The sequence below is a fragment of the Hyalella azteca genome, unplaced genomic scaffold (genome assembly GCF_000764305.2).
Source record: "Hyalella azteca isolate HAZT.00-mixed unplaced genomic scaffold, Hazt_2.0.2 contig5529, whole genome shotgun sequence".
NCBI classification, from domain to species: Eukaryota; Metazoa; Arthropoda; class Malacostraca; order Amphipoda; family Hyalellidae; genus Hyalella; species Hyalella azteca.
In genome coordinates, this window is record NW_025935717.1 from 398773 (window position 1) to 470861 (window position 72089).

Genomic DNA, 72089 nt, shown 5'->3' on the forward strand with positions numbered 1-72089 from the left:
TAGCTTTATCTAGTCTGTTCTTGAACGCGTTCATACTTGGAGCTCCAACGATGTCATCGGGGAGGCTGTTCCACATGACGGTGATTCGAAGCGAGAAATAATTTTGTCGCGTGGAGAAGTTGCAGCGCAATTTTTTTAGCTTATAGCCATGGCCCCTGGTGTTGGTTCTTGTTTCAAATTCTAGTAACCCTTCAGGGACCTTGTATAGATCATGAGTATACTTGTATACTTCAATGAGGTCCCCACGCAGACGTCGATAACTGAGGCTTGGAAGCTTCATAATCTTCAATCTTTCTTCATAGGACTTAAGTCAAGTGATCGATAATCCTATCCCTCACAACAGATTCCATCAGCTTACAAACAACACTTGTCAGACTGACAGGGCGATAGTTGCCGGGGCTGCTTTTGTCACCTTTTTTATTTAAATAGTTTGCTTAACAAAGAGAATCCATTTCAAAAGGAAACCCATTTCATTTTCAATAGCTTCCTCATAGAGGAGAACCCATTTCAAAAGGAAAATCCATTTCCATCCCTATAGCTTCCTTGATAAGGAGAACCCATTCCAAAAGGACAACCCAATTCAAAAGGAGAACCCATATCAAGAGAAGAATCCATTTGAAATGGTGAACCCATTTTAAAAGGAGAACCCATTTTATTCTCAATAGCTTCTTTGAAAGGAGTTCATAAGCCTTCAATAGCAGAGCAAAACTGAGCTCCCGAAAATATCATCGGAAAAAATTCCAATAAGCCCTGAGGAAACTCGCTTCCTTCACTCGGTCTCAAATAACCGAATTTAAACGGGAGAGAAAACTAATTAATCTATTGGTACATCACACTGATTTGTACAGATAAAACATTTGTTATGAATTAATATGAAATATTTTAATTATTAGCTTATAGTTCATATAATGAACTATTTTCTAATGGAATTTTAAAATTTTGTATAGCTTTTTTTTTATTTAGATGATTTGCTCTATTTTAAGTGATGGATGCATTTATTTTAATCGCTAAATTAGCATGAACATTAACACGATCATCCAATATACAAAAGCTTTTAAGCATCACTTGTCTTCAGATAATTTAATATCTGAGATACATTTTCTTGATATCTGATGGCTTTAGTTAAACTTCGTACGTTTCATAGAAAATACAAAATGAATACAAAAAGCGAATGAAAAAATGAATGAAATCTTCACGTTGAATGTATGGAAATGTCCATAAATAAACCGAATACATTATTATTATGTTACGAAATGTGAGTTACGAATAAATTAACGAAAGTAGCTTCAATTATTTTATATATTTTTTATAATATAATTAAGGTTATGTTGAAATCAAATGGAGTTTTCCAAAAACAAGCAAGCTAGCATGTTTTTAACCCGACGTTCAGATAATGAATTAATTACAACAGTTTGCCATCTTCCAGGAAAATGAAGCTCTAGAATATCATCCAATATAACTAATTAGTTACAACAGTTTGTCATCTTCCCGGAAAGTGAAGCTCTAGAATATCATCTAATATCAGTATTCGGTAATTCTAATTCTAATTGTATAACATCGCGTCGTGCGCACACTGGTTTGTGTTGGCCCAGCACAACGAGTGTGTTCTTGGAATTGATCTATTCTAGAACTTAATATGCGTACTGAAGCTGCACAATTTCAAAGAAAATATTGTAAGCAATTAACTTTCGTATTCGTCTGAAACTAGTAAACAGTAAATTGATCAATTGCAGTCGAGGGACAATCCCAACAACAGAGATTAGGAGTTTAAGGCTTCTAGAAAATCGCGAAATGTTCAGCAATATTTAAGATTCCCATGTCCAGTGAAGGAAATAAGATTCACAAAAATGGCAACAATTTAATCGAACAAATTCTTGCAGTGTATCCGGATAAAACGATCAGACGATTTCGATAAGAGGCTTTGAATTCACTAAATAGTTGCTACTTGGTAGAACGATTTCTCTCGCATCGTAATCGTTATTTATAAATATAATGTATCTTCTTATCTTTCTTGATCAGACTTACATATGCTTGGGCTCTCTCAACGTAATTTCATGTTATGCACAGAGCAACATTTCTGACCAATGACGTTTCATTTGAACGTTGAACCTAAATGGAACACTCAACATTGGTCTGAGTCAACTTGTCACTCACATTAATAGTTATAACTTACTGATACTGGCGATTGGGAGGGTTGATCAAATGTAGAAGTTTGATTTCCCAACACCTCTGTTTTTAATACTAACTCGGCTAAGAAAAATAGAATTTTTATCTTGATGATATACAAAATTTCGTGTTGTATCAATCATTTATTGGCTAAAGCCATGATCATCTGGAATACATTCCTTTTTAAATTAATACAACTACAGGTTGCTGTCACACTTGTATTAGAAAGGTAGACCTTCAGAGGGAATGTCTTCGTCATACTGTTTGTTTAAAAAAAAAATGTTCGTTTCTGGTGTTGCTCATTTCTGTAACAAACATATGACAATAAAGTCGACAAAACGCTTCTTTTGAATAACAAGTGCCAAAAATATTGAGGCCCAATTTAATTGGCTACATAAGACGCCTAGAATTTTTTTATTTTCAGGTGGGTCCCGGCACTAAATGTCGAATCTGAGCTAAAATCCCCTGAATTTTAGCCAATCCTGTCTGCTTCTGTCTGTTAATTAGTATAAAGTACATTAGTACATTAGAAACATTAGAAGAATAGTATAAAGTATTAGTGAAGCAGTATAAAAGACCGCAGGCGCTCCAGTGACAGCCTTTTCGGCCAGCTCTGAAGTAATGCTGCGGGCCACGCATAGCTGCCCCGAAGTGGGCAGAGCTATACGTGGGCTATACCTGCCCTGCCGTGGGCAGAGCTATACGTGGGCTATACCTGCCCTGCCGTGGGCAGAGCTATACGTGGGCTATACCTGCCCTGCCGTGGGCAGAACTATACGTGGGCTAACGTGGGCAGAGCTATACGTGGACTATACCTGCCCTGCCGTGGGCAGAGCTATACGTGGACTATACCTGCCCTGCCGTGGGCAGAGCTGTGCGGTGGAGCTCAAATTAAAATTGATGGGAACGAGAAGTAAAATGATGCATTAAGCAAGACCTAACATTTCAAGCTTAAAAAATAATAAACGTCAGATTTAATTTCCGGTGTTCGAATAGTCATGCCGTCATTAGGATTTGATCAAAATACCTTACATGCTTTGAACTAGAAGAGTATTGGTGTAACGGGAGTATTTTGAATTCATTCTTCATTGCTTGCGTAACGCTTTTATTTAATACTTACGTAACGTTTATTTTAATGCTTGCGTAATGCTTTGTAATTTCAAATGTTTTTTTTTTACGATCAGAAAAACGATTATTTCGCTCAACTGATGAGAGCAGTGGCATAATCGGCATTCGTTCGAATATGTCACGACTTTAAGTATGAGTCTCATATTCAAATGAGTTGAAGAAACCTGCCGCACATACAGGGCTGTCTGTATACGGACGATTCCACGCGGTCACGTTGAAGTGAAAGCAGATTTTTTATTTGCTCTCAATACTTTGTTGACAGTCGTCAGTGTACTTTTCCTCATACTGTTGTAATCATCTGCATTCTCAATTTCAGTGCAATGATTTTTATTTAATTTTATTTTCAATGGGATCTCTATCAACACTCATGGAGGCGTGTTAAATATACAAAACTTTATAGCCTATTTTCAAAATATTTTATTGGTTCAAGTAAATGGGTTTACACAATAGCATTTTCGCACCGAAACAACTTTTCAAGTTATATTAATCCTAGGTGCCTATTCGATTACAATGCTTCTAGATGACTATTTGATTACTTTCGTACCTATTCATTTAAACACTTAGAGAAAAATGCTCAGAAAGATTACGCGTTCTATAGCTGAATACAAATCGCCTTTAATTTCTGATCATCATTTGCTCAAGAAGTGCCTCATCTCTGAATATCATACATTTATACCTATGTTTGATTTCTTTATTTGTAAAGAGAGTAATATTTATAATATATTACTTAATGAATATTGAAATTATTTAGAGAAAACTGTTATCATCACACAATGCAAACAAAAAACTTTGGCCTGTAGCTCACCGTGGGTACTAAATTTGTCCAGCTTCGACTCAAATAGCGTGTCTAACAAGGAAAATACATTAATATATGTGAAGGTCCCGGGCGTCATATAGGAAAATACATTAATATATGTGAAGGTCCCGGGCGTCATATAGGAAAATACATTAATATATGTAAATGTCCGGGCGTCTTATACGAAAATGCGTTAATATATGTGAAGGTCCCGGGCGTCTTATAGGAATATATATTAAAATATGTAATTGTCCCGGGCGTCCAATAGGAAAATACATTCATATGTGTGAAGATCACCGGTTTCTTATATGAAAATACATGCATATATGTAGAGATCCTGCAAGTCTCATGAGAAAATATATTAATATATTCAAAGGTTTTGCGTGTCTTATAGGAAAATACATTTATATATGTAAAGGTCCGCGTGTTTTATAGGAAAATACATCAAACTATACAGAGGTAAGCTCAAGTGCGTTAACAACTGAGTTGACTTGTCTATGTTCCATAATTCAGGGACGCGCGTGCTGTATGATAAGAAAACTTTGAGTAGACTTTTTCACATTCAAACGAGCAGGATTTTTAGAAATGTAAAATTTATCTAATTTTTATTTAAAATTTTTAAAATTTTTATTCAATGTTTAATTTTGACATTTTATCACAGAATTATTTTTAGGGCTTTTTGTTTTGTAAAATTATTTGGCCTTCTAGAGCGCGAGTCACTTTGTCTTTCTTGCGAGACTTGCAGGTTCTTTTTAATAAAATTGAATTCTAATGAAAACAATTTTCAATTGCAAAAGAAAAAAAATAATTATGATGGATTTATCGCTTATGAAGCGTTAAAACAGGGACATTACCCAATACAAATCGCACGCTAGTTTAGGATTGTGAAATGAATGCAGGTGCGGGAATACATTTTTAATGAAGTTTTTAGTCAAAATTAACTAATTGTTTGAATAGATAAAATTTGATAAAGTACAAAATTTCTTTATTTGAATTTTGGTCATTCGGTCACCGATATTATTAATTTAAATTCATACGCTTGAGCACATTTGTTAGGCCAAATGTCATTCTTTAAAATATAATTATATATAATATACAAATGATTTCTCTTTCGATTTACCAGATTAGACTAATTAGAGTAATATGAATGTATTAAGTTATGTCGTAGATATTGCTACGATTTGGTTCATTACAGCCTCTTTTAGTGTAGTTTGAGATTTCATTTCATGACACTCTCATGTAGAATAAATTGGGGCTTATATAAAACAAATTTGGTAATCAGATTTCACTGCTCCTTATTTGGAATAAATTAGAGATTAGAATGCAAAATTTATCAATAATTATCAGATAACTGTCAGAATAATAACTATTTCATCGCATAATTAATATAGTACAAAAAATTATTATTCAATTCCTTAGAGGAAGTCGCGCATTACTTGTTAAATCACTTGTTAAACAAAGTTCTGGGAAGTGAGCGACTTTAAAATAAATTATTTGTAAAAAATTCTCGAAAATGACTATAAAATGCAATAACAAACAATAATGATTTAATAATATTGCATATCAAATTGCATATAATCATTGAAGCTGTTCAATTTAGTTCATGAGACAGTTTGCTCTTCAAGAAAGTGCACGGAAGCTTGGACGTGAGTACGTCCCATTTACTAAGGAGTGAGCGCACTTACGAGCTGTTCACTAAAGTAATTTTTAATTTACACTTTAAAACTACGATCGTCTCATTTCAATCGTGCGGAGGGGCCGTTAGAAAGTGATAGTAAAGTCGACGATTGTTAGACCGAATGACTTTCCTTTCTAATTGGCGATCGCGTCTGGCCGCAAGCGACCGAAGACGCGAGGCCGTGACAGATCGAGACGAATGACCGTGACATCGAAAAAAACTTTAGCCCCAACTGCACCAAAAATTTCTGAGTTCTAAATATGTATATAAATAGAGTTGGCGATCGTGAAGCTACCTCAGTGTAGTGATCGGGTTAGAGTGGTACACATCTCTGGGTACAGCTTCTCTCTATGTTTGTTATACGAAATTTTTGTAGTTGTTAACGAAGACGAAATTTATTGTTAGATACGAATCGGGTTAACTAATTTCTTGAAACTTGAAATGTAATAACGGTGATAGTGAATAGTAAAATAGTAGATAATTTAACACGATGAAAAAATTTTCGGTGAGTACTGATTCATTTTTTTACATGTGCAAGCGTTATCGTTCAATTTATATCATACATATTGAACTAATTGTTTTAGAATTATCAGTCATTACAACGTAAAATTTATCAAATTATTCTGAATGCCGTTGTAAAATTGATATTCAATTGCTATTAAAACACATTCAACTGCATAAGTAATAACATTAAATATTAGGATTAATAAGTAATTAATATTAATTTTTAATAATAATTAATTAATGTTAATTTTTAATAATTATTAATTATTCGTTATAATTAATAATCAACTAATATTGAAAATAAAATTTTCTTTACACTTCTTCAAGTTCATAATATGATATAATACTGCTAGCAAAATATTTTTGAAGCAACTTAAATTGGATTTCGGTAAAAAGTTTTCTTGCATCATGCTGGATAATTACGATCAAACTTCAAAAGTTTACTACGAGTTTCGTTGTCTTATTTTTTTTCATAAACCTTATGAATGAATCGAACTCATTATTCAGCATGCTGATGAACAACGTTTTCTGCCATACCATACATGAACTTGTTTTGCATTGAAACCGCTATCTACACTTGTTCAATATTATATTAAAATTGCCGTATTGTACGTGAACATTCTCCAACCTAAATTAAACTCTTGATATCTTCAAGATATGAAATGAGTAATAATTTTTAATATATTACTTTTTTCCTGCATTTAATGCACAAATATTTTTAATATTCAATATACGAGACGCTGCAAAAATTGAGATTCGCACGACCGGGTTATTGCCCTCATATCGCAGGTGCGCTCTCGTAGATATAAATGAGACAAATTGTCCCAATAGTGATACACTTTCTGCATATAGCACTAATATCTCCTGTTGCCCCGGATAACTGGGTTAGGATGACCTAGACATGGGCAAAAAATGCATCGGCATTTGGACAACGTGTCTCAATTTTTCTGCGTGTAGGCATCACGGCGCTCGACTCAATCGTTCGCTTTTGTTTGCCGTATTCTTAGCGCCGAGCGCAACTCTCTGCCAAAATCACGAGGGCGATTTGTAACCAACCGCGCTTTATTCGTCTCAAGAATGACATTGAATTTAATTTGAACACGCTTCTTATCATGATGTTAATATTTGATAAAGATTTTTATTGCATTATTGTTTTTTTTTATATTTGGTTTTTGCTTATTAAAACACTTTGGTATGTTTATGGCGTGTTAGTTATTTGTATTTACGAATAGTCATTTTTTTCAAGTTGGCTGAGCGTGTCATTATCTATGGTTTATTCGGACTTTTTCAAATACAATTTACGTAATTCGAGTTTATTTTATCGATGTTTTATTGCTGAGCATCGTTATGAACTAGTTAACCACTCATATTTTAAAATTAATATGCACTTTCGAAACTCACTTACGTTTTGCTTTTTAGTTATTTTCAAATAACAAGATCTGTTCAAACAAAAATATATTTTCATATAACAAAATATTTTCAAACAACAAGCTATTTTTAAACAACAAGTTATTTTCAAACAACATTCTGTATCAAATAACATTTTATTAATATAATCACGTTTACGTGTTTTCTTCTTTCATGTGTCCTTTTATCCCATATGTGTGACATAATTTTTACTGTTACCAAAAAGAAGACCCTCGTCATATTCCAAACTTTAGTTATCAAGTTGCTATAGGCGATTTTTTGTCCCTACAACAGCCAAAAAGTAAAAAAATTCCTAATAAATTCTCTAAGCTGATATTGCCGCCATCTTTTGGTCTCGCAGCTGTCGAGATAGCAACAGTTTTTTTCATCTCATGCAAGCATTGTAACTCTGCACAGTTCTAGCAGCGAGGCACCAACTTAAAAGTTCTTCTTACTGTTTTCTGATTTGTGATTATTATTACTTATGAACTTTTTGATATCGAAGGCAATGGAATAAAGGTCGTTGTCCTTCATCGCAGTGAACTCTAACTTCACTATCAACTCGTCACAAATTCAAGGCCTCTTGTTGCCAAATCGTGTTACATTTATTGTGACGACTTCTATAAGCGAATATACTCGTATATTTCTCTCATTTCGTTTGGGTAGCTTAGGTTTAGACCTCTGCTTAGAGAAAACAATCTTTTATTTCACAAAGTGATGTGCTTGACGTTCGAAGACAGTTAAGTTTGCGTGCTTGCTTAATAAAATAACTCATATTTACATAAAGAGGAAAAGAATCGCACAACGTCTTACCACACGCTTGATAAGGTTCAATAGTCAGTCAAAATAATATAATCAGTGATCGCTGTAAAAGTTCTAATGTAAACTGATGCAGTTAAGATATTATAAATATTTAGTTAAATTTTCGGTCGCTGTGTCATCCGAGTGTTGCTAAATAACGGCTAATGCCGGTTGGTGTCCAGGTGTCATGGCGTCGCTACTGTTTATTGTTTGCACTGTCATGGTAATATCTTTATTTTATTGTTCAGTTAGACGCCCAGCGGTATAATGGATTCCCAGGATTCCCAATACAACTAAATTTCTCGAATATTTCATATCTTGGAGATCACAATTTTTACAAGAGACTTAATTAAATTCGCTTCTATTTTCAGAATAAACTTCTTTGCTTCGTTCTCCTAATTCTTCTCAAATCAACGCTTGTCATTGGCGATGTGAAACTGTTTCAACAAGACGAGTTGTTGACATCGAATCAAGATGGCGTCGGGCTTGGACTTCAGGATGTTGGTGTATCAAGGAAGCAAGATGGTGATACACAAGAATATTTCGATATGTTGCCGGGGGCTTCTTCACAGCAATATTCCGTGGTCTATTCGGACCCGATGATGGTGTCAGAATCAAGTGAGTATATATTCGAAGCAATCTAGCGAAATATTTGAAGCAATTATTCAAAATGCAGCCTATTAATTTGTTTATAGGCACCATTGTACGATTTTTTATATTGAAGAATGAGTACCGTATAAATTGCAACATTGCAAATTGCGAAGATTTTGCCTCAAAGATAGTCTAAAGTTAACCTTAATAACAAAATGACATGCACCGTAGATTTAATTAATTACCAACGGAAAACTATTTTACCGAGAATACTTTCTATTACTTTAATTAAGAATAGGTTTACCCTTTGACGACGGAAATATAAGTATTTCTAAGTCTAATTGCTAATTTTTAAGTTTGGTACGAGAAATTATGGGCAATGTTATGAGAATAATAGACTCATGATCATTTCCCCAAATTTGGTATATTGAATCTGCCAACCTCAGTTGGAGAAATTATCAGATCAGGTCACTGCGCTCAAACCGTTTGATATTACGTAGAATTTGCTCCTATGATATTGACTGGGTTCGATCCTAGCAACCTTTGACAGTTTTTGTTGAAATCGGCGAGGTAGCCGGTTGGTTAAGCACAGCCACATTGTACCCGCAATAAGCATTGAAAATTCTGCGATGTTCAATACCACCAACACGTCTAACGAAATAATCAACGTTATTACTATTAATATGCGAAATTTTGAACTCTGAATAAATTGAAGCACCTTACTTTCTATGTGAATATGTATACAAACACGTCCACAGAGCACGGTCACGGCCACAAGCACAAGTCATATAGCAAGAAGTCCGGTAAGAAGAGCGAACAAGGGAAGAAGGGTCACAAAAAACACCTCTCTAAAAAGGGCAAGAAGTCCAGCAAGAAGTCACATGAAAAGAAAGGCCAGAAGAAGGTCAGTCCGATATGAGATTACTATTCCGATCACCTGAAAATTGAACTATGTAAAAATTTGTGCTAAAATAAAGATGGAAATGAGAGCTAGGAATACCAAATATTTCTAAACAATAAGATGGTAAAATTAGTGGTGACGCAGAATGACCCAGAACTGAGTTAGCTCATTTTATTTGTTATTTTGCGCTATCAATTTTTTTATATTTTGCCGAATGGATGGGCCATTAGTATTTCGTCCATAAGATTTTAGGATGTTGTTCACAAATACGTCATTGATGAATGTTCCGAGCTCAATGTTACGATTCGCTGCCTTTTAAACCATAAAACCTTATAACAGTAATAAAATTAACGATAAACTTTATATATTCTTTGCCCTTCATTACGAACAACATTAAAATTTAACGGCAAACTAAATACATCATCAACCACCAGGAAAAATTTCATATCAGTAAATAAAACATAAATATAGAAGTATCATATACTGAAGCCGTGTGTTTTTTACCAGAAATATCACGACAAGAAGGCCAAGAAATACAAACACGACGACCACAAGAAGAAGTATCACGGCTCTGTGAAGAAGTCCAAGAAAGGCAAGAAGTCCTTCAAGCACGCCAAGAAGGGGCACCACAAGAAGGGACACAAGGATAAGGTAAATTATTCAATTTCTACAATTGAAATTAATTAACAAATTATGCACAATTTTCACTCTTTGCTTCAAAATAAATGAAACATACCATTAAATGTTTCATTATAGCATCGGAAAATAATGTCAAACATTTTATAGAGCTTTGGTATGTCTGTCTTTGGTAGCTTCTAAAATACGGTTAAAGATTATTTCAGGAACAATAATATTTAATAGAGGAAATCATAAAAATTTCCACAACATGATTAAGCTGCGGTTTTTGGTTTTGAAGCCACAAGAGAAGTTATTTTAAAATACTTTTAATATTAATCTGCTTTTTTAACCTCATTCTTCCATACTTTACAAATTTGACCAGTCAGAATGTAATATACATGATCTCTTGTGTAAAATAGCCACTAAGCGGTATCAGTAAGTAAGCGAGTTCACACTGCTCCTAGGTTTCAGGGACACTTGTCATTAGCAGTATACCAGTAAATATATCATTTATTCTCCACGGCTTGATGATCACATGCCACCCGCTGAATTATATCAGTATACGTGTTTCACCGTCCATGGCTTCGTGAACGCTTGTCACTAGGAGTATATCAGTGTAGGTATGTTGTTTATCTTTCAGGGCTTCAAGAACGTGTACCACAAGGAGGAATACAAGCGCAAGAAGAAGTTCTTTGATGACCACAAAGATGAAAAACATCACGATAAGAAAGTCAAAGGCAAGAAGAGCTTCAAGGGCGACAAAGGCAAGGACTATAAAGGCAAAAAAGCAAAGGTAAGCTCTCTGAAAATATCTGTAATTTGATGTAAGACTTTACCAGTTCATCGAATTCACCTTCATCTCGGCTCATATGAAATGCAATTTTCATCCAGTGTCGAGACTAGAGGATGTTTTCTTCTAGAACCGTTTTTCATTAAATGAATAAGCAGGTGCTAAATCAGCACAGCAACTGAACAAAAACTTAGCATTAGATAATTAACAATAAAATTTTATTTTTGTACGACAAATGATCACGGCGATTGCAGGCGAGCGCTGAATCAGTGTCATTCGGAATTACTGAACATCTTTCGCTGGCTGTCAGGTTTTCATTTTTCCATCGTTTAGGAAATCCGGAGGTTGTATTTCAGCTTAGGTACTATGATCATTTGTAGGAATATTTTAACTTTATTTCCTTGCATTCTATTTACTTAATTGAATCAATTAGGACACAAGGCTGAAGTCAGCAGCTGAGAAGTTTCATGTCGCCGATGCTGCGTTGGAAAGACAAATTGCAAAACTGAAAGAAAAGGTTCTGTTAATAAAAAAAGAACTGGGAGATAATCCCATGCAACAAAGTGAAAATAGAAAAACGCTGCCTACGAAAATAAGCAGTAAAAAACATAGAGAAAATAGACTAAAAGTGACAGATAAAGTAAAGGGAAATGAAAAACGAAAGAAAATTTCCAGAAGCAAATCATCTAGAAAGTATCTGAGAGCTCGTTATTTGAAGGAAGGCTCACGAACAAACTCGAGTAGGAAAATAACTGGCAAATCTAAGCAAAAGTCAAAAGCAGTTGTTGAACCAGCGAAAGCTTCACACAAAAGAAATCTGCAAAATTCGACTGTAAAAAGCGTGGTCTCGAAGAGAATAGTAACGGGAAAATCAGTTTTTAAGAAGAACATTAAAAGCAGGAGGAGAAATTCCTCAGGGAAATTTACAAAAACATCCAGAAAGAGAAGCGGAATGAAGTCAAAAGAGAAGAAATTGGATAAACTGAGATCTAAAAGGAATATTGAAAAATTCAAGAAGGGGAGATCGGAACCCGTGAAGCCAAGACCCCTAGTTACTCGAACCAAGGCGAAAAATCAGAAAAAGTTATTAGCTTCGAGTCGCTCGTCGAGACAACGAAATGCAAAGTCTGCTAAGGCTTTGAAAGACAAGACCAGATCTTCAAGTGCTCGAAATAAAAATTCCATCACAATAAGATCGGAGAAATACAAGCAGCACCTCGCCAATGCCCAGAATAAGAAGCACCAGCTATTATTGGCAAAGAAAAAATTGAGGTCAGTCCACTCCAAGGAGAGACGACCTAAGTCTTCAAAATCCCAAAATAATGAATTAAAATCTTCACACCTGAAGAAGCTTAAAATAACGAAGAAGAGTGGCAACGTATCGGCTATATTATCAATGGTGGTTAAATCATCTTCTAAAAATAAAAAACGTGCTCGATCAGGTCTCAGAAAATCCAAAGAGGGGAAGAGAAGACATCTTAGAAAATTAACTGCTAAGGGTGAATTTGTTTGCCGCACTCGGGGCAGAAGTAAAAAATGTCGGCCCATGACAGCCGCAGAGCACAGGGATAGGATCAGAAAGCATTTTTCATTGGTGAAACAAAGTCAATTAAAGTTGAAGGAGCCCAAGAAAGGATGCCATGGCAATGTGAATTCAAATTGTAAACAAAATAACCGTTGGGGAAACAGCAAGTCTTTTACTAAGAATACGCTAAAGAATAAAGATTTTCAGTCGAAAATGAAAGTGAAAGCAGGTTCACAGCGTCCAAGAAAGGCTCCTCGAGCAGAACAAAAATCCAAACGAAAAAATCAGCCCATCAGTTACGCAGCAAAAAAGACAGAAAAAATATCGGAATCAAAAAGTATTAGAAGAAGAACTCGCAATAAGGGAGAGATTGATCGTCAAAATAGTTCAACAAGAAATAGACAAGGACGTCCTCGATCGAAAAGAAACTCGATTAATGAGAAAAAATATGATGATAAACGAGGAAAACAAACGAAAAAAGTAAAGACATCTCAAAACACTTCAGGAAAGAAACTTGCTCGTAGATATTCATCAAGAACTAAAGAAATCAAATCAAGAAGCCGTGCAGACATAAAAGCAAACAAACGCAAAGCAGTAAACACTTTAGAACGTGCAGATACAACTTCAATAAAATATCAAATGCATGGACATAGGAAACCAAAGCAAGATAAGAAATGGCGGAGAGACATGGAAATAGCTTCAAATCAAGTAATTTCAAGTTATTTATTTAATAACTTCAACTCTAGAAATCGTAACATCGGTGAGACATCTTCCAGCCGTCGGCTACGGTCATCCCCGTTCGCTAACGTAATGTACAGAGCGACTAATACAACGAATTCGGTTTTCGCAGTATGCTTTTTTTCGCAGCGTGTCATATTTAAAATTTTTGAAAGTTATAACAACATATTTGTTCCAGATATTCCAACTTTCATTCTAACTCAATGTATTTCTCTAAAGATATAATTTTTTTCCAGGTTTTCGTATATATCATTTTTAACGGAGCTTCGATTTTTATTCTGCGCCAAATTTGCTGTATTCCAACGCCCTTTAAATAACACTCTAACATTGGTTTTCATTTAATAATGTGTTCCACATGATATTTTATTTCCGTATTAATTATTTTATTTTACATGATATTTATTTTCGTATTAAATGATATTAAATAATTTACGACACATTATATTAATTTTCGAGAACAAACGTTAAAGACGTTCGCCTACACATTTCTCTCAACTTACAATTCATGTTTTGTGAACTTTGATCCGTTTTTGTTTATATTTTGTTAAAATTTAACAGTGACCAGCATTTCTATTTGTCGTAACATTTTTGAGTTCGACTTAATCCAATCCAAATTGTAGCGCACGTGACATTTAATAATTTATTCATTAATCAACGAAGGTAAAAATATACATGTTGTCCTAGATTGTTTTTACACTCGTTATCAATGTAGGCCTTAGCTGCTGTGGTTACAGCATTCGCTCGAGTCTAAAAAACCCTTGCAGGGATCTATTCCTGTCCACCGTACCTCGTTTTTGAAGATATTTTTCATCAGCAATTAGTTCATTTCAAAATATATTGTGAAACTCTTTCTAAAATTTCCAAAACGATCCAACCTATAATTAATTATCCTTTTTACAGCAAATGAGGCTCTGTATTTCCTCTCTTACATTTGCAATTCTGTGAAATGTCTGCTACCTAGAAATTTATCTTTCAGTGACATCAAAGAGCTTATTAATTATAGCTTGAAATCCCTCAATAATATATTTTAATGGAATTTTTAGCTGATTTTTTCATTCAGTCAGTTGACACTGTGATACATGTTTAAATTTCCATTCTGTTATATGAAGACACTTGACAGTTTTCCAGCTTGAATTTTGCCGGATTTTTTAAAATCTATTGATTGCTGAGAAATTCCTTAATTATTGATATTTATTTATACGTTCGTTGACGTTGCTTACTTGAGAATTTGACAGTTTATAATCACTCCTCATAATTTTGAATTAAGAATTTCGCTATTCTTGGGTGTCACTAGCCAGTAAACTTCCATTGTATAAAAAGTATTAATTGAATGCAGTAAATGATATATTTTTCTGAGAAATTTATTTTAGTTAACCATAGTAATGAGGAATATGATAACTCACGTAGAAACAATAATGAAACTTTTGCTGGATGTAATATTTTTAGCATATAATAATGTATCATTGTCCTTGCTATACATAATAATTCAGCATATTATAATAGATTATTGTGATTGCTAAGCTAAATATTTTAGGCATATAAACTAGATCATTTTTCTTGTTATACTTAATAAGTCAGTATATTATAATAGATTATTATGATTGCTATGATAAATATTTTAGGCATATTAATCAAGATCATTGTTCTTGTTATACTTAATAATTCAGCGCATTATATAGATTATTCTTGTTATACTTAATAATTCAGCATATTATATAATAGATTATTATGATTGCTATGCTAAATATTTTAATCATATTATACTAGATCATTGTTCTTGTTATACTTAATAATTCAGCATATCATAACAGATTATTGTGCCATAAAACATAATGTAAGCAAATTATAATACATCATTGCACGTTGTTCATTGTTGTGAACTTTTTGTGCTTCAGGGAAAGAAGTTCAAAGACGAACACGGCAAGAAGAGCGACCTGAAGAAGTCCATGCACCACGACCACAAGAGCGACCACAGCAAGAAATATGACAAGAAAAAGTTCGACAAGCATAAGAAATCTCATAGTAAGAAAGCCAAACATAAGAATGATCATGATGATCATTGGCATGATGATCACGATGATCATGACTGGCATGATGATCACAAAGGCTGGGATCATGAAGATCATAAAGGATGGGATCATGAAGATCATAAGGGTTGGGATCACCATCATAAAGATCATGACCATCATGGCTGGGAGAAGAAGTCTGATGATCACGATGATCATCATAAAGACGATCATCATGACGACGACCATCATAAAGATGATCATCATGACGACCATCATGATGATCATAAGAAAGACGATCACCATGACGACCATCATGATGACCATCATAAAGATGATCACCATGACGATGATCATAAAGATGATCACCATGACGATCATCATGAAGATGATCATAAAGATCATGATGATCACAAAGGCTGGGATAAAAAGAAACACGATTTCCATAAAAGTTGGAAACGCAAAAGTCATAAAACGAAAAAAAGTTGGGGCGAGAAAGTGCACAAGGGAGTTGAAAAGGGTAAAGGGGATCACAAAGGCCACGATGATCACAAGGGCCACGATGACCACAAAGGCCACGACGATCATAAAGGTTGGAAACACAAAGGCTGGGATCACAAAGGACACGATGATCACAAAGGCCACGATGATCATAAAGGTTGGGAACACAAAGGCTGGGATCATAAAGGACACAATGATCACAAAGGCCACGATGATCATAAAGGTTGGAAACACAAAGGCTGGGATCACAAAGGACAGGATGATCACAAAGGCCATGATGATCATAAAGGTTGGAAACACAAAGGCTGGGATCACAAAGGTAAGGTGTTAAGTAACAGTAGAGCATGGCCATCTTCCAGTGAACACATTTTGGGTCCAGTCAAGCTTGCACAAAATGTTTCGCCTCGCACATGACGACACCGACAGCTTTTTTTGCTCTCATTCAAAACTGCTTGCATCAAAGTATTTATGAAATTAGTTATCTTAAATCCCAAATAAATAAACAAACAAAGAAAAGTCAAATTTAATCAACTTTATCTTTATTGAAAACATTTTGGAGACCAGCATGTTCATGAGTATCTATTAATAATTTTCTGCTAATATTATTTGGTATATGAACGAATAATTTTCAATTACTTTTGAGAACCTAGTTTCCAAACTTAGTTTAATTTGCACACAGAGAATGCATATGCACCATATTTTTACAGTTTATTTATGTTGCCTGCCCCTAGATTACCTAAAACTTCGGCCAAGAAGTGGCTAGTGACACTTTCCTATTCTTTTTTGTATTTCTGGATTTAATTTTCATTTAATTTCGTGGTAAACTGCACTATTTTTTGACAGAGTCTTCAATGCTATTGGACTGCTCCTGTCGTCTTTACGCACCTTGATGTAGCTTCCTTCATTTCTTCTTCCTCTTCTTGCCCAGCTTTCTTCTTGGAGTAGACGTGGTGTGTTTTAGGTAGTGAAAAGGTTCGATCAAATGTTATTCAGATTTTTATTTGTGAATATATTATTTTCAATTATAATTTTGTGTCTAGATCTATATTTTATTTTTTCTGAACGCTTGTTATTGACTGAAAAAATATTGTGTGAACTTAAAGAATCGTTTTGAAAATTAGTCATATACGCACATCAAGTTGTTTCAAAACAGAATTTTGATTCTTCGATTTCAACTCTCAGGAGATGACCATAAAGGACATCACTCGGAAATTTCTCCAGTCCACGTCACTCCGGAGGACGTTCCTCACGATCCATCAGCTCTGTTTGTGGTCCCTGCTCCAGACCTTCGTCCTGCTCCGCCTCCAGCTTTCCAGAATGCGGCTCCTTATGGATCTGGGTCATCTCCTTCGGAGCAAATGGTTTATTATCCATATGCTTCTGCCACGGGTAGACACGAGGATTCCACAGGAAGACTCGCAGATTCCCCAGGAAGATATGAGATGGGCGATGATGATGAGAGACATTCCCGTGAAAGGTATCCTAGTTCATCACAACAGCCTCACCGTCCGCCCAAGCGCAGACGACCTTCTCATCCACCGAAAAAGTATCTTGGGAAGAGAAGACCTGGAGGTTTTAGAGGCAGATCCAACCAAGGTAAACGACCTCCTAATCCAGAAGCCGAGGAACACCGAATTCAAGATGATGATGATGATGTCGATGGTAGTAATTCGCCGCACGACGAAGATGTACATGATAGCCGTCATCCACAAGGCGATGATGATGCTAGAGACTCGGGAAGATCACCTCCGAGATCAGAATCTGTAATTTATGGAAGTCATGGCGAATCTCTGTATGATCGTCCTGATCCACCCCACGATGATGATGGAGGATCCCATTCACCATCGGCACATAAGAGTATTTATGACTCTGATGATCCCTTCCGTCCGTCATTCGGTCCCTTTGCTGGACCGTTATCATCCGGTCCAGTCCATGATGACCGAAGACAGCCCGATGAATCAAATCCTGGTTTCACAAAAGTTGGACCGGGAACTATTCCGAGCTTCGACACCTTCGGGGACTTTGCTCCGCCTAATTTTGCGGGAAGTTCTTCCAGGTAAAAAAGTAGGCAGGTATTTCTTGCTCGGTTTATTTTCCGGACTATATTTGTATTTTAACTTATTTTTTTGCGGTTTCGGTGTAATTTCGAGTTTGATGATACGATGGTTGATATAGGAGTTCTGTTAAGCTTTATTTCGACCAATACGTGAACGAACGCTCGTCGAATGATACCGATTACCGACTAGAAAAGTGAAGTCAATGGCCATTTTAAGTCACTATCAATAATCAAAATGTACTATGCGTCTCTCTGCAGATCGTGATTTAATAAATTGTTCGTTTATTATATCGCAATTAGACCAGATTGATTAGATCTAGAGAAATTATTCGGACATTATTCTTCTGTATAGACCATATATTATGTTTTCTCAAAGTTCGCTCAGATATTATTTTGTTTGCTACTTATTTCAAGTTTTTTTTAAATATTTAGATTTTGTTCTTTTTGTTCATCAACAGTTGATCTTGAATGATGTTTGAGATTGTATCAATAGTTACGATTGCTTAATATAATATTCGTAAAAGCCATAAGTCTAAGAACGCATGAGTGTTCCTAGAAACATTCTCCTTATCCATAATGCCCGTAATTGTTATTGTCCCTTTCCATTTAAAATATGATTACTTCAAATTGCATTTATTATATACAGATGATGATGATGATGATGGCTGCTAAATATTTCGCTAATTAATAGTTTACAATTTATTGCTGTTCTGCCTTTTTTTTGCTTCGGGTTTAAGTTCCTAAATTGCCTTGTTTTAAATTTTAAGGAACTGTTGACTAATTCTATGTATATCTGGATCCATGGGACGTTCAAAATTCTACTGAAATAAAGTATTCCCTCTATATCATACTTATTGCATTTTATTTTTTCACTGTCAGCCAGAATAATCCAGAAAATTAGTTTTAACATAACACTTTTTATTACTGTTGGAAACTTGCCAGTAGTCAATGTTTGATCGATCGAGAATTGAAAATAAGCGATGAATAGGGCATGAGTTATTTCGTATTAAAAAAAGAAATTTTTCATCGAAATAAAATTTAAAATAAAAATGGAAGATGGACTGGAATTAAGATCCATTAACACTCTGCATGGAGATTCAGTACACACTTAGCATCAAAACAAACTTTCACAAAAGGTCGTAACATTAGTCAATAAATTTCAATCAAATGTCATGCACCGTTAAATAGTAAGTAAATAAAATATAACTCAGTACTCACTGCAGTGAGTGACAGAGAGCGCATTTTCTCGTCGACGAAAACTTGAGGTCACGGACGGACGGACAGACAGACAGACAGACAGACAGAAGGACATGGCGAGCACAATAGTGCATTTTTTCATAAATGAGTAAATGCGCTAATAAGTGTTTTTCGAAGATAAAATATAAATGCTTATAATAATTTTTATCTTTTAAAGCATAGATTTAATTGAGACGATTTTACATGAGGCATTTCGGTGCACGACAAAATATTGTATTGAATGAATCATTTAATCTCAGGTCATTTAGACGGGTTTCATAGTAATGCAAACTTGTTAAAAATTCCGTAAATACTTTAGCCTGAAGTTGTTTGTATTGGAAACTTAGGCAATTCTCATACTATGTTAAATAGATTACGCCAGCTGAGCGAAATTATTTATAATATCAGACTTCAACAAATAAAATGTACCGATGAAGCCGAATACTATCCGAGTAGAGCTTTGGACTTTGAAAATTCAACTCAGGTTTAAAAATTGCAATATTTTAAAAGGAAGATATGACTTGTGTACATGGTCTGATGTTGAATAAATTAGCGTGAGTGCATGACGTGAGTATTTAAGCATTATTTCTATTCATTCGGGGTTCCGCAATGAAGCTCAATTCTTTTCATGGTGTAACAAAATAAATAGAAAATACAAAGAAATTACTGGTCTCCTAAATGTATATAAAATTATGGGTTACAAGTTTTTAGCACTGTAAGACACTTTGATGTCCTGAAAAATTAGAAAAAATTTAGGATTAGTTATAACATTGTTTTAAACGAATGCCATGTATTTTAAAATGTTCATATAAGTTTACTACATCATTGGCATTATTTAGTAAACTTTCCGCTTCTTCTCGCCTAAGAGATCAAACAACAGAGGAAGACAAGGGCTTAGCGTGGGAGGCTTGCAAATAACAGGTGATGGATTCACACGAAAAAAAATTAGGAGGAAATATCATGTGAAGGAATGTTAATATTAACGGCTATATGTGCACTCTCTCAGCGTCCGGTCAATCCGAGAGTTACACGAGTACGGAGCTGGATGCATGTGGTGCTCGGCCAAAATGCTTTTGATGGCTGATCGTCTGCTTGATCGTTTAATTTGATTCAAACTTTAGTAACGAATTCTCACTGTTCTCTGTACTGCGTTTAACAAAATCAAACAGATCGGATGACCAGAATACTGCCTGGCGCAAGATAGCGGTTTAATACTTTTAAAGATTACGGATGCCAATAGGAGAATGTATGCAAGATATGCTCGCCGAGCGTATAGGAAAAACTTCCCAAAATATTTGGGAAACAAATAGTGCCTTAAATATGTACTTTTTTAATAGTGCCTGGAATGCAGAGATGGACTGATGCTGACTGATGATGGACTAGTATAACTCGACAGAGTGATGGTCAAAACACCTCTTAAACAAGAGCTAACAGACACTATAGATTATGAATTTTAATTTGAGAATAACTCAAGTCGGTGAGTAGCTTGTGGTTGCAAATAAATATCAACGGATCACAGACCAACAAACATAGAGACTATAAACGCCTAGGGTGTGGTCATCCTCATATGTTTATTATCTGACCTCATTTGCTTTGAGTTCAGTAGGTCACTGGGACGTTGAGTTAACAGTTTATGTGTCATGAGGACGTCTCGTCTTCATTGTTGAAGACGTCTCGTCTTCATTAGGAGGAGGCACATCTCTATGATAGGGCACGTAGCTTTAACATGACAGCCCCAGTTTGGTACCTCGGACAGTGGCAGTGATGTACTAGTCACTGTATTATACAGTCACTAGCTGTACCAGACACTGTACTAGTACAGTCACTAGAGCTACCAGACAATGTACTAGTACAGTCACTAGGCCACTTGAGCTACCAGACACTGTACTAGTACAGACACTAGATGTACCAGTTACTGTACTAGTAGTATTCACTAGATGTACCAGACACTGTACTAGTAGTATTATCTAGATGTACCAGACACTGTACTAGTACAGTCACTAGATGTACCAGACACTGTACTAGTGCAGTCACTAGATGTACCAGACACTGTACTAGTACACTCACTAGATGTACCAACCAGTCAGTAGATGTGCCAGTCACTGCACTAGTAGTCACTAGAGCTACCAGACACTGTACTAGTGCAGTCACTAGATATACCGGACACTAGATGTACCAGTCAATGTACTAGTACAGTCACTAGATGTACCAGTCACTAGATGTACCTGTCACTGTGCTAGTACAGTCACTAGATGTACCTGTCACTGTACTAGTACAGTCACTAGATGTACCAGACACTAGATGCACCAGTCACTCTACTTCTACTAGTACAGTCACTGGATGTAATAGTCATTGTCGTAGGAATACATCGGTCAAATTAATTAGGCGGGTACATATCCAAGTACAGACTTTGATTTATAGTAGTACATACTAGTAGTAGAACATAGAAGTATAGTTGGTACTAATACCAACACGTATAGCAGAAAATTTAGTTCTTCATTTAACTCACGACCATTCATTTTAAATGTGAAACTTTTGTCAACAATGCCTGATCTCATGTGCACTCAATTATGCATGGCATGTCGACGTTAACACCCCGAAAAATTCTAAAAAATTCTCAACATGAAGAGGGAAATGAAGACAGGTTTCCGATCACTCTATGACTTTTATTGATGCTATATATAAAATAATTAAGATATTAATAATACACAAAAATACATAACAAACTCTAATGCAATATATAAACTACACACTTTAAAAAAAACTGTGACCGGAACACTTCATTATTTCAAGAATGCATTTCATTGCTTTCTTTTTATCATTTCAGAAACACTGTCGATTGGAGGCCATTTTAATAGTAAAAATATTGCAAGAAATATCCAATTCTGATGAACATCAACTGAAATAAAGTATTTTGAAGCAGATGGAGATTCAAAATAGTCGCTGAGTATGGTGAAACACATGAAAAACATCTGTCGAGATCATTGCTTTGGTTGCAATAATGTCGTAGTTTAATGTTAGTCATTCACTTAAGTAGCATGGTTATCTCTTACTCGATTTTCTCTTTCACTGTCTCGCTGTTTTTCGTACCTAGTGGTATTTTATATTATGCCAAACAAATGACTAATGTTATGAACCATTTATTTTTGGTACGAATCGAAAAACCGGAAAGATGCCTGGGAACTCAAAAGTATGCGTGTATTTCTAATCTCTACAAGAATGTCAATGAATTAATTATCCTAAAAATTTTCCGAAATCTCCAAAACTGTCGAAGGTGAAAGGAGTATGCCCGAGACTATAACCTGTTGCAGAAGGTTCGAGTTTCTGCTGAGCACCAGCTACTGGTGCGTTCGATGCGCCAACGGCGAAGTTGTTAAAACCAACTGGATGACCTAAATTTGGGTAATAAAATCCTGTTAGCTGTTTTTTAGGTGCTCCGCCACTTGGATGTTTGTTAGGTTTTGATTTAACATTTTTCGATGGCTGGTCTTCTCCTTGCTGCCGTATGTGTTCTGATTGCTCTGTGTCTCTTTCTTGGGTGGGAGATTCTTCTTCTTCCTCTTCTTCTTCTGCTTCCTGAGTCTCTGATTCTTGGAGTCGTGGTCGATCTCGTCGGTATGATTTTTGCGATTGATGCCGAAGGGGTCTCTGCACTTCACTTTCGTCTTCAGGGTCCTCAATTTCATGGTGGTAGCTCGTATTCTGTTCTTCCGGGGGCTCTTCATTTTGAGTAGAGTGGGCGTACGACCCTTCACGAGTGGGTGGTTCGTCGTGACTTTCGTCGTCCGGATCTCTAGCACTTTCGTCGTGTCCTTCTGCGCTCTGGTGAGGCTCGTATTTTTGGTCAGAATATTCTTCTTGGTTTTCTTGGGGAGGTGGCGGGGGTGGTCTTCGTTTGCGTGGTGAGCCGTTAGGTCTTTTATTTCTGTATCTATTAGGTCTCGAGCGTTTGGATTCGTCATAAGGAGCATGGTTATCTCTTACTTGATTTTCTCTTTTACTGTCTCGCTGTTCTTCAAACTTGGTGGAAACCTTTCCACGTGGATGGTAGCCATTCGGCTGCGGGCTTTCGGATTCCACGTTTTGATGGTCAGAATGTGTACCTTGGAGGAGGCCATGGTTATCTGGATTTTGTTCTCGCAAATCTTCGTCTTGCACTTCATTCCCGTAAACAGGTTTCTTGTACTTTCTAGGCCGACGACGTCTAAAACCTCGTTGTGGGGGATATTCCTGCTCGTGAGGGACATCTTCACTTTGTGGTTCTCCGTTTTCAGTTACATGAACTTCAGGTTGACTGAAATGATTTGAGTTTTGTTGAGGATGATGTTGTGAATGTTGCGGTCGGGGAATACTCTGGGAATGAGTTCGTAAGGCAGAACCGGATGAACCGTGAGGTGCATGCAGTGGAACACTGTGAATGCTGTGAGTAGATTTATTGTCTTTGGTTGGACTGCGAGGAGGCCCTTGGCCATGGTGGTTTGGCTTCTGCCTAAATCTGGGCTTCTGGCCTCCCGGGATGGCATTTGGATGAGGTCGTTGTTTGGGGTTTCCGAATGGCTGAACATTGGGTGATACAGAATGATGATGAAGTTTAATATGGGGATTTCTTAGATGAGGAGGGTTATGATGAGGGTTACGATGAGGGTTACGATGAGGGTTATGATGAGTATTGCCTCCGTTTGGATTTAGAAATTGATTCTGAGGAAGATTTTGATTTTGCTTGGGAAGAATTTGAGGCGGTGACACTCGATAGTCTTGATTTTTATGCGCTTCATTTGGTGATGATCCATGAATAATTACGTCTCCCTGACTTGGTTCACGGTAATGAGAATTCGAATAACCCGTGGGTCTCTGATGTGGATGGAGGGGCCTACCATTGTACGTTTGCTCTCTAGGATGTTGGTGGGATTGTTGCTGATGAGGATGCTGTTCGTTACGGTACAAAGGTGGGCGTTTAGAGTGAGGGGGGCGGCGAGGATCAGTTTGATATTGCCTGGGTTGGATATTATGTTCTGAAGTAGAATGAGCTCCCTCTGGAACTTTTTTTATTACTTCATGAGAAGAATGTGCAGTTTTGGGGCTTAAAAAAGAACCGTCGTAAGCGATACCTTGTCGATTAACGGAACTGGATTCGGAAATAGATGTTTTAACGGGAGCGTAATGACTGTGATGTCCTTTATGGTCATCTCCTTTTTTGTGGCTCTTGCCTTTCTTGTGACCGCCTTTAGCCCCTTTCTTATGGGCGTGATGCTCTTCGCCGTCATAGCCGAACTTGCCTTTAATATCGGAGTAATCTTCGTGATATTTTCCTTTGATGCTGAATGAATCTCCTCCTTTGTGGTCCCATGTCTTGCCTCCCTGTTAAAAATTAAGCATTTCATCTGGACCAAAGGTTAATTATGCTGATAAATCACATAAGACTTTATTGCAATTCAATGAAGTAGGTAATATAAATCCTCTAATTTCACTCGGAATAGAACAAAACATTTTTTAGGATAATGGGTATTATTTGAATTAGTGCAATAAAATCTGATTGAAATTTCCATAATAAATGATTGAAATGGCTCTCTATCCCCATTTATCATGTGTTCAATTAAGTGAATTTGAAAAAATTAGCGGAAATTCAATGTAGTTTTAATAATTCTAAAGCATGCTGGTTTCCCAGAGCAAAATATGCCTTTTCCAATTTCCGTGGTATTATGCAAATACTTACTGCAAATTTTCCCCCCTCGTGCTTCTTTCCTTTGCCTTTCTTGTAGTATCCTTCCTCTTCTTCGTATGAGCTCCCGTATTTGTTTTTAATCATTTTATGGCTATCGTCGTGTTTGTGGCCGTGAGCGTCGTGGTCCTCGGTATTTTTGAAGCCCTGAAATACAATAAAACAATTAAGAAACGATTTCAATTAAATTTAAACTAAAAATTATTATATTCCATGTTCGGAGATGAATATCAACAAAAAAAACAGTGAATGATGCGATTTTTATACCTTAAACTACTAAAATAATATTAAGGCTGTACAAGAAAGAATAAATTGTTGAATATGATATCAGATATTAGAATCAACACTCGACTGGTAACAATATTGTGGTGCTAACTTTGATGGAAAACTTTCACAGATTACCTTGTCATGATGTCCTTTGTGGAACTTTCCCTTGTGGCCAACCTTCTTCCCTTTGGCACCTTCGTCTCCTTTTTTGAAACCACCTTTATGTTTTTGTTTGTGTTCTGATCCTTTATAACCTTTACCTCCACCTTCTTTGTGTTTCTGGAGGTGGAACATGAATTATCAGGTGGGATTGGCAGTTGAAAGATGGTTTTATTCTTCTCTTTCCAGTCGAGATACAACGAAAATGGCTGGAATGTGTGTCCAAATGGGAACAATCTACTTAATTTTTCATCAATCGCTTACGGGAAATAATATATTAATCAGAGACAAACAAGGAAAAAAATGAGGTTATTTTTAATGTATTTTTAAAATTTTTAGCTGAAATAGCATTTATTTCATGCGATAATGAAACCGAAAATTCATGCTTTTTTAAACCACTTATTTATAAGCAAATCTACTGAGTTACACATTTCCATATTCGAATTCGAAGGCATATCCAATTTCGTATAAAAATTCGAGTATTTATAGGACGCTTATTTTTTTAGGTACGATCTATTCTCTGAAAAATAAAAATTCAGACGAGTCCAATGATAAGTGTCCGTCTAGAATCCGGACTTGTTACACAAACATAGCCAATAGAACATTTCCTTTGAAAACGTTGCTTTGAATTTCAAGCGAAAAAAATGAAAAAGAAAAACAAAATTTTAAATAGGATAATGAAACTGGTTTTTTCCTGCCCCAGTTATAATTAAATAATATAAGAATTTAAGCAATTATTCAACGATAACATGAATTATATTCCGCTACAGTCAATATTTCGGCCAGCTCTTCGACGACGTTCTGAACTCCTGCCGAGTAAAGTTAAAGCTTCGTTGATATAATTATAATTATATAAATATAATTATATTTATATAAATATATAAAATATAATATAAAATATAATTATATAAAATATAATTAAATATAATTATATATAAGCTTTGATATAACCAGTGGCTTTAGGAAATATTCCCAAGTAAATAGATTTTCAATACAGGTTAATGAACTAATGAAATTTATCGAATTGGTTAACAACAACTAAGTAATTAAATCATTTTTATTTGCATAGGAGTTACCAGATTTATTCACAGCAAAATGCGCCTTCAAAATGTTCGTTTTAAATTTTCAAAATTTACTCTCTACAATAAGGTGTATAAATTTAATTTTTGCTATCAACTGCTCATTCCTTTCAAATAATGCCACATAAAGATGAACCTACATACAAATTTGTTATTGTATATTTATTTTTTAAGATGCTATAACCCGATATTTAAATTTGCAAATAGCATTTAAATATATTCGAATTTACCCAAATTCAGATTGAATTATTTTGTAGGTTATTTTCTAAATTTATATAGATATTTATCTCAATGATGTGAACCTTTTAGGAACCATCAAAATTCCCTCTATTACAATTAATTAGTTAATTACTAATCTTCAAGCAAGATTTAATAGTTATTGAATGAGATGAAATTATTAGCATATTTCAGTAATTTATTCTAACCGATATGTATAGTTGAAAAATATCAAAATTTATATCATTTATAATACACATCGCATGCACATTTTAAATGGAAATTTCCAAACTAATATTTTACCGAAACAATATTTATTTATATGATGCAATACCCCCCGGATTTTTCAAGCAGCTACCACAGCTCACCGAGTGATGGCCTTTAGCGTAGTTGCCGAACGAGTGTTTGTCGAAATGGTCGTCTTGATGGTAGCCTTTCTTGTCCTTGTAGTCGTGCCCCTTCACATACCCTGACTTGTGCTTCTTGTCACCACCTTTCTTCCCCTTGTGCCCTTCAGCGTGGTGACTTCTGTGGTGACCTGGGTGCATTTGAAAGGAGGAAATTCTGTGTATTACTTATTATCATTGCAAAATTGTCCTCTTAGCTGTGATGAGTTTTAATATGGTGTTTGTATTGTTGTATTATACGAGTAGTGCGTTTAAAATTTAAATGTAAAACATTGCTTCTCTTCCCTTGAATAATAGTATGTATAGTTTTCTGCCAAAAACGATTAAAATAGAATATTGTTTATTCAAATGCCTCAACAATTGAAAATTAAAATTTTCCTGTTAAGATTATCTCGATAGAAGTTAGAATTAACTGAGAAGATGAGTATAAAATTAAGTATTATCTATTATTTTTTCGGAAATATTTTATCATTTCTCATGGCCAATTGGAAAGTAATGAAAACGCTTCATAAATCCTTGTAGAGACTAAGAGAGAAAAATGAGGGAAATACAACCTAGTACATGAAAAATATTGTTTTCTGGAAATATGGCTATTAGAACCCGTAGAAATTTAGAAGGTTTTCTCTGTCTAGCGCAAATCACAACAGTTATTCCGTGTATTCTTTTCTTTTAACGAGTTCAAAAAGTTATTATTCAATCGAATCCTCAACAAAACCTAAGAAGATTTCAGACTATAATCCGACAGTGAGACAGACGGGTCGCTCGGATCCCTCACAAATGAACTTAAGATCTCCAGAAACAAGTTAATGCGATTAGCCGCAGATTTAATAGTAAATAATAAAATTTGGGTTAGAATAGCGGAGCAGTTTATATCCAGAGCTTAGAAGCAAGATATATAAATAAAAAATAATGCATTGTACAAGGAGCCAAAGTCGTTAAGTTCGAATTTGAAAGAAAAACTATATAGGAAATTTACTATTTTTCTTACCAATCAAAATTTTTCGAGACGGAGCTCCATCATTATGCATATGATTAAAATTTCGTAATGAAGTTAAAAAAATCTGACATTATAACTTTGTATCTTGTAGAACGCTTAATCACGATTTTTAGTCCTTCTCCAACACTCGTGGAGAGCTTCTAAAGCGCTACTTCATAATTCCATCATTCGATTTGTTAGAGTTGATATGCCAAATCCAGTTCCTTTGGCTTTGCCAGTGACAAACATGGTTTTCATAATATATTATTGATTCCAGTCTCTCTCAGTTAAGTTCCTAATATTAAAATAAATGCCTAAAGTCTCCAAAACCATTTATTCACGATTATCACAAATCATTTTTAATAACCATTTAGGAGTGGTTATAACCACACACTCGTCATATATTTTAACATTAAATAAATAAGCAAAACCTAATGTTCACTTAACGACCGATAAACCAGTAGTACATCAGCGAGCAATACTACAGCAGTTCAAATAATTTTCGAATGCTGGACTTTAGCCGATCTCTTCAGCCAGATTATGAAAAAAGATGAACCCTACAGCACCAAGAGACTGGTCTTAAATCTGCATGTGCTGTTTTCAGACGAAAGTTTCGCCTTCGACTGAAAGAACAAAAGTGAATTTATTTCTAGATTTTTTTCAAATTAAATTAGCATTTTAAGTGAATTTCAGTCCTACTACGAAAGTTTGTTCAGCTCTTTTCCTACAAGTTTTGTTTACTCAATCTCCTTCCGCTTTAATTCATTTAAATAATAGTTAGGTACAAACACTACCATTTCGCGTCATTGTGACCCAACTACGCTAAAAAATCTTAAAAAATTGCACAGGCAACGACTTTTGGCGAAGGATATTCATTTATTCTACGTACGTCAAGGAAATTCGGCCTTTCATCGATCAGGTTGCATCGAGAAAAATTATTCAGCCGAAATTTGACTGGAAACTTCAAGAAAAATATTGGATCCTGACGCTGTTATTGTGACCTAAGCCACTGAGCCACGCATATTATGTAACGGGGGAACTTTTTCACTAAATAAACTCTCATAAAATTTACGAGGATTTTGCGATGGACTTTCGAATTGGCTCAAACTTGACGTGAACTATACAAAATAAATATGGTCATTCTGGAATTATCTGGACGATTGCTTAAAAATTAGCCGGCCACGTCAGCGTAATGTTGTTCACTACTTTTGAAATTTTAACCAACGCAACTCTAATTGCGATGCTTAATTACTCATCATCTCACTGCCACCACATGCGCCACGTACATGCGGATTTGCGCACACGCTGTGTGTGTGCAGACGCACGTCGTATATGAGCATGTGTACACACGCTATGCATATGGGCATGCGTACACGCTATGCATATGCGCATGTGTACACGCTATGCATATGCGCATGTGTACACAGGCTATGTATATGCGCATGTGTACACACGCTATGCATATGCGCATGTGTACACACGCTATGCATATGCGCATGTGTACACACGCTATGCATATGCGCATGTGTACACACGTTACGCATATGCGCATGTGTACACACGCTATGCATATGCTTGCATATATACACGCGACGTACATGCATGAAGTACATGCAAACATGCTACGTAAATGCACACACTCTACGTATATGTATATATGCACATACGCCATGCATGTGCGTAGATGTACAACCGTTTCATGCATGCGTATGTACACAACGCATATGCGTATATACAGTGTAGGCTGTATATACGCATAGGCACATTTTATGCATATACAGCGTGGGCTGTAACTGATTCACAAACTGAAATCTTGAAATAGAAACAAAGTCGAAGGTGAAAATTTGCTGGTGAAGGAAATCATGTAAAAATGCAGAAAATATCACAGAATGAATGGTCGAAATATATTTTCGTAAAGCGCCATCGTTAGAATAGACATCAATAATAAAAATCAATGTCCGCAAGTAGTTATAGTGGAAATAGTTCAGCGTAAAGGTGTATCCGAAGTATATTCATTGAAAAAAATTCCAGTTACACATCGAGCAAATTTTAAGTGGACGGAAATGAAAGTCCTTACGACGGAAATGACGATGGAAATGAAAGTCATTAAAATTAGTCGTCACGATTGAAGTTGTCGAAGAAAATTCCGAGTTAAATTTCTAGTTCATCTTAAAATGGTTCTCAATTATAATAATGTGAATAAAATAAGCAAGGTCCAGCAATGCAACAACACAAAGGACGTCTGAAATAATAAAAATATTAAAAATTAGTAAATTAAATTTTTACCTGTTGCAGCAGCGATCATGTCTTGAACTGCGTGCGCATTCGGTGACTGGGACGCCTGCCCCGCGCCATCTGTGCGCACGGTGTCAGAAATGAAATGAAGGAATAGTTTTCCGTTCACGTTTTAGCATTAAATTTCAATTTTCATTTTCAAAATAGAATGTAAATTTCAGCTTTTTCTGCGAAAAAAATAATTTTATTTCTCATTTTATTTCACATTGAAAATATTATTTTTGTCAATAACATTCATGGTTTGAAGCTATGCTACAGGCACGTTCATCACTAAACTTGAAAAAAAAATACAACAATTATTAGATGAAAATGTTTAACATTTTGTTCATAACTATATTAGAGAATAATGTTATGGGTTCATTGGTTTTGAATTGACGGGTAAATATGCAATACAATTTAAACATTTTGGAATAACCTCAATATCGAGAAATCATGCAATACAAAAATCTGGCTGACTAATTCACATTCATCGGCAATAATGAATTCATGAAAAAACTGGTTCTCCCAGATGGCATCCCTAATTACTGTTTTTTCATTTTGTGTGAAATTTCACCAAATCACGGTTTCTGCATTTCGACTCATTTCGGAGTGGTAAATATTTGAACAGCAAATACTTTACCGCTGCAACCTACGCCGGTAGAAATGAAATTCCATGTTCTAAAACTTTTACAATTCATTCTCTAACGGTAACATTTCGTGCTATAAACATAAGAGCTGCTGATTTATAATAACTATTTTCATAATGAAAGCATTGAAAACGCTCAAATAAAGGACAACGCAGGAAACATAAGCTTATAACGATAATAATCTATATAATATAAAATTTTAAGGCATAAATCTGTTCACTTTACCGTTAGGTTCTGCTACGGCGAAGAAGGCTCGGCCAATCAGGCGCTTGGTTTGAGGAGCTTCAGACGCTGACACGGCGACCTGTGCGACGACGGCAACCGCGACGACGAGACGAAACATTTTCCCCACCATCTTTTTCTGGGGAAAAATATGAAAATTTACGTTCAATTGGAGACAAAAATCAAAATTTCATGCGCAACAATTTCTCAGCACCTTTTTCCAGGGAAAAATATGGAAATTTACATTGAATTGGAGACGAAAATTAAAATTTCATGCGCGACAATTTCGCAGCACCTTTTTCCAGGGAAAAATATGGAAATTTACATTCAATTGGAGACGAAAATTAAAATTTCATGCGCAACAATTTCTCAGCACCTTCCTCCAGGGAAAAATATGGAAATTTACATTGAATTGGAGACGAAAATTAAGATTTCATTCGCAACAATTTCACAGCACCTTTTTCCAGGGAAAAAATTGAAATTTACATTCAATTGGGGCCAAAAATTAAAATTTCATGCACAACAATTTATCAGTATCTTTTATGGGGAAAAAGTTTACATTCACTTGGTGAAAAAAATTAAAATTTATAGTGCAACAATTTCCCCCCATCTTTTTTTCTGGAGAAAAAGCAGACATTTGTATTCCATTTTGAATATACAAATGAAAATTGAAAGCCGATAAATGCATGAACGGGAAATTATTCGTGACGGGACTCTAAGTGAACATTTACCAAACTAAAGAACACTAATGTCAAGGACGCCAGATTTGCAAACTAGAAATTGAATTAATTTATTTTTGTATTATTCTTGATTATAAATGCGCAATTATTATCGGTAATAAGAGATGCTCAAGAACTATTAATTTTTAACACTTGTTCATCCGTGAATTGTTTCATTTTCGTAGAAATTAAAATCAACATACAAGTCCTGAAATTTTCTCAACTAATTTTTTCCAAAAATTATTATTATGACCAAGTTTATTTCGACCGAATGATATTGATAGAAATATAGTTTATTTTTAATAGGTCTACTACAATTCCGTACCATTGTACTAAAGTTGTACAAAAAAGTACACTAATAAGTAATTGTAAGCAGCTATTGTAATGAATAAAAATACGTTGAATTTGATGTAATATATTAATCAGATTTAATATTGGGTGGTCACGAAACTTATTTCAATTTCCTTCTCACCTGCGCAGCCGTCATATCAGCTAATGGCTTCTGTATAAAACAACAAAAGCACTAACGTATAAACAAAGGCACTAACAGCAGCGGTGCGTGTTAGCGTTGCACGATTGTCTTTTAACAAACCTGATGATTCGGAAGCTTCCGCATTTCGCAAAATCCGCGTGTGAGTTCAGAGAATCCAAACAATTAAACGTAAATCGAAGAAAGCAATATTATTGCAACGTGTAGTCTTGGTTACCACATTGGCAATATTTGCCTACCACGGCTGACGAGTAATAAATTTCTAGGTTTTTCTGTACTGCTTCATTGTTTATTAAATTAATATTCTGTTCCCGAAACAAATGTTATTTCGAACAATTTTTCAAAATCAATTCTCATCAGCACTCTCGATATGAAATTAAAGTTACAAAAAATCAGGAATTATAAAAAACGGGGTTTCAATGGAAGTTCAAGCAAGATTATTTCACTTATGTCCAAAATGACTTGTTGGTAGTAAGCGTGTTACCATTTCATTGCATTGCTGTTTCCCCTTCCCCCAGCATGCCACGTTAAAAAACTGAAAGAACAACCAAATCGGCATAAATTATTGATAAATAGGTTTATTTGAGTCATATAAGGCCTTGGTTCACCACAGACAGGCAATTTCAATTCGTAATTAAATCACACCGCGCATACACAAGCCTACAGACAGCTAATTTTAGGCTTAAAATACGTGGGCCGTGTTAAAAAAAAGAGGTCTGCGGTATCACGTCGCACATCATTTATATCGCATCAAAAGGTTTGCGGTATCATGTCGCACATCATTTATATCGCATCAAGAGGTCTGCAGTATCATGTCGCATATCATTTATATCGCATCAAGAGGTCTGCGGTATCATGTCGCACATAATTTATATCGCAACAAGAGGTCTGCGGTATCATGTCGCACATAATTTATATCGCAACAAGAGGCCTGCGGTATCATGTCGCACATCATTTATATCGCATCAAGAGGTCTGCGGTATCATGTCGCATATCATTTATATCGCATCAAGAGGTCTGCGGTATCATGTCGCACATAATTTATATCGCATCAAGAGGTCTGCGGTATCATGTCGCACATAATTTATATCGCAACAAGAGGCCTGCGGTATCATGTCGCATATCATTTATATCGCATCAAGAGGTCTGCGGTATCAGGTTGCACATCATTTATATCGCATCAAGAGGTCTGCGGTATCAGGTTACACATCACTGATACCGCATCAAGAGATCCGTAGTATAAGGCAGCAAATTTTAATAATTTAAACAACGTAAAGTCGCAATTGCGATGAAATTCGGGGAGTGCAGAGACAAGACGATATAGTCGATAGAATTTCGAGAAATTTATAAATGTATTCATCAAATCGTTACCTCCAAATCTAGTCAACCTAAACTTTGCATCCAATCATTTGATTAATAATTTAGAACCATAATAATGCTAATATTGGAAAGACCTAATCCAAACCACTTTGAGCATTGGGCTATGATTTAAATTTTAGTTTATTATGAAAAGAAATATGAAGCTTTGTTATTCTCAAATAACATAACAAAATAATGATCCTATTTACATTTTTATAATAATAATAATTTAATATCCTGATACGATAAGCAAGTGCCACCGACAGTTCCAATATATTTAATTATAATTATATATATAAATATATAATTTATTATATAGTAAATATGAATTATACAAAATAAGAATTATAAATTACATAAATTAAGTGCCATGCTTCCAACATACAATTATTAAAAAATTAGTAGTAGATGACAGAATTTGCTTCTTTGTACACTTGCAACTAATGACAAGAGAATTTTTTTTCTCTGACAATAAATGAAATTTTTCTCTGGTCATTGAAAAATGTATTAAAGATTCTAGCTTATCCTTGGACAATACACCAACAATTGATATGTTTGGTTAAAAAAGGTGAGTGCGCAAATTTATTTTTTTTTCAGGAGGAATGCCATGTGTCCTGTAATATCGGTTGTGTGTTGAGAGCTCAGATCTTCTGACAAATGCAGATCATATCGGGCAATTGGATGCCCATGTCATATCTGGTCAGGGATCTATGGTCTATATCAAACAGGCCATCTGATCGAGCCTTGATAATATGAACTAGATAAAGCTACTGTCCAAGAGCCTAGATAACTTAAATGGTCGTCGGACAAGATCAAATTGAAGGCTGAATTACACAACGTGATCGACCGGCCTTGCCTCTGGTGACGGTAAAATTGAAGCGTACAGAAGAAAAGTCTATAATGAAATTCTTTTGCAAGTCGAACAAAGCGTAGGGCGCTACCGAGTGTGCAATTCAACTGGGCCTCTAACGGCAGTTTTGCAACACGCGTGAGGTATGCGACATTGTCTCTGTTGCTAGTGAACAATTCCCTGCTCAGCCTTGTATTTCTGTATATTTTAAGAAAGTCTGAATTTGTCGTGACCCAGCATCGGGTTCGTGCGTGATAACCGTGATTAGTTAACGGTTTTATTCTGAGGATCATTTGAGTAGAGTGAATCAATTTTTTCTTCAATTATTTTTAACAGGATTTGGATTTTTCATTTAACTCCCAACAGAAACCTATGACTTCTTTCCTCAATTTGTGCATAAATTATCGATAGTTTCTGTAGGACAAGGTCAAGGATTATTGCAATGCATATTATAATAATCATGAAATGAAGTAGGTCTGTATAAGTAGTAAGTTCTAGAGTTAATAATCATGAATTAATTATTTGCGATAAATCGTTAGAGATTTTTCCTAAACGCAACAAGCGAAATTAAAAATCTCTCATTTTTCATGACGAAAGTGGAAGAGGCTTTCGCTCACGTGCATGCGTGAGCATCCTCAGATTTTTGTTTCATGTCACCGTGATCGAAAGAAGAAAAATCGTTCGGTCACACTTTCGCAATTGTGAGACGTGTTCGTAGATCTAAGTTACGTCCAGCGTAACATATACGCATTGGATGACGCGTACGAGTTACAGATAAGTGAAAGTGAAGGGAGATCGTGTGGAGGGATCTTACATAATAATCGTCTGTGTGATGGGAAATTGCCGAATCTTCGAGATTAGTGTAAAAAAGGGCCGTGTCTCCGGGAACTTGGAAAAGATTAGTGAAGAATAAATTATTTTGTTTTCCGGTACAATTTTGTCCTGTGACGGTAGAGTGCTTTCATTTTCAAATAGAAATTTTTGTCGTGTTTTAACAATTACGAAGATATAGAATGGATTAAGCAAAAAGTGAGAAAATAGCTTAAGGAAAATTTATCTTGTTTTCAATCATAATTATTAATTTGTTTTATCAAATGACTAAGATTTAGAATGGATCAAGTAAACATTAATGTCTGATTGATGAGTAAGGAACCTTTTTGTAACACATTTCGCTATTTGAAGGTATTTATGCACATAGATTACTGAGTAAGAAATATTAATAAATCAATTCGTCTAAAATAGACATTCATAATAAAAAATGAAGTAATAAAGAACAGACATTAAACCTAAATATACGGCTACCGTACGATTAACAACAATCGAAATATCAGAAGATATCTTGATATTTTAAGAAAGGATTTGAAATTTTCTACATGGCACTAGCTAATTCATTTCATTTAGATCAATTAAAACTCATGAGAAGTTGATCCATTGTGGTCGAGTTGAGAAAACTGTTATTTCAACTCAACCTGTGTTTTTTCCTAAAACTCAGGACAATTTTGTCGCACAAATCTACATATAAATTGTACACAAAAATGGTATCATGGGTGCGTTACACGATCTGACTTTTGCATCATTTCAGGCATAATAATGCTAAGCCTATCAAGGTAATTAGCCTTTGTCTAGTTTTATGCTTCGGTGCATCGCATTAATGTTGTCTCGGTCATGTTATATAACGGATGCAATACCCAAGAGACCGGGGCCGCTAATTGCTGCATGGGTCCAACAAATAAAAATTTCCATAATGTTGGCTTTCAGAGCGATCATGTCTGTAGGAATCTAAATGAAATTTCATAATTGATACATGTAGGGCCTAATTAGGGCATTTAAATGTATATAGTTTACAGTTGTTTCGACAAACTTATGCAAAGGTTGGCTCAATCTACGCATCAAACGTTGCCTCGAACTATTGATATCCAAACGATGGCTTCATGTTAACAAACTCCAATCATCGCTTGTTTCAGCTCTGCAATCATCTAAACTGGATGCTAATCATCAACAAGTTGTACTAATCATCATAACTCTAACTCTAATCATCAACAAGTTGATGATTAGAGTTAGTTCTAGAGTTAGTTAGTTCTTAGAGTTAGTTCTCTCATAACTCTAATCATCAACAAGTTGTAATACTCTAATCAGCTGCATACTGCAACATTGCAACATTAAAGTTTGCATGTAGCCTTTTACATGTTGTATCCCTCCAGTCATGTTGAAACATTAATCATTTGCAAACTGCCGCCCTCGAATCATTTGCATGTCGTAGCACTCAGAGGCTCTAAAACATTCATTACTCACAGAACCTAAATATTTAATCGCTTTTACCTTCCATGTGTCGTGGCTCGTGGGCTTGCATCATGAAATTTAAATATGTTTGTGGAATTCTGTGAGTAGTCTTTAATTTCTACTCTTTGGTTGAATTTTGTTAACTATTCTCTAGATTCTATTAACATAAGAAAACATTTTTATATTTCGGACAGTAACACAAGTATAAAATTGTACATTGAACTTTCCACTGATTTTAATTTTTTTTGGAATATGATCAATTTTGACATTATAAATATTGAAGCATGAAGAAATATTTTTTGTTGGATATTCTGAAGCTTGGAATTATTGCAAGCAGGACGAGAGCTCACAAGCCTTAATTTCCGAATTAAAGTTTTTGACAGATGGTGTTAAATCAATCGACAATCAAACATATTCTTATCTGCCTCATTGGAATCAAGAGATAGGTTGATTCTGTTGATTTCTTTACCAACACATTCTAATTTATAGATTCTGAGGCAAAACTGACAATTATTTAAAAAAAATCAATGTTGTTTTCGTATTGAATATTTAAATTGTAAAATTTTACTGAGATTTGATTATCCTCAGTTAAAAGTTGCAATTTCTGTAAAAAGTTGCTTCGTTTTTATACGCTTTAAGCATTTAAAAAATTTTTCATGTGAAAGCATTTAAAAAATTATCTATTTAAACCTACCTCATGCGAGAGAAGAGTCATTATTGCCGTAGTTTAGTCATAAAAGTTCCAGGTATTGCAGATACCTTCGCAATGACACCAAGTCAGAGACTGACGCGACAGCTCCAGTTACCCGTATTTATAGCTGTGCTCGAAAGCAGCATTTCTCTCAAGTGACCGACCGCAAAATGCGGCCAAGCAGCGCTTTGCAGCTATTTTCTCGTTAGTCAAGCATAAACTTGAAACATGAGATTGTATTTTATTAATTAAATAATTTTTTAAATTCTCTGATCCTCTATTCAATTAATCGCAATAAATGACGGCTGTTGATTTTTTATTAATGTATTCTTAAATTTTATCATATGAGTACATTGTACATACGGGTTTCATTAGGTTTCTTATTTCATGTAAAAATAATCGAAAATCGTGTAAAAAAAAATAATGGAAAAATAATCGAATAATCGATAGTATGTAATAATGTAATGTGGCGAAAAGAAGGGAATAAATTAATAGCATTTAATCAAAACAAAGGCCGGTGATAAATAACGCTGGTAGATAAACGGGTACTTCCAGTTACTGAAATCATACAAATACTTTCAAATTATTAAGAAAAATTAGTCGCATAATAATTTAAAAATCATATAAAATATTTCTATGGCTAGTTTGGTATCGTTTGAATTTCATTAACATTCAGCTCAACAATAGTAATTATATATAGGCCTCATAAATAAAAAAATATAACTCAGTACTCACTGCAGTGAGTGAGAAAGAGCGCATTTTCTCGTTGACGAAAACGTGGTCACGGACAGACGGACGGACAGACAGAGACAGACGGACGGAAATGACGAGCGCAACAGCGTCGTTTTCTATAAATGAAAAAATGCGCTAAAAAGCATGTTCTTTAGAATTAAATTGGGCCTTTACAATAAACTCTGTCCACTTGTCACTGCCAAGCCACAATTTAATAGTGTTTGTACATGTTAGTCAGTAATGAAATACTTAGAATTTAATGCTATAAGTAGTAAAGTGCAATTACTTATTATTACCTGCGTGGAGTAATAGGTAATATTAACTACGTGGAATATTAAATAATGAACTTTCATTATATGGAATAATGGTGATATAACGATCTCAAGAAAATTTCTGCTTAGTTTCATGGTCAGAAAAAGCGAAAATAATTACGCTTAAAAAATAGAATGAGTTTTATTATTAGCGATAAGCTACGAAGTAAAATAGTTTATCGAAAAGATGTGTTTTTAAATCCGTCTAGGTAGGTTTTTTCAAGTAGATAAAAAATATGACGCGGTGCCCCCAAAAAGTTTTGAAGGTATATTGGAAAGGGTTACGATGAAAAGTTATCAGAATATATTTATCAAATTACACAACATGGATTTAATAGAAATCAAAGTCTAGAGCATCGCGTAAAAATTTATCTGGACTTGAAAGTTCGCATAAAAGTTTTCATTTCTGAAGCTGAAATCTGAAAAAATGATACTCTAAACGATTAATTATTAAACCGTTTTATGAACCTAATTCTTTTCATCTCTGTGAAAGTCAGCTGATCACCTGCCGCAAACTGTGTTTTGTAGTCAAAAATAGAAAAATGTCATGACATATAAAATTTTTATTGAAATATTACAAATTTTATAATCAATTGGTATCCACTTAAGTTCTATTTCAAAACATTTTACATTTCTTCGCTGTTCCGACAAGATCCTTAATTCAAGTTTTTTTAGCGCATTTTCTCATTTATGGAAAAATGCACCAAATAGCTCGTCATGTCCGTCTGTCCGTCGTCTGTCTGTCCGTCTGTCTGTCCGTCTATCTGTCCGTCCGTGACTTCATATTTTCGTCGACGAGAAAATGCACTCTCTGTCACTCACTGCAGTGAGTACTGAGTTATATTTTTTCCTCTAAGGAAGACCTGCCGGCGACGTGGCCATCATGTCTGTTATTCACGCCTCGCCTGCAAAAAATTGAACATCGCTCATGCGGACAAGAAACAAGTGCCTTCTTCAGTGCGGAAATAGTAGTTGATTTTTTTCTAGGCTTCCAATCATTCTCAAGAAAATTTTTTCTTTTGAATGGAGGGAAAGATTTTCTTTTTCCAAAAAAATTTGAGTACATAATTTTTATTATTTTCTTTTTCAAAACCAGTGTGCTTTTAAAAATCTTAGGAACAAGCTTAAATTATTTCGATTGCTTTACAACTTTTCTTAACAGTGCTGCGGCAACAGGTTTTTTTGCATGCGGGTAGAGGCATCTGAAGTTGAATCAACGTTCATAAAGCGCTTGCATGTTTGAATTTATGTGGATTAGACGTTGTTTCTACGTAATTTACCTAAAGACATGACTTATTTTAGCATTCAACGCATGCTTGATTAAACTATTTTGCTCGACCGTGCCTTCCTTGTTTGGAAATCTTTTGTTCACTTCAAAGCCTGCGTGCATGTGACAGAAACTCTGCATAGGACCGGCGCGGCGTTGATCCGATGCATAATTTGGATTAATTTGTGCATTTCATAGAAGCTAATTAATTTATACCCAACAGCGCAGGCATACCGTAGATTCCGTGCCGCCAATCGCGGTTCTGCTATTGACATGAGAATGCCGCAGGGTTAACGGGTATTTATACGATGTCGATATATCATGATTTAAATTTATGGGGAAAGCTAGGTAATATAAAATGAAATCAGAAGATAATTTTGAATTTTGTTCATAACTTGAGATTCAAGTGGTGAAGCAAACAAAGCGGCATATGTATTTACTTAGTTTATTGCTTGTGTTGCGGTTATATGTTTAATAAAGACGATCCTTAATTAAGATCTTCTTAATCCCTGAGGCGATATAAGGTATTTTATGGTGTAGTTGATAATTTTGTATGAGTTTTTCCAAATCAAATAAAGTGATTGTTTTATATTTGGAATTATTGGATATTTTATGTAGGATGACAATATTTGTAGGCAATGCTTCTATCTGCATAATCTATTTATGGCCGCTCATTTGTCGTTTACTAGTGTTTTTTTCAGATTACATATCGTTGGTTACTTAAATACCAATTGTAGCAATAATAAAACGATGTTCAATTTGTTTGGAAAAAATAAATGCAATACTTAATTTGTCGTTGTATTCAACATAACAGACTTGCAGTCACCAACCTACGCAGACGATCAGTGACAGAGACGATCAGATCAGTGACATTTGCGGTGGCAGAGACATGATAAGTGGCAGAGACATGATATGTGGCAAAGACATGATAAGTGGCAGAGACATGATAAGTGGCAGAGACATGATAAGTGGCAAAGACATGATAAGTGGCAGAGACATGATAAGTGGCAAAGACATGATAAGTAGCAGAGACATGATAAGTGGCAGAGACATGATAAGTGGCAGAGACAGGATCAGTGCCAGAGGCAAGATCGGTGGCAGAGATATGATCAGTGGTAGAGACATGATCAGTGGCAGAGATATGATCAGTGACTGAGATATGATCAGTGGCAGAGATATGATTCGTGCCAGAGATAAGATCGGTTGCAGAGATATGTATGATCAATGACTGAGATATGATCAATGGCAGAGGCATGATCAGTGGCAGAGACACGGCTTTTGACACAAGTAGTTTTATTCAAGAGTCACTTTGACATCCTCATTAGAATACATTTCAATTTTTTTTCATGTTGCAAAGTGACACCAGCGTGTCTGAGATTCAGAGCCTGAGAAGCCATTCGCTCTTGATTTTAGACAATTTTGAATACAAATGTATGGTGAAATTCTAAAAAGATTTCATGATTCATTGTAAATATAAATATATCTAAGATGCTTTCGGGTTGACGAGCTAAGGGTTGAGGGCGCAAGGGTTTAGAAGGGTTATAGGGTTATAATTGGATTATATAATAATAAAAACTGGGTTATATAATAATTCTGGGTTATATAATAATTATGGGTTATATAATTCAAGGGTTATAATTCTGTTCTGGCCAAGGAGAACTTTTCGTCCAACAACATCAAACATCAACGTTGCGAATTGAGCGAGTTCAAGTTACCGTTGTAAACTTTTATTTCCATCAAAGTTTTCAGCCGCAAGCATTTAGAAGTTTAGATTGCACCTCTTCAGATGAAACTGCATTCTAATATACATTAAAATTCATACCTGAGATTTTCCCAGTGGAAATATCTCACGACTAAATTGAGAAGAAATGGTATGTTGAATGTTAGGACTCCAAAATGCTTCAGAATGTCTGAATTTGTAAATTAATATTTGATATGCAATTGCTACGAGCTTCAGAATGTCTGAATTTGTAAATTAATATTTGATATGCAATTGCTACGAGCTTCAGAATGTTTGAAATTTTAAATTAATCATTGATATGCAAATGCTGCGACCTTAGGGAATATTCTTGAAGAAACATTTCTCAAATAGCAAGTCCAACTCGGATATATGTAATTGTACACATTTTACGAAATATTTCTCTCTGCGTAAATGTTTAGTGTCCGCTTTTATCGAAGTCTGCTTTGAAATCCTTGAAATCAAACCCTTTGCTGTCGTGGCTATGGCTGCCGAAACTGCCAAAATGAGCACCAAAATCTTCATGATTACTGTGCCCGCCTTCCGCCGATTTCTTTCCTTCAGATTCCTTCTTTCCACCTGAATCTCCTTCCTTCTTTTCCTTTTTTTCGTCGGATTTTGTGCTGGCGGATCCCTTTCCGCCTTTATGGTCTCCGGACTTGGTGGAGTAGCTGTGACTCTTGTGGAAGCTTCCGCCGTAGCTTTTTCCACCTCCATCTTTGTGGCTCTAAAAAAGATCATCGGAAAAAGCAAAAATTGAAATTGATTCGAAAAAAATTCATACGTAAAAAACCTTCAATGTTCTAGAACGATTGCAATATAGAAGCTGCCATTGAAACTTTTAAACTAATTTATTATGCTTATGAATATTTAAGAAGAAATGACCAGTTAACAACTGCACCTGCATTATTTTTCAGTCGCAGGCGTCTGAAAGTATTCGCGGCCTTGAATTTGTTGAAGTTTTAATTCTATTACTTGATCGAGCGGAAAGTCTTGGTTGTTGTGCTTGCACAAGATGCGGTAAAAATTATCCCGCAGTATACATTTTTCATCGTTTCCTCGTGGAATTGATAGCGTAGTAATGCAAGCCGATAGAATATATCCTTTGTTCTGGGGAGACAATGACGGGCTTTGTAAGATGCTGTCTGATTGGTCAAGAACGACTTGCGCTCTGATTGGCTAAGACATGAGGGTGGTGCCTTGTTACGTTTTTAGCTCATTTTCTCATTTATGGAATAAATGCACTATTGTGCTCGCCATGTCCGTCCGTCTGTCCGTCCGTCCGTGACATCAAGTTTTCGTCTACGAGAAAATGCGCTCTCTGTCACTCACTGCAGTGAGTACTGAGTTATATTTTTTTCAATTTTTATCACATTATCATTCTGTCCCCAATTTAATACCCTCAATATATACCTAATTGCTAGTTTCTATCGTTCGCAGCATTCTAGTATCTCTTTATCTTAGTTTATCGTTAAACACTCACATCCGTGCCTTTCTTGTCGTGTCCGCCTTCGTCTCCTTCCTTAAACGAGTCGCCCTTCTTGAAGGACCCTGACTTCTTGAAAGATGAAGACTTGAAGTTGCTGTGCTTGTCACCGTCGCTGTGATGGCCTTCATCGCCTTCTTTAAATGCTGTTAAAAGTCGTCGTCATAAATTATGTATTAATTATTTATGAATTATGTATGAATTATGCACGAATTATGTATGAATTACATATGAATTATGTATGAATTTTGTATGAATTATGTATGAATTTTCTATGAATTATGTATGAAATATGTATGATTTATTTATTAATTATGTATGAATTATGTCTGAATTACGTGTTAACTATGTATGAATTTTGAATGAATTATGTATGTTAAAGTTAAGTTATACTCAGATAAATGAATGAGAATTTGTCCAAATAGAAATGCACTTTTTGCCCTTGTATGGGTCATTCTGACCCAGTTTGGCTGCCACAAGGGCGTATCAGTGCTACACGTGCAGACAGTGTGTCACTATTAAAACAATTTAATCTATTAATTTTTTCAGTGTAGGATATTTTACATAGCGCGCAAAGCAAAAATCGTGAGTCAGGAGTTACGTTAATAATAATAATATAAGTATCAATATTTCATATAATTAATATTAATAATATTTAACTTTTAATTTTAATTATTATATTTAAATATTATTATTATTATATTTTTAAAATATATTAATTTTTCAGGCATATGCTCGGAAATCAATCCGAGCTAACAAGCTTTATTATATTAATTTCAGAATTGTTAGCTTGAAACGTTTTTAAAGCAACATAAATTCTGAGAGTTGTCTAGAGAAGATGTCCATTACCGCTTGATGAGATTAATTAAGGACTTTTGTGATGATATTTCACGTTAAATTGGTAATTTTTACTCACATTTGCCACCCTTAGAAGATGATTTGTGGCTCCCTTTGGAATCTGTAAATTAATAAGGAATTTTAGTAACGTAGAGGAATTATATCGCTGTGTATATTAATAACAATAAATTCAATATAACCAAGGACGCAATTGGCAGAACACATTCAGAATAAATGCTTTACATGACATTCTATTTACTTTATAGAGACGAAGAAAATTTTCAGCGTTAAGATTTCTGTGAAATTATAACAGAAAATTTTCATGGAAATAAGTAATTTGTCGACTAGCCTCAATCACTTTTAAGCCCTCAATTGCCATTTCGAAATCTTCATATATGGTCTCTCAACGACTGATTTTAGGCTCTCCATTATCTAGTACCGTTTTTCGCTTCAAAATTCCATGCAACGACAGCAGAAAATCGTTTATTCTCTACGTATTGGGGTATTGTGAGTTTTCGGTCGCTTAGCGACCATGAAGAATTTTCGGTGATTAAAAGTCGGCTTTCTGATTAATCGAGCAAGTGGCTTTGGAACCAATGTATTTTTGCTTGAGAAAACCCAGGAAAGATTGCTGCGCAAATATTGGAACACTTTTAATCATCGAACCCGATTCTGAGTCCGTTCATCTACGAACAATCAGCCATATTACACCGCGGACTGCGACAGAATCGATAATGGAAACAGCGGGATAAGATGAAGAAACTGTCGGATGCATGGCTGAGGAGAGTGGAATACTATTTTAATCTTACTCTCTTATTAACGTCAAACTATTTAGACATTTTCCGCTATTCTATCGATATATTGATTCTATTTAAAAACAGGATTGCCCAGTATATTATATATGTAGTAAATTTACCAGATATTTATTAGTTTACCTGCAAGACAAAAATTATTTTCAAAATTTAAGAAATAAACAATATTTTTAGAAGTTTTTCTAATGGGAAATGTATTTTAGTTGCCCATTGTCACCATTGCAACCGGTAGAGTGTACAGTGCACAGTTTACGGTGTACAGTGTACAGTCTAAAGCCTGCAGTGTACAATGCACAGTGGACAGTGTACAGTGCACAGTGTACAGTGCGCAGTGCACAGTGTACAGTGTACAGAGTATCATCACTATCATTGTACAGTCACCCATCACGTACCAGTGGCGGCTGGAGCGTAGTCGTCTTCTGTAGATTTTTTATCTTGCTGGGCTGCTGGCGTGTCAGACTTTGTGGTGAAATCAGCAGTAGAAATATGATTAACGAACAGTGATCAGCTAAAAAATAAACTGAACAGATATAGTAAAATATACAAGTAGGCAGTACAAATTTACATCAAATTATAATTAAATGTACTGGTCGTTAATATTAAAATTCTAATTAAAGATTATTAAAACTTGGAGACAAAAATGTTTAAAATTCAATCGTAAATAATTGAAAAACAATATACTAAAACAAAACATTAATAATTTATAACATTTGTTCATTAAAAATTCATTTATTTAATGAAGTATTCAGGTATATTATATTAACCAAGGAAAAAATGAACATATTTATACCTGTTCGGTATCAGCACTAGACGGAGCAGCGTGCGTCAGAGGAGCGCTGTAGAGTAGCGTGAGGGCGAGTACAGTCGCTGCTAGGGCGAGGGTGAATAATCCACGCATCTTGATTGTGCGGATCTGAATAAAACTCATAATTTAGATTCATTCATATAATTTATTTATGAATAGAATTGATAACTTTAATTTCTGAATAAAGCTGATAATTTAGATTAATTTATATTATTTATTTATGAATAAATCTGATAACTTTAATTCCTGAATAAAACTGATAATTTAGATTCATTCATATTATTCATATTTGAATAGTACATGATAACTTTAATTCCTGAATAAAACGGATAATTTAGATTCATTCATGTATGGATAAAACTGATAACTTTAATTCCTGAATAAAACTGATAATTTAGATTCACTCATATTATTCATATATGAAAAAACTAATAAAAAAACTTTAAATCCCGAATAAAACGTATAACTATGAATAAGCAAAATATCATAGCCTAGTACCCTAGCTAAAGAGATGATAATCTTGTGTGAAGGAATTAGTGTAGATAAACGAATAAATTTATTAATTTCGAAAAAGGTACCAGAGATAAATTAGAAAAATGTTACATTATTATTACAACACTTCTCTTTAACTTCACTTCTTGTCTGTCTGTCTGTCTGTCTGTCTGCTACAAATCTTGTAATCGAAATTTAATACACTTCTACTTATCCTATCGATCTGAAATTTTGCACACTTGTGGAAAGTTGGAGACAATGCATGAATCAAATGTCAAAATAAATTATTTTGAAAAGTAAAAAATTTTTTTTTTTTTCAATATTAAAAAAATTGAAAAAATAATTTTGTCAGCTACAAATCTTATAACTGATATTTGACACACTTTTACCTGTCTAATTGATCTGAAATTTTGCACACTTGTGTGAAATCAGAGGCAATGCATGAATCAATTAATAAAATAAATAATTTTGAAAAAAATTATATATTAAAAAAATTTATATATTAAAAAAATTGAAAAATTAATTTTTTTAATATTCGAAAATTAAATGAGAAATTCATTGTACATCTGTAAGATTGGAGATACTGGATTCATTGGAAGTGTTGTCTTTAAAAAGTAATTTTTAAACGTATATTATTATATATATATAAGGATCACTAAGATTTCAACAGGAAAAAATAAAAAGATCGAAGTAAATAAAAACGTTGATAAAAAAATTTTCAGAAATTTTTGAACTGATTAAAAAACGTGCGATTTAAGCAGACTATTGATATATGTTCTTATATCGGGATATTAAATATCGTTTTTGTGCGTACCGCATGTGTGTAAAAATAAGGTTGTGCAATGGCAAGTCATACCGTCGTAAAGGCTTAAACACCTGCGCTAACCCTAAAATAATTTGGGAAATTAATTTGTTTGATTGCGCAGATATTTTGCTCGTGTTTTGGGCCTTATTTTTTGTAAAAGTTCAAATATTAGTTCAACTTTTACGGATTCAATTTTTACCCGTAAATTCAAATCTATTCTAAGTCTATTACTTTTACCGGTAAATTCAAATCTAAGTCTAACTCCCGGTTGAAATTTAGGATTATCGGAAAATTTTCTTCAATTACATTATGAATAAAATAACCCTTGGCGAGTGAATTTAAAACTGTAACTAAAGAAATCAATGTAAAATTAAGTATGTATAATTTAACTAGAAAATAAATTAGGTCTTTCGTTTAGCGTGTTGTTTTGATAGATTGATTGAATGAGTGTCAATGTAAATTAGACGAATGTAAGTTGATTGGTACATCGATTATTATATATGCATCTAAGCCACTCGTAAAAAATTATTCTATTTATCAATTCAATTCAATTGATCTCTTCAATTGCTCAAGAATGTATTTTTGTGGTTATAATTAAAATAAATGTACTTAATAATAATACCCACTCGTTCGTTTAGTTCGTAATGATTTCGATGCAGTCTCTTCGGAGTTTCAGTTGACACTGTGCGATGGACTAATTCTTTTTGTGTTATATAGCTGGCCCAAGAAGATCATCTCCTTTGTGAAGAAGCTTAGCCAACATTTACGTCACGTCCAATGGTTATTCTCTGGGCCATTGTCACAACTGGAGCCGAGGCGTCTGGCAACATTCGTGCGGCGAGTGAATGACAATATGGCGTCGCCATTGTGAGTAGCGCCTTAGAGGTGGCATCATTGGTAGCGAAATATTTATATCGTTTCCGAATTGTGTTGACAGAAGTATTCCTCAGAAAAAAGATAGGGTCATATTGTCCAAATAGTGACGCACTTTCTTACTACAGCGCGAGCAAAGAGTGGACGTATCACTGATACGCATTTTTTTAAGCCAAGCTGGGTCACACTGGCTCAGACAAGGTCAAAAAGTGCCTCGCTATTCGGATAAAGTTTCACACATTTCTCTGAGTGTAGAGCCGAATTTTTCATACTCTCAGGGCCTATACTTTCAAAAAAAGTTAAAAGATCGTAAGTTCATCAGCCAATCATTGACGGCCTTTCAAGCAAAATCCACCAATCGTAGACAAGAAAATAGAGCGTAAGTACTTACGTTCACTTAGCGAATCGAATTATGGTTAAATTGAAACTCTTTCCTTATCATGCGGATGACATTTGATTAACAAAAGAATATATTTGTTTTGTTCTTCAAAAATTTTGGCTGTTAAATTTTATGTATTAATGCAGACTGAAGCTGATTTTTCTACGGCTGGTTAATTTGCCAATCTGCTTCTATAACGCATTTGCGAGCCAAAACTGAAGAAAGGTCGCAAGCAAGGCAATTTTATTATTTAACTGCAGGTATAAATATTTTGGAGAGCCTTTCGACTTTCCTCAATGATAGCGTTTGCTTTTCATTTGTTATGGGTAAAATTCTGCCGTATTGTGCTAGATATTTATGGCATTATGCCTTAAAATAACAAATGTCTCACAGTACTTCGTGTTAACACACGTTTGTTGATTCACTCTAGTTGAGATACGTTTGTCGATAGATTTGTATCAAAACACTTATGTATGGATAAAGTTTCTTGTTCAGGTGTGTTAGCTAATTTTAGGCTACATGTTTCTTGACTCATATGTAGCTAAAAACAATTTTGTACGAAATTATTTGTCTTGGAAATAAATAGGCTTCGCAAAGATATGAAGGTCATGAAAATACTTCCATTATAATGCAAAATATCTATTAAGAATGCTAGGCTGACTATCGTGATAACAATTGTCTAAATGTACCGTCAATGCCGCTATCGATCGTCCCCACATCACTTAAGTCGCTGTCCATCAATTGAAACGATCAAATTTTTTACAAAACTTATTCATATCTCCCTAGCGCGATCAAGCCAGCTTCGTAGTTCACCATGTGGTTTTCAAACCCATATAAATACGTACATCAAATACCATTTCTAATTTAGCAACTCTTAGATTGCAGCTGTACATTTCAGCGTTCAATTTAGTTACACAAAAAATTCACAAAACTTTTGCGCTAGGTCAACATTGCAAAATTGAATTCATTTTATGCAATTGAAAAAGATATATTAATATGTTATGTTACCCAGTGAAGTTAATTCAATAGAAATGTATGCTGTTTTGTTATATTGTTCTGCGAACAAGATCTATAAATTAGGATATTAAATTCAATATTTTGCTTTAAGAATATTGATTTATTTAATATCACTGGAAATTAGCTGAGACATTTCGTATTATTGAATCCAGGTCCATGCAGAATATTCCAAACACTTTGGAAACAAATCCTAATTAATACTAGATGGATTTAGCTTGCGTTCTAGCTCTTCTCTTGCAAAACAATATTATATATAACCATTAGTTCTTAAAACTGAAAGTGTGAAATCCTCATTAAAAGCATGTAAGATTTTATATGAGTTTGCTTTTTATATTATTCAAGATTATATTAATTCTAATTTTTGTAAGAGTTATCCTTAAGATGTCGATAATTCATTTCGTCCAATGAGTTTTTATTATCTTCGTCATGCGATTTTTTCAGTCTACTATATAGTAAAAATTAGCCATGTTTTACAGTTCTCAATGGATATAAAACACAAGCAATTACAATTTTTAGTATGAAACAGAAAGTGGAAAAATGTGTCTGCTTGATTGTGAACCGCCAAAAATATTCAAATATAATATTGAAAGAAGTTCAGAGGCACTTATTCAATTCATCGCAATTCATCCGTTGGAAACGAGTGAATGCTAAAGTGAGAATCGTTTATTCACCCGTGAACTTTTTCATTTGAAGAATAAATGATAGATATAAAATGCTTAAGGAAAATAATTTTGTTTCAATGGTATGAATCTATTTCTATTCTTTTAATTGAACTTCTTGCAATAGTTTAGAAATAAAATTTCTGTTTCGAAATTGAAGAAATGTGATTCCATAGATTTAGTCGACTTTCCAAAAAACATTCCGTTTCTAACAGTTCTTGATTCCAAGTTCTTGATTTTTTGTCATAAAAGGTTTAAGAAAATTAGGCAGTAAATTAAAGTTATATTACTGAAACACGAAAAAATAACACAATCATTATAATGAAATGAAAACATATATCACAAAAATTAACAAAATTAACAATTGCAAAGAAATTTTTTCATGCTTCAAGTTGCTTGGGCATTGATCAATATTTTTCTTCACAAAAGTGTATATTTTCAGATTTCTTTGCAAGTTACTCATTTGTCCATGTCATTGTTGTGTTGAAAGAGTCGAATTATTGCCATTTGCGCGTATACGTCGTTATTTACTGAATATAACAGGAATTTAATCGGTATTTCCAATTAGAAGCCAGCAGGGTATTTATATTTTTATCGACCAAAGTTTCCGAAATCGCCAAAAGTTTCAAAAACCGGAAATTCTTGCGTATCCGGCACAATCTGGAGAGGAGAGAATATCCTTTGTCCGGTTGCGGCGGCAGCTTGTAGAAGATTGTGGAATAAATTGGGTTGCATTGATGATGTCTGATCTACGATTGACTGAGGGAGCGGCGTCTTGTGATGAGGTTGAGAGTCAGAAGACGATCCTTCTTTCGAGTTTGGTTGTGCAGCGTGACCATCCAGGTGATGGTTGTGATGTCTATGTGGGTTGTGTGACACAGTAGGTTTATCTTCATTTGTTTCTCCTGGACTATGTTCTGTTTCTCCTGGACTTTGGTTTTTATCAGTAGATTGATCTACACCATTATTTTCGAGGTCTTCATGTATTGGTGTTCTCTTGCCACCAAAGACTTCGTCGTGGAGTTGGTCATAGTCTTCCTGAGGTAAGGGATAGTCGTCACTCTCCTCAGGATAGTCACTGTCATCGATGGTGTAGTCCGGATAGTCTTCATATTGATCTGATTCGTCAATATTTTCTTTCTTGGGATGGTTCTTACTTTCTTGAGGATGAATTCCATTTTTATCGTCTTTCGACTTGTGTGGAGACACTTTATCACGTACGCTATTTTTACTTGTAGGGGAGTCTGGATTTATCTTTGCATCCTCTGTCATGATGCCGGGAATTTCTTTCCCAATTGAGTTTGATTTTGAATTCCGATAAGTTTCTTTGTGGAAAGGTCTGGCACCACTGGAATATCTGTTTTTAGATTTGTTTGGTCTTCGGTAGCGAGACCTCCTGTTTTTCTTCATTATGCTTGCTTGAAGATGTTCCTTTGAAGAATTGTTCTCAGATCCTCCGTCTTTAGATTTTTTCATCACAAACATATTTCTTCGATTGACTCCACTTTGATGTGGGGTAATACGAGTACTTGATGTCTGTGAACTTTTTCCAGCTGTTGTGAGGTCATCATGATCAATATTTAATATATTTATATTATTGGTCTCTTTTTCAAGCTTAGGAACATAACTGTAGCTGCTGATTTCAATCTCGTGCGGAGTTTTTTGGCTTTTAGACGATTTTATGGGAACCTTTGATGCTCCAAGACGCGCTGTTCTGAGTGGTCCTATATTGTTTTTCTGGTTGTTCAGTTGTTCATTTTTCTGACGGTCATTTGATCTAATTCTGGTGGATTTAGTTTTAGACGAAGCTGCCTTCACATTGAGTCTGACGAAATTTTCTGGGAACTCTGCTCGTTTGGATTCAACTAAAGGTGCTCTAGCAATACGGGGAGATCCTGTATCCTTAGTAAATTTGTTTTCAGTTAAATCATCATGACTCCAACTCTCCTTATACTTTTGAAGATTATCTTTTCCACCAGTTATTTTGTAAGGCCCGAGGTCCACTCGTAGGCGGCTATCAGTGATGTGGGCATTCTCAGGGCCACCATGTAAAGAAACGGATTCAAAATACCCCTGGCTATCATTCAGACGATGTTCTATGATTTCAGAAGCGTGTGGAGTTAAATTCACATTTTCCGTTGCACGTACTATCTTACTTTGGTTGTTATTTTTTCTATGCAGTTCATTTACATCAGTGAAAAAATAGATTGGAATAGTTTTTGCATTTGATGCAAGGTTAGGTTGCTTGATATTTTCTTTATCGTTTGAAAATTTTCGTTTCTCAATTAAAAATTGTCCTTTTGCAGTCATATCTTTAATTTTCTTTAGGTGTGTTGTATCATATACGTTCTTTGTTTTTATTTTTCTGTCCCAATACGAATCGAAGATTTCATTCACATCTTGCCAATTGAGCTCAGTGACGACCTGGGGTTTAGTCACTGCATTTTCTATCTTGGAAGATGACCTCATGGAAACACCGGGTTTGGTGTTAGCATTAAACGAGCTGGTATTTTCTTCAGAATTGTCCATCTCATCCGTTTTTAGTTTGCCATCTTTATTGTTTGATCCTGTTATGTGATGGACTCTCCTCTCAGCGCTTACATCATTCACATTCTTAAATCTTTCCACGGTAATCCCTCTTTTTATAAATGAAGGTTGGCTCTTTTCACGTGAAGGATATTTTGGTATGGACTTTGAGTTGTATTCGGAGGAGTGAAGTTTCTGCAGAACTACAGCACCGGACGAAGGAAACTTGTATTCAAAAATTTTATTGTAGATTTTCTTCGAGTTTTGACATGGTAAGAGAGAATCTTGAGCTTCGGAACATGTTAGAATATCTTTTATTTCATTTGTGGCGTACCAGTGTTCTAAATCACCATCAATATTAGAAGCCAGCATTTCATTGTCATTGTGAACAATATACGGATTGTTTTTCATTTTCTGCGATCTGTCTTGTAGTTTCTTTAGTTTTCGCTTTGATGCAGCGTCGAAAGATTTTCTAGAAATTTCGTTTTGCAAATTTTTCTTCTTTATATTGGTGAGACTGGGTTCTATCGAAGATTCAGCAGCATGTGCATTGAATATTCTTGTATCAAAAATCTGGAAAGGATAGAAAATAAATTTAATTTTTTAACAAACGATACAATTTTCGTCCGTTAGATAGTCTAACTCTAAGTCGATGATCAAGTTGACACATGGAATTGAATGAAAAAAGGCGTAATTGAATGAAAAAAGGCCTAATCTGTAAGTAATTGATTACTAACAGCTTATAAGTTCAAAAAGACATTAATTTTGCAAGGCACATAAAACAAATCGCTAAGGAAGACATCTGCGAAGAAATGGGCTATTATCTGGTTAGAAATGGGCTATTAATGATTGATTTTAATCAAATCTATAACATGTTATCATACCCATTGAATTAAATGTTCTTAAAAATTTGCATTGTTATCAAAATACATTTTAATGTAATATTTTTTATATGTTATCAAAAATATTTTGATAACAATGTTTTGGCCTGATTACTGAAACTACCCATCCTCTACTCACCTTGTGTAGCAAGAGAACAACGGGTTCTGACTCGCTTACTTCATATGAAGCTGTTCGCTCGGATCTTTCTGCACGGTAAGAGTATCATTTGATCGATCATAATTTGTTTTATTTTGTGTCATTATCTTTTGAGGAATCTTTTGAGGAATAAACCACAATTTCAAGACATGTTAGCTAAGAAAATTTAATATTATTAATGACATGTATATTAATTTTTAGTGATAAAATGGAATTGAAAAAATTGCATCAAAAGAAAAAATGTTTCAATGTGCATCAAAAAGCTTCTCATGATCTGAGCTCTGGAATATTCACCGAGTCGAGGTTTACTAGGGTGAGTTTTCTTGACGTCTGTTCCAGAAATCTTGTCGTTTAGAAACTTCCATGACAAGTTTATCGCTGCACTTTGAAATTCGGATCCCAAGTCGGAGGCTTCTTTCTTTAATACAACATTGCGTTTGGTTCGTTTTAATTGGTGCTTGTCAGTTACCGCTACTTCTTTTAACTTTTTCAGGATTGAAGATATCTTATCGAGTGAAGAATTCTTTGTAACTGATGAGATGTCAGATACCGTACCAGAATTGTAAATTATTGATTTCGAGGATGGTAATATCTTCTTGGAATTCATATTTCTCATTTGTGTATTATTGGAAATTAATTTTGTTAATTTCACGCTAGTCTCTGGCTTTTTGTTTTCATTATCTAATATTGTTAGTTTAATTAGAAAATCTGCTTTTAATGAGTCGGATGCATTGGTGGCTACGTTGTTTATGGAACTATAAGCATTTTTTAGTTTCGGGATTTCCCTTTTCGATTGCCCTATATCAGTGGTCGAATTTTTAGCTTTGGCAATAGAATCATCAGTTTTTGCTGCCGCTTCCTTGTTTCTTGATATTGGTTCTTTTGACCTCCTCCTCCGTTCAGTGGTTCTCTGCATTAATTCCGTAATTCTTGCCTCTGGATCCTTATATGGCATCCAAAGCTCATTGCTTACTGATTTTGGTCCAATAGTTTCTTCGAAAGTTACATTGGAAAGAGGAAATTGTTTTCTGTCTTCTAATCCTTGTTCGGTGGTTATTGCTTCTGATTCCCTCGGGAATGTCTGGAATGTTTTCAATTTTGTCTTGTTTTTCTTTTGTTCATCAGTTACTTCAGTCGAAACCATGATTATTCCAGAGTGTAACGAAGTTGCTTCAATTGGTAGCTTAGTTATTCCTATTTCTTCTGTAGTTTTAATTGATTGATCAGTCGTTTCTGTTGATAGCACGGTTGTTATGTAGGGCTCTGTGGTTGTTTTAGTTGAGTTATTTTGTGTTCCCTTTACTTTCATGTTTGATTCTCCTGCTCTGTCGCTTTCATTGAGCAGTTGCCATTGAGAAGCACGAGACAGCACTCTTATTTTTGCACCTGGTTTTCCGTAAATTATTTCAGCTTTTTCCTCAATAGTTTTAGGTCCATTGCTTATCCCTGCATCTGTTTTGATTGAAGGAACCGTCTTTTTCCCAAAGTTGTGTTTTCGTAAACTTCGCGTCCGTATAGTTGATGAAACTCCATCCTCCGAGTTCGTTTCATTATGAATCAAAAGTTCCAATTCTTCCAATGAACCAAGAAAATTTATACTTTTATTGTTAGCATTTGATGAATTTGCACTGAACGAAACTCCGGTCTTGTCAACATTAGAAATTTCATTCTCAGCTTTCTTCCCATCAGAGATATTCAAAGATTTTTCATTTTCTTTTTGTTTGTCCTTAATTATCTCGGCTGTGGATGTTTTTGTTTTAGGATCCTTGGGTTTAGAGATTTCTTTTCCCAATTGATTAAGGGCTCTTGGAATTTCTGTTGAAGTTGCAATGAATTCTCCTTCGGCAAAAATCTGATCAAAATTTTCTAGCTGGGAGAATCCATGGTTTTCGACGTGGTGTGCATTTGAATGCAATGAGTTAACGGTAATAAGTTGTAAATACAAAATACCAACTGGATAAATTAGTTTGTATATTGTTACCTTGCTGAACACAGCCCACATGATCATCTCTTTCTATGAGGGAAGTCAACCCCGGACAAAATAAAGAGACATAATCTGGAAAAAAAGTTATGTAATGGAGTTGAATTTTAATGTTGTCGTGAGGATAGAGACAAATAAATAATAATAATAAATTAACTTCAAATACAGAAATACAAATAAGTAAACTGTGTGTTTCCTTTGTTCATGCCTATTGCACCTCGATCAAGTCTCAAGTTTGGATTCAAGAATCCGACTCAAGATTCAGAGCTGTTCTGAAATGGCTAGATAGATAAGAATTTAATATTAGTGATAACTAACTGAAAAAAAACAGACACTGATACATAACGCACTTTACAAATAAATAGAAAAATTTATATTTAACTTCACAATAACTGACTAACTATATCAACACCGCTACAATTTTACGACTATTCTTATTTCATATGTAAACTGAACATATAATAGCACAATAACGCACACCTTCGTGGTGGATCACAAATCAATGAATCAGTACAGATAATGTCTCAAGAAGATCGCGTCAAAGGTGACTCAAAACCAAAATCAGAAATACCTAACTTGAAATAAAACTATGGCACTGCGTTCCCTAACAATGTTTGTTGATTATCATGCATGAATAAATGAACTCAACATAAAGTTTCCTCAGACATCATTTCGTAAAAGTCAATTCCGCTCTTTTTTTCTATCAATACAGTGATTGAGCAATAAATATAGATAAAATTTGATATTTATTCGAATAGTAATTAAGGAAAAATCCGCGATGGCATGGTGTTCATTAATAGTAAACATTGTAAAAAAATTAATACACAATTTCACCAAATTGTTCACAAAATATGAACTAAATTATTCAAATTAAAAAACTAAGCGTTTAGCAAACTCGGAATATTAAAAAACCCACTGTGATAGTGCGTTGTGTTTTGTGAATGCAAAAAAATTGAGACTTTCATAAAAATTACGATCTCAAGATATCAGTACAGTGAAATTGCAATCTCAATAATTATATGTTTTGTACTGATTAACGCAAAATATTATTATGTACCGAAATTATGTTCACACTATTAATTAGAGTTCATGCTCATCAACACACTATTAGGGTTCATGTTCACTCATCACACTTTATTGCTAATTGATTTTTTATGTCTCTATTTTATTTATTTAATATTTATTGTATATTTTCTAACTTTGTTGTTCTAATTTTTCGATGTTGTCAACATGAATACTTCATTTCCCTCTCTCCGATCAAGGGTTGCACTTGAACAGTCATTGGTTTTGGACAAAAACGTAAGTGAAATTCCTCTATCTCACTTCCTCATCAATAAATTAAGCACATAATTCTCTCACAAATGAAAGAATAGTTTATTTTCAGCTTAATAAATGATTGCTCTCTCTCATAGGGCAGTATTGGTAAATTAAAAAATTAAGTTCAATTTTTCTAGTCTTACAACAGCTCAAGACAAAGGAAGGATCGCATTCCAAACACTAAAACATTAATTACCGAGAACGTGGCTTAGGCAAGAGGATGTCACAACAACACTGCAGCGTCTTTCTCTTGAGCAACTGCTAAATACAGCAGTCTCTTCACGCTCCACAGTGACTGCACTGAAATGCGTAACCACGCAACCATGTAGCGACAACAGATCCGTGGCTATAGCATCAGTATCAACTCATTCAAAGTCGTGACTAGTTAACTATGTGTTAGACTATGTATGTATGACTATTCAACTATGTATCGAAAACAGAACCGCGTTTGTAGAATCAGCGTACGTAAGTCGCAACTTGGTCAAAATCGTGGCAACTATCTATGAATGAAGCAAAAACAGGTTGACGGATGTAGCATCAGCCTGAGCATGTAGAGTATAGTATCTTCGGCATTAAATAAATAGGCCTGGATAGGCCTGTCGCCGATTCTTGTACTTTTCTTGACTAGACTGGCCTTACGGACGGTAGATTTAAAATCGCTTCTAGATATCAGTTGTTCCGTAGGGTACGAGGCATTTTAAGACTGAACATATGCTCATGCATGGCCTTGTCTAGTCTGTTCTTGAACGCGTTCATACTCGGAGCGTCAACAATATCTTCAGGGAGGCTGTTCCACATGTCAGTGACTCGAAGCGAGAAGAAATGTTGTCGCGTGGATAAGTTGAACCGCAGTTTTTTTAGTTTATAGCTGTGGCCCCTGGTGTTGGTTCTTGTTTCAAATTCTAGTAATCCTTCTGGGACCTTGTACAAACCATGAGTATACTTGTATACTTCAATGAGGTCACCACGCAGGCGACGATAACGGAGACTGGGAAGCTTCATAATCTTCAATCTTTCTTCATAAGACTTGCCCTTTAATCCTGGTATTATCCTTGTTGCACGTCTTTGAACACTCTCAACTAAATTTTTGTCCTTTTCAAGTCTCGGTGACCACACAACGTTTCCAAACTCTAGGTTTGGGCGCACGACAGAGGTGAACAACAGCTTCATCATTTCTATATCTAGGTACTCGTAGGAGCGTCTGATCAGCCCAAGCAGTTTATTGGATGTATTAAATTGCGTTTCAATATGCCTATAAAATTTTAGCTCCCTGTCGACACAAACTCCAAGATCTTTTTCCACGCAAGACTTCTCAATCATAACCCTCTCGTTGCAACCGTGTTTTCTCATGCTGTAAGCTTGCTGTTCATTGTTCTTGCCGAGGTGAAGTACTTTGCACTTGTCAGCATTGAAACGCAGCTGCCACGCATCAGCCCAGTCAACTAAACTATCAAGATCATTTTGCAGTTGCATTTTATTTGACGCATCCTTAACTGTATTATAAACTTTTGTGTCATCGGCATTTTTGTGTAGCAACTGAGTCAAAAATTTGATAACTAAGCATGGAAGTAGCAATATTTAAAAGCTGTGGTAACTACATAGACATGCTACAAGGTTGCCACCATGAAATCATGTGTAAACAATATATCACATATACGATCTGCCTCTTAATGTTTGTGTAGGTAACTAAAAAAGTTTGTGGAAAATTTTTGCTACTTCTGGTACCTACGAAGATGTGAAATTGCTTTTGTCCTGCTTATGTCACTATGACCACGACAACATTTTTTAATCCCGAAATTCAATAAGAATTTCACGATTTTGAAAAATTAATTCTCTGAGAAATTTTATAATTTTCAAATGAACCTCTTTAATAAGCGCATAAGGCATCACTAAGTATTTTTATTATAGACACGCAATTTGCGACAAATTCGGTAGTTTTTTGTCTCTGTTGTTACAAACAATCCACTAAAATTTGAGCTTAAGAGGTGTTTTGTTTTGTATTGAATTTCAAATTGAAGTTATGGAACAGAAGTTATACATTGACTTGCATAAACCAAAACATGTCTGGGAAACAGCTGCCCTCAGGGAGACAAACTTTTGAGCTCGTAAGAGATTTTCTGGTATCTTTCAATTCGTACTCCACGTGCAGGATTATCTTCTTCATGAAGATAATCCTTCTTTGAAGATAATCCTAATTCATGAAAATGATCCTTCTTCATGAAGATAGTCCTTCACGAAGATTTCCTAATCCTTCATTCAACGAACTGAAGGAATTTGTTGTCTCTGATTGATTTTCGTCAATTGTGCTTGCGCGTTGAGACTCATTGTTCAAAAGCAGGCGTAACGGGAACGCTGCTTGACATGCGCTGCAATTACAGGTTAGGATTTTTTTAATCGGAAGCATCAAAGTTAGGGAATCGCTTAGAATCAGAATTATTTCCTGAAGTAATTTTAAGTTTAATAGCAGTTCGGAGTAATATACATTTTTATTCTGATTGAATATTTTGACAACTAATTTGATTACTGCCGCTTGAATTTCGGTGAAAAATACACCGGGCAAATTTTCAAAATGCATTGCACGTTGGTAAAAATTTCACAACATTTTTTTGAGCGTCATTTTATGGGAAATGTCAGAAAAAAAAGTTTAATTGCAGTATTCTTGCATTCTGAGTTGTTGAAATAGGTATTTTAATTTTGTATTCTGTCTTATGTTCTTATTATTAGAAGTTGAAAGAATTACGAGTACAGCAGAAATTCCCTAATGAAAAAAAATTTTCGTTAAATTTGGAAAGTTGTGTTTCTGAAGTAGGGATTATTATTCACATTGCAAGTTGTCATTCAAAAATAATTGATTCGATGATAGAGTTGTGAAAAAAGTCAGTAACAAACGATTTCGCACCACGTACATCTTCAAAAAACGGTTGCAGTATAGCGTAAAATTCAATAACTGCTATCGTGGTACTTTCAACTTCCAATCGACTACTCGCTATTTGTGCTTTCAAATCGCTACAAAATACATGGTTGAATGCATTTAGAAAATGATTTTTAGCGTTGAACATGAAAGTACGAAAAAAGTACATGAGCCAACATTACTTTTTTAACAGGCGCTGATACTTTTTTTGAAGTCCTATAAAAAAAGCGCCAGAACACCGCGCTCTTCATTCCAGAAAGAAAAATGACTATTTGCGTCACGCTTAGTCTGCTCAACAATTTTCCGTTTAACGAGCTTAGGATTAATATTGAGAGCTAAGCCAAGCGCTCTGTGAGGTTTAAGAAACGCTCTGGACTTGCGAAATTGATGTTCAAACGTCAATAGTTAAGGCAGGTGCGTTCTCCACTCCCAACCCGAAAGGGGTTGATTTAGTTTAGTTTCGGGAAGTTTAGTTGATTTCTCGATGTCGCTGGTGGACGGCGCTTGGCAGCCGTCAGAGGTGGTGCTTGCAGCATGACCTTGAGTGTGTGTCTCTAAACAAGTGTCTCTTAAGGTAAGTGACGCGTTCTACAGTTTCTAGCAGCTAGGAACTGTACTGTTTTAAACTGTACTGTTTAACTGTACTGTTTAAGGAACTTTACTGTTTATTACCTCAAATGAGGTAATAATACACTAGCTAGGATCTAGCTGAAAATCGTCGAATTCCCAGCAAATTTTGAAGTAACGCATTGAAAGTTCGTATATTAGAAGTTGCGGCAGGTGTCGCGTTCTTTACATCCTAGATGAATGTCGTCGAATTCCTTGAAGACCTATAAGTAACGCATGGAGGTTCGAACGCTAAAAGTTAAGGATGATTACGTGTTCTACACACCCAAGCTGAAACGCTTTGTTTATTGTTACGAAGGCAATTGCAAGTGTTCAAGTTCAGCCAGCCCGATCGAGACTTGTATTTTAAACACCGCGTGCGCGAGGTAAAGTCGCGATAGAAACCCGTTGAAATCATTGGTGGCAGCAATCATCGATGTAATTTTTGGAATTGATTCTTAATTATTGTTGCAAACTATACTGAATTTCGTGTAATTGATGGGATTCGTGACGTTGGATTAGGATAATTAATTTGCAAGGATTATCGATCCTGGGCCACGAGGGCTAAAATGCTAGTTAAATAAAAACGTGTGTGATTCAGCAAAGAACGTAAAAAATATTAGTATAGAGTCCAGACTATTGATAGAGGAAAAAATTTTGCATGACATGCAATGACATACCGGAAACAGTGTATAAAAATAAGACGACAAAAATTTTTGCATGCAATACTATGACTTAATGGGGATACCATGACGTCGCACTATTTCGTATTCACATATTTTCTGACGACAAAATACAATTAATTTGGCTAGTAACTAATAATCTCTGTACAGGAAGTTGAATTAGGTGATGCGATGCGGCTTAATAATTCGATGATTTGAACTGAACTTTCCTATGTGTCCGTCAATTCAATAATTGATATCCAAAAATCGTTGGATACTAACAAGCTCCGCTCTTCATTTCGTATTCGCTTGATCGCAAATAGCCCTTGTAGCAGCAATAAAAAATTTTTCATGAGATTTCAAGCATTTTTTAATCATCCTCATTGAGTTCATATATGCTGCGTCTGCATGCTCTTGATCAGTTCCCTGCCATTGAGTATATTTTTCCATGCCAGCCCCCAGCCTCGTAGCATTCAAGTATTGGATCATTAAACACAAACTAAATGTATTTAAAAATTACCTTCGATAACATACATGCATATATGAATAATTTCATAGATAATATGTTAATTCATAAAAATATTTAAGAAAAAGGGGATCGTGACGTGGCATTACAATGTGAATGAATAGCTGGTGTGCTACTAAATGCATTTCGGAACCGGCCATTCATGAACCCATTTTTGGAGTCTGTTTGTGACACTATTTTCATATCATGGAATTTTGAATGCACGTGTATTTTTCCTGTTCAAATAATGAAGAACGTGACATGAGGCCTGAGTTGTGTGCGTCAAATTTCATTAGCTACCGCCCACAGCCAGCAGTAATGTTTATCTTTCTAAACCCAACTCAGGGTGTTGTTATTTCACGAGCATTAAGGCAGAGGTTGAAATACAGCATGGGTCTGGCTTTCCAATACATCAATTAGATTAATTATTATTAATGGCCGTAGTAGTAGACTGAAACTTTTCACAATGCGACAGTGCACATCAGAAAGAAAGGGGAAATTTGAAAAAGGCTAATAATGGTAATAATTGCGAGGCTTTAGTATTAGTTAGCGGCAGACAAGGCCTAATGAGCACTCTTAGGCAGTCGGTTGTACAAGCAGCTGTTGCTCCCCACATTTATTAGTATTTTCCGGAAGCATCAAATTCCCCAAAAAGGTGACGGAACTGAATTAAGATCGATAACCATGTCGTACGCGACCATTCATAACAATTAGAATAATATCAATGCATTTTGATTTGTTTTGCAGACTGATGAAAACCGAATTCGATTCAGAAAACATTTCAGACTCACAATTTCAATCGATGAAATTATATTTTGTAAAAATGCACAAGAAAAGAATTGGCAGAAGCCTCTGGTAAAAATTTCAGCATCAACGGCACCAAAAGATCTTCGATCATACGTCGGCTAGGCAGAAATTTCTATTATTTTTCAGTGCGGGCAATGATATAGCTTTGACTTCAACAGAATGATGACAGCCTTCTGACAGCACGCTGACAGCACGCTGACAGCCCTCTGACAGACTTCAGATAGAATTTTGTGCTCTTAGTACAATGCTTCACGAAATTTCCTTACTGCAAAAAGGAAATTTAATTGCATGAATTTGTTACATGCGACATTAGAATTCGATTATCTCGTAACCTCGATTTTATAATTTATCCAGATTGTCTAGGCGTTGTATAGGGGAAATAAGACAAAATGTTGGCAGTCGAAATTTTTCGTATCGATCGATTTTTCGTTTCAACAAGAACAGGCAAAAACAAAGGAAGGACAAGATTAAGGTAACAAGATGAGGTAGGAACAATTACATGTACCAAGTCGGGGCCATAGAATTGTTAACGCACAATGTAATCAGCTTATCTATAGAAATTTATTTCGTACACTGCAATCATATGGGACGGATGTAAACAGTTGATGTAATCTTGGGAGCCGAGTTGGGACAGATGAAGGAAATACCCAATTAATGATTATTATTGTCACACCGAAATCGAAAATTAAATGACTTATCTTGTGTTTTTTTAACAAGAAGATGGGGTGTGGTAGCCTTTAAAAGAAATTGAATGATTAAATTCCAATTTTCTTGACCGATTTTCAGAGGAAATAAAAGTTAATTTAATTTTTTTATCTCAAGTTTGATATTCTGTTTTGATTTTTCATTTCTTGTCACGTTTGTACTAATGAAACTAAAGCTGTTTCTTTAAAAAAACGTCATTCGGTTTACAATAACCTTTTTCATCGTAAATTATCTTTATATATGAAAGTTTATAGTAAATGCCAAGGATGTTCGTTCCCAATAATCTTTGATTGTTCGGCAAGGAAATATTATAATATTCATTTGAACATTTTCATTAAAATGGTATTGTTTCAGAACCGTATTCACAAGTAGTGTATTTAATATAAGATGAAAAATTCGAATTATTTGAATGATTGTTGTGAAACTTCGAAGTTTCTTTTATTCGAACTTGAAACACCTTTTTTGTTATTCACAGTTTACTTTAATTTAAAATTTTCAAAACCTAAAAATTTCATATGAAATGCAAAAAATCTCATTTATGAACCTTTCTTATTGAAGCAAAAGTTGATTTTAAACCTTATAATTGAATGCCGAGTTATTGTAAATCGAAAAAAATTGAACACAAGAATTTAGACTAATTTTCTATGATTCGTTAGAATATAGCTTGTGATCGGTCAGTAATCAAACATGAACTCATGAAACTCTTGGTGATTTAAAACAAAGGTGGCTATTGAATCTAGTATCTATTCATTATTTGAAAATTTGAACATTTGTCATTAGTTATTTTAGCGGGTTTGTCGAGACATCGATATCTACTATTATAGATTTATTTTTTAAAGTTATCTCTTGTCAATCATGTAACTAATTATGGTATTTCGAGTACAATAAGTTCTCGGAATATCAGATGATCGGCTTTGTGAAAAACATAAACTCAAATAAGTCTGTGATGGTCTTGAAATTGTTTTTGAAGAAACGCTTTCTTTAACCAGCTCCTGCCTTGCAAACTTTCTTCAATGGTTGCCTGACACTTTTTCGTAGATGTTATGTTTCACATTCTCGTTAATATTCAGTGTTTGCTCACATGTTTGGCATCGTTTGAAGCAGTTTTTTCAGATGTTTCAGTGTGCGCTGCCTTGTCTTTGTGGGCATGTTTGTCGGCATGGTCAGCTTTGTGCTCAGACTTGTCAGCGCTCTCGTGGTGGCCTTTCTCGCCGTGGGCGTCGTGTTTTTTCAAAGACTATGTGCAATTAGGAAATAAATATCACATGCATCAATAAACAGAACATAAACACATAATATTATCATGTATATAATGTGCAATTAGGGTATAAATATCACTTGCATAGATAAACAGAACATCAACTCGCAATAACATAACATATATATTATGCAATGAATATAAATATCATAAGCATCAATAAACAGAACATAAACACATAATATTATCATGTATATATTGTGCAATTAGGAAATAAATATCACATGCATCAATGAACAGAACATCGACACATAATATTATCATGTACATATAGTGCAATTAGGATAAAAATATCACATGCATCATTAAACAGAACATCAACACACAATATTAGAAAATACATATTATGCAAATAAGAAATGAATATCACAAGCATCAAGAAACCGAACATCAACACACAATATTATCACGAACATATTAGGCAGATTAAAAAAAGGTTTGATGAAAATTAACGACAAAAATTACTGGCATTTAATATGGAATGAGAATTAAAAATATAAAAATGGAATAATTTCATTGCCAGCATTTTTCTCCGCAGAAATTTAGGAGCGAATAGAATATATTTAGAATGAAAATAAATTCAGAGTCAAGTCGAATTAACCAAAATCAAATTAACCTTCTACGATTAGGTACTTTACTGATAAGGTCAATGTTATCAGGCTAGTCTGATGCTCTTTCCAATTCATTAATCCATTTAAAGATTTTATTTGAATTGAAACCATTAATTAAACACATAACCATTTCTAGCGGTTGGCCATTTGTTTTCATGTTCTTTTAATATTGTTTTCCAGTTGTGTTCTCCGATGTGAATGACGGAGAAGAACAGGAAAATAAAAGGCGAAGAAGAAGAAGGAAGAGACGAAGTATAAGAACGAAAATATGAAGAAGAAGAATGAAATAATATACGTTTAAAAATTACTTTTTTAAAGACAACACTTCCAAAGAATCCAGTGTCTCATATCTTACAGATATAAAATGAATTTCTCATTCAATTTTCGAATTAAAAAACTATTTTCCAATTTTTTTAATATATATTTTTTTTATTTTATAATTTTTTCAAAATTATTTATTCTGTTAATTGATTCATGCATTGCCTTTGACTTCACACAAGTGTGCAAAATTTCAGATCAATTAGACAGGTAAAAGTGTGTCAAATATCAGTTATAAGATTTGTAGCTGACGAAATTATTTTTTCAATTTTTTTAATATTGAATTTTTTTTTCAAAGTCATTTATTTTGATATTTGATTCATGCATTGTCTCCAACTTTACATAAGTGTGCAAAATTTCAGATCGATAGGGTAGGTAGAAGTGTATTAAATTTCGATTACAAGATTTGTAGCAGACAAACAACAAGAAATTAAGTTAAAGAGAAGTGTTGTAAAAAACGAAAAAGAAGAATGAAAAGACTAAGAAGAAGAAGAAGTAATATTAGATAAATCTCACCAATAGGCAGTCAAATCACTCACCGCATGGCTGCCCTTCTCTTCAGTGCCCCCGGCGGTGCTCTCGTGGTATGAGTCGTAATGATCGTACTTGCTGTGGTAGCCTTTGTGGTCGCTGTCGTCGTAGAAGCTTTTCTTACCGCCAGACTCCTGCTTGTTCTTCTCGGCTTTGAAACCCTGGACAACAAACAGAGATACAGAGTTGAAATAACGCTGTGTTTCTCTGCTAACTGTATTAGATATTATTCTGGGGACGTACTATAAATAATGTTACGAGTTCGTAACTACGACAACCAGAAACGGACGTATTTTCAAGCTGAAACCCACAATCACAATAGAGAAATCGGCCTCTACGTGCACCTAAGCATACAGTATACATGTACTGAAGTGAGTTCTGAATGTACGGCCCAAGGTATAAAAAAGTTTAATTCACTCATATAAAATGTACACTAAGGCATTCAGATACCATTTGAAAAAGTTTCCGAATAACTTATAAAACAATCAGCAGAAAAAATCACTTCTTAGATCAAATTAAAAATAATATTAACAATTCCAATATTCCTCGCGCAAAAGATTCCTCAATTTAAAACTTGATAACAATTTGCCACTCATCAATAAAAAATAATACATTACAATTTATTCGTATTTACTCTGTGACATGTCTTCTAAAAAATGCAGTGGTTAAGAAAAATTACAAATATTTTCGCTGGAATCTCTCAGTGCAACAACACGTGACTACCAGCTATATTTTCGCGAAAATAATACCGCAAGGTTTGCAACGAATACGTCAACCCCATAATACCACGAAACATGGTATTGAATGATGTATAAACCGCTACCAGTTCATTTTTAAAGAAAGTGAACGGCAATGATGTAATTTATCAGTGAATATAAAATTTTGGGCATCTTGATTCGATCCTTGGCAGTTAATGTATTTTTATTAAGAGATAACACGTCTGAGGACTGAGGTAGGTGAAGCTCCTAATAGTTTACAGCATCAAATAATATTTTAATTAGTAAATTTATAAAGAATCTGTAAACTGGAAGTATGAAGCGTAGAGAAATGAATTATCACATTATTTAAATAGAAGAATAGCTATGTTCGGATAATTATTAGCGTTAACGGCCAGTTTCTCTCAACACGTACCAATGAATTGCCCAAACAGTCAAAAGTTTCACTATTTCAATAAGATTGTCATTAAACTTTGAAAATTCGAGGATTTGCCAAACATCGAAGCTTTTGTTTTGTTCTAATGAATAACTGGTGGGACAGAAAATGCCACTTGTTTATCAACAAGTTGAATTACCGTTACTGAAACAAAAGTTATTTGGTAGTGGTTTATAGTTTTTTTACTAGAAACAATCAGTTAATTATTGAGACAGTATTTGTTAGCTGCGATGCTCGTTCAGCGCCCTACTCACGTCGGCGTGGGCGCCTTTGCTGTGGTGCGCCTTGTGGCCTCTGGAGTGGCCTTTGGCTCCCTTCGCCGCCGAGGACGAGTGGCCGTGGCTGCTACTCTTGTGGTCACCGCCCGAATACTTTTTTCCCCCGCTGCCGGAGTGGCCCTGAAAAATCATTTTAGTTCTCAGTTGAATGTTATCATGGTTATTTTTCTTTGAAAAATAAACTCAATCTCAGTTGAAAATGACACAATTATTACTTCGTTCCTTATGCAACTGAAGAAACCTCATACAAAAAAGTTTTGTTGAAGATATCTTGGCAAAATAACTTATAATTAAACTGCGCCAATATGAGCGAGTACTTACGATCTTTCCCTTCATGCTTCTTACATAGGATTATCTTAACTCTAAGGACATATTATAGAGGATCTCTCTATCAAAGAGCGTCAGAAAAATTGCGACAGAACAATTGCTAGAAAAAATGATGTTTTTTATGATACATCATGAGATCTTCCTCTAGTACATCTTGCTGGACTGCAGTGACCATACTTTAGAAAATCATTTTGTGACGTAAAATTCAACTCAACAATTACCAAACTTATAATAATTTTACCTCAAATATATTAGTTACCCATCAAATGCAAATTATTAGATACAAAATATTTAATCCACTACTTACAATCACAATAATCACAAATACTTTTGTACCGCTATGTCTTTGATTCGTACCGAAGCGCCTTTGGAGGCGTGGGATCCTTTATGATTCTCATCGAAGCCTTTGCCCGCCTTGTGGCCTTCACCAGACTTGTGGCCCGAAGATGCCACAAAACCGGCCTTGTGGCCCGCGCTCTTGTGGCCTTTGCCCTCACTGCCTTCATGCTCTGAATGGAAAAAATTATGAATTGAGAATTCAGAAATAATTAGGAATTACGAAAAATCATGGAGTGAGAATTAAGAAAAATTATGAAATGAGAGCTCAGTAAAAAGTATGAATAATATTGAGAATTCAGAACAAAAATATACGTCCGACTGATAAATGACAACAATAACAATGACTTTAAATGAAAGTAATTAAATTATTTTATTAAATTACCTTAGCAGTAAAGCTCAAATTATTGGAAGAGACTACTATTTTGATGGAAAATTTGACAAAAAAATGGAATTTTAAAATTATAAATGAAATGACTTTCATAATCTATTTTGCGATTTGGATCGCAACGTTCGGCGAGAATATTAACGATTTTATTTTTCAATATTTGTGAATAGAAAATTGGCTTATTTATTTGAATGAAAAGATTTGATTGAACATAAATTATCCAATAAAAAACGTCGTGGTTTAGAGGTAACTATATTACCATCAAATGCCATGTGATCGTGTAATTTTATGAGGCTATAAAATTCATTTCAACACAATATAAAGTACAGAGGTTTGTTAGGGTCTATCCAGCAACACTTATTGTAAATAATTTCATCCTAGGTACAAATTGTATCCCCATTTCGAGTTCAATTCAATTTAAGATTTTAAACTAACATTAATTATTCTAAATAATTAATCATGATTACAATGCTAATTTATTAAAAATATAGTTAATTCTCACTTGTGGCTGCAGGTTTCAGTTCATAGGCTGTGTAAGAAGACACTTGTTGCGATGCATCTGGCCGCATTTTTTGAAGCTCTCGTTGTTGTTTCTGTTGTTGTCTGAGGATTCTAGATGCAACAACGACGCTTCTTTTCTTCAAGTTTCTTTGATTGAATTCAGAGTCTTCTTGAGTCTCTGAATCTCTTCGGCCCGAACCACCATGATCCTCAGGAGCCGATCTCTGGGCTCTTCGATTCACCTGCGAATCTCTGAAGTAATTCGTGCTCAGTTTTGAATCTCTGTTGTTGTGGATATCTCGTCTAGTCCTCGAAGTTATATCTTCAACGAAAGATGCCATCCACGGTGCGCTTGATTTGGATACTTGACTGATATAATCGTCATCTTTCAGAGATCTGGTATTCCTAAGATGAAAATTTTGAATTTGGGTTCTTTCCAAATTTTTAGCACCAAAGTCCGTGCCAATGCTTTCGTCCCAAGACTCCAAATCATCTGAAATTGATCGCTTTTTCTTATTACTATCATCTTCACTGCTGTCACTCTTCTGTGACGAACGAGTGTCTCTTTTTGATCGAGTTTCATCATCGCTAATTTTTTCGACTTTTTCGGCTTGGCCTCTGTCACCATTTATTAATCCAGGTTTATTTCTTTCTGAAATTAATATGCTTCCAGCTGGCTCTTCATTGCTGATAGGCAGCAAGTTTTGAAAATTTTTGGTATCAGATTCTCTTGAAATTTGAAGGTGTCGTGAATGTGAAGGAATCGAGACTGTAATTGAAGAAAAGCTGGTGAAGAAGAAGAACAAGGGGACCTGAAATCCGTAAAACAATGAGTAAATTTTATTGTCGCTTAAAAAGGAGCTTTAAGTTTTTCTAGGGTTAAAAGAAAAAAACTAAGAAAACTTAGTTTTGAAGAGGAAAAATAAATAAACTTATCCATATTATATGTTATCTTAGGTAATTATTCAAACAATAATAGTTGTCAAACATGCTTCTAAAGTATATATTTTATATAATTTGATCGCAATAAACTATTTGATTACGACTGTTCTAAAAATCTTAATCATTTTGGGTACCATTGAAATGTAATTTATTTACTTTTTAATATTTATTTAATTTGAATTACTATTTGCAAGACTTGAAAAACTGTTGAAATGACTCGTAAAAAAATACCAGCTATTTCATGTTTAATTATAAACTTTAAATTCATAGATATAATTTTAAACATTATTTAATAGAGGAGTAGGTAACTCCAGCGTTTTTATTTTAATCTATATTTACCGAAAAGATTGTTTATGTGACTATATAAATTGGAATAAGCTTTTCTTTAACGAATTGATATCTAAACTCCAATAATACATATCAACTATTTTAATCTTTCAATAACTACTGCAATAGAACTGTGAGACTCTTTCATTATCATAAGTCGATATCAATAAACACTTCAGGCAGTATGTGGAATTGGAATGCAATGGCAAATAAAAAGATTATAGATGATCAGCCAATAATAATTATATTTCATCATTTAATTTATATCACTTTAATGTTTAAAATAAATAATTATTTTATAGTTACCGCTTTGTAAGAAAAGGTCATCATTTCGATATAATTTTGTGGGAGCGGGAGATCAGCTGCTAAGCTCCCGTCGTCGGTTGGAGGTCGGAGGAGAATGGAGCATCAGGGAGCTCTGAGATCGCAATTTATAGCGACGACTTTATTGCGTCACTTAGCGTTATTCACGCTACCGCCTTACACTTAAACTACGTTTTTTGATGTAAACTGTACATGTTTTATTGTAAACCGTAGGTATCTACTAATTATTGTTATTTCAAATTAATAATATTTTTTCTTATTACGAAAAACTGACTGTATCCTTTTGGTCATTGAAGATATTTTTGAAAATGCTTTAGATTTACTTGGGTTTTTATTTGGTTTTAGTACGCATGAAATGGACATCGGTATCTTTAAAAGTTTGCTTGAAATCAAAGGGTGAAATATCGTACATTTTTCTTGTCGCACACCATGTCACTTTGCTCCTTGTGCATTTTATCCAAAGTAATTTGCTCACTTTATGATCAAAACGGTATTTTAATTTCTAATAAATAATTTACCCGTGTTTCAGGAAATTTATTAGCTTGTAAAACACTGTAAATGCACATTTAATTAACACAGATTCTACACTCATTGTTTGAAGGGAAGACCTACTAAATGATTTTACTTTGATTATAATGGGCACATTTGAAACTTCCTGTCCGCGATGGCAACAACAATAGTGTTAATTATGCAATTGCTAGTGTTACATTCAAAATACTCAATTTCAGTAAGTCCCTTGTTAAAGTTAAATTCATTCACGGCTATATTTCTTCGCATGGCTGCTTGCCATGAGAGGAATATATAGTGTAATAAATACATATGTCCATAAAGATCTCTGATTCCCGAGTATATTTATTGATGAGTATTTGAATACAATCCTGCAATTTTCTTTGACTAGATTTTGAGTTTTTATCACAATTATGTCATTATAGTCAAATCGTTCACCTCCTGCTTGTACTCTTACGATGTACACTGCATCGTATTCAGTCCTAAATACTTTGTAATGGTAGCACAATGTGCACTAGATTGCACGATGCACCAGAGCGGCAACGAAGCATGGCAAGTAATTTTCAAAGAGCGGATCTTGAGCGACGTTTTTACGAGATCATCGAAGCAAGCAGGCTTGTTAAGCAATTGAGTGCCACAACAAAGCGGAGTTGCTCAGTACTGGCGTGGGAGTAACGAAGAGATATTGCGCCGACCCTCAAGGATCGGACTGGTTCTTCTGGACACGCTTCATGTGGGGACGAGTCCTTTTTCTGGACACGCTACATGTGGGGACTAGTCCCTGGTCTGGACACGCTTCATGTGGGGACGAGTCCCTTTCTGGACACGCTTCATGTGGGGACGAGTCCCTTTCTGGATACGCTTCATGTGGGGGCGAGTCCCTTTCTGGACACGCTTCATGTGGGGACGAGTCCCTTTTCTGGACACGCTTCATGTGGGGACGAGTCCCTTTTCTGGACATGCTTCATGTGGGGGCGAGTCCCTTTCTGGACATACTTCATATGGAACGAGTCCCTTTTCTGGACATGCTTCATGTGGGGAATATTCTTGTTCATGCGCTGCTATTTTCGCGACCATACTAAATAACTATAACTATAATAACTCGCGGAAAGTCAATTCCCCACAAATGAATCCTATTTGCAAAAGCTAAATAAATATTTGTGAAGATAAATTCTGTTTAAAATGGGACTTTACTATTTTATTATCTTCGACATTATTTTT

At 34.8% G+C, this 72089-nt stretch overlaps 4 protein-coding genes across 12 annotated transcripts; 1 reads left to right on the plus strand and 3 right to left on the minus strand.

Moving 5' to 3' along the window:
• Positions 1-6079: 6079 nt before the first annotated feature.
• On the plus strand, positions 6080-19056 carry LOC108677573 (sarcoplasmic reticulum histidine-rich calcium-binding protein). Of its 8 annotated transcripts, none has more exons than XR_001931271.2 (9): positions 6080-6273; positions 8852-9098; positions 9830-9975; positions 10480-10623; positions 11231-11383; positions 11814-13712; positions 15539-15665; positions 16994-17122; positions 17333-17400. XR_001931271.2 is itself a non-coding variant. In XM_018165807.2 (8 exons), exons 1-8 carry the CDS (start codon positions 6259-6261, stop codon positions 18208-18210), a joined length of 4413 nt encoding a protein of 1470 aa, XP_018021296.1. In that variant the 5' UTR covers positions 6080-6258; the 3' UTR covers positions 18211-19056. The 8 variants fall into 8 exon arrangements, 4 of the variants coding, with proteins under 4 accessions (XP_018021296.1, XP_018021297.1, XP_018021299.1 ...); XR_001931270.2 differs by having other exon boundaries at positions 16994-17100; XR_007156712.1 differs by having other exon boundaries at positions 11814-13665; positions 16994-17100.
• Positions 19057-22093: 3037 nt separating this feature from the next.
• On the minus strand, positions 22094-37864 carry LOC108677592 (sarcoplasmic reticulum histidine-rich calcium-binding protein). 2 transcript variants are annotated; one of them, XM_018165839.2, is made up of 7 exons: positions 37801-37864; positions 31412-31547; positions 30552-30620; positions 27251-27420; positions 25564-25707; positions 25156-25308; positions 22094-24800 (listed from the first exon to the last, which is right to left on the minus strand). In XM_018165839.2, the coding sequence occupies exons 1-7, from the start codon at positions 37819-37821 to the stop codon at positions 22677-22679; spliced, it is 2817 nt and encodes a 938-aa protein (XP_018021328.2). In that variant the 5' UTR covers positions 37822-37864; the 3' UTR covers positions 22094-22676. The 2 variants fall into 2 exon arrangements, with proteins under 2 accessions (XP_018021328.2, XP_047736491.1); XM_047880535.1 differs by lacking the exon at positions 37801-37864 and adding an exon at positions 32600-32679.
• Positions 37865-41696: 3832 nt separating this feature from the next.
• LOC108677597 (keratin, type I cytoskeletal 9) lies at positions 41697-47753 on the minus strand. The gene is made up of 6 exons (XM_018165843.2): positions 47709-47753; positions 45771-45893; positions 45373-45439; positions 44248-44289; positions 43329-43477; positions 41697-42572 (listed from the first exon to the last, which is right to left on the minus strand). Exons 2-6 carry the CDS (start codon positions 45876-45878, stop codon positions 42264-42266), a joined length of 675 nt encoding a protein of 224 aa, XP_018021332.1. The 5' UTR covers positions 45879-45893; positions 47709-47753; the 3' UTR covers positions 41697-42263.
• A 15002-nt stretch (positions 47754-62755) lies between these two features.
• On the minus strand, positions 62756-70431 carry LOC108677586 (filaggrin-2). Its single transcript, XM_018165832.2, has 6 exons — positions 70344-70431; positions 68770-69580; positions 67901-68052; positions 67193-67336; positions 65795-65947; positions 62756-64305 (listed from the first exon to the last, which is right to left on the minus strand). Exons 1-6 carry the CDS (start codon positions 70365-70367, stop codon positions 64135-64137), a joined length of 1455 nt encoding a protein of 484 aa, XP_018021321.1. The 5' UTR covers positions 70368-70431; the 3' UTR covers positions 62756-64134.
• Positions 70432-72089: the final 1658 nt, after the last annotated feature.

Coding starts and splice junctions, on each gene's coding strand:
- LOC108677586 (XM_018165832.2), bottom strand. CDS start 70,367: ATGATGACCTTTTCTTACAAAGCG. Junction 68,053..68,769: donor ACTGAAACCTGCAGCCACAA/GTGAGAATTAAC, acceptor TTTTCCATTCAG/AGCATGAAGGCAGTGAGGGC. Junction 67,337..67,900: donor ACGCCTCCAAAGGCGCTTCG/GTACGAATCAAA, acceptor ATGATTTTTCAG/GGCCACTCCGGCAGCGGGGG.
- LOC108677597 (XM_018165843.2), bottom strand. CDS start 45,878: ATGCGTGGATTATTCACCCTCGCCCTAGCAGCGACTGTACTCGCCCTC. Junction 43,478..44,247: donor ATCTTCTAAGGGTGGCAAAT/GTGAGTAAAAAT, acceptor GACTTTTAACAG/CATTTAAAGAAGGCGATGAA. Junction 42,573..43,328: donor ACGACAAGAAAGGCACGGAT/GTGAGTGTTTAA, acceptor GATCTTTTTTAG/AGCCACAAAGATGGAGGTGG.
- LOC108677592 (XM_018165839.2), bottom strand. CDS start 37,821: ATGACTCTTCTCTCGCATGAG. Junction 30,621..31,411: donor CGCCGTAGCAGAACCTAACG/GTAAAGTGAACA, acceptor CCGTGCGCACAG/ATGGCGCGGGGCAGGCGTCC. Junction 27,421..30,551: donor CATGATCGCTGCTGCAACAG/GTAAAAATTTAA, acceptor AAATGCACCCAG/GTCACCACAGAAGTCACCAC.
- LOC108677573 (XM_018165807.2), top strand. Junction 9,976..10,479: donor AAAAGAAAGGCCAGAAGAAG/GTCAGTCCGATA, acceptor GTTTTTTACCAG/AAATATCACGACAAGAAGGC. Junction 11,384..11,813: donor ATAAAGGCAAAAAAGCAAAG/GTAAGCTCTCTG, acceptor TGAATCAATTAG/GACACAAGGCTGAAGTCAGC.